Raw genomic sequence first — 72,089 nt, forward strand, 5'->3', positions numbered from 1 at the left:
GCTAGCCCTAACCCTAGCTCCAACTAGAATATGAATTCTAGAATGCTAGCCCTAACTCTAGCTCCAACCAGAGCATGAATACTAGAATGCTAGCCGTAACCCTAGCTCCAACCAGAGTATGAATGCTAGAATGCTAGCCCTAACCCTAGCTCCAACCAGAGCATGAATGCTAGAATGCTAGCCCTAACCCTAGCTCCAACCAGATTATGAATGCTAGAATGCTAGCCATAACCCTAGCTCCAACCAGAGTATGAATGCTATCCCTAACCCTAGCTCCAACCAGATTATGAATGCTAGAATGCTAGCCCTAACCCTGGCTCCAACCAGAATATGAATGCTAGCCCTAACCCTAGCTCCAACCAGAGTATGAATGCTAGAATGCTATCCCTAACCCTAGCTCCAACCAGAATATGAATGCTAGAATGCTAGCCCTAACCCTACCTCCAACCAGAATATGAATGCTAGAATGCTAGCCCTAACCCTAGCTCCAACCAGAATATGAATGCTAGAATGCTAGCCCTAACCCTAGCTCCAACCAGAGCATGAATGCTAGAATGCTAGCCCTAACCCTAGCTCCAACCGGAATATGACTGTTAGAATGCTAGCCCTAACCCTAGCTGCAACCAGAGCATGAATGCTAGATTGCTAGCCCTAACCCTAGCTTCAACCAGAGTATGAATGCTAGAATGCTAGCCCTAACCCTAGCTCCAACCAGAGCATGAATGCTAGGATGCTAGCCCCAACCCTAGCTCCAACCAGAGCATGAATGCTAGAATGCTATCCCTAACCCTAGCTCCAACCAGAGTATGAATGCTAGAATGCTATCCCTAACCCTAGCTCCAACCAGAGTATGAATGCTAGAATGCTAGCCCTAACCCTAGCTCCAACCAGAGTATGAATGTTAGAATGCTAGCCCTAACCCTAGCTCCAACCAGAGCATGAATGCTAGAATGCTAGCCCTAACCCTAGCTCCAACCAGAGTATGAATGCTAGAATACTAGCCCTAACCCTAGCTCCAACCAGAGCATGAATGCTAGCCCTAACCCTAGCTCCAACCAGAGCATGAATGCTAGAATGCTATCCCTAACCCTAGCTCCAACCAGAGTATGAATGCTAGAATGCTAGCCCTAACCCTAGCTCCAACTAGAGCATGAATACTAGAATGCTAGCCCTAACCCTAGCTCCAACCGGAATATGACTGTTAGAATGCTAGCCCTAACCCTAGCTCCAACCAGAGCATGAATACGAGAATGCTAGCCCTAACCCTAGCTCCAACCAGAGTATGAATGCTAGAATGCTAGCCCTAACCCTAGCTCCTACCAGAGCATGAATACTAGAATGCTAGCCCTAACCCTAGCTCCAACCAGAGCATGAATGCTAGAATGCTAGCCCTAACCCTAGCTCCAACCAGATTATGAATGTTAGAATGCTATCCCTAACCCTAGGTCCAACAAGATTATGAATGCTAGAATGCTAGCCCTAACCCTGACTCCAACCAGAATATGAATGCTAGCCCTAACCCAAGCTCCAACCAGAGTATGAATGCTAGAATACTAGCCCTAACCCCAGCTCCAACCAGAGTATGAATGCTAGAATGCTAGCCCTAACCCTAGCTCCAACCAGAATATGAATACTAGAATGCTAGCCCTAACCCTAGCTCCAACCAGAGCATGAATACTAGAATGCTAGCCCTAACCCTAGCTTCAACCAAAGTATGAATACAAGAATGCTATCCCTAACCCTAGCTCCAACCAGAGTATGAATGCTAGAATGCTAGCCCTAACCCTAGCTCCAACCAGATTATGAATGCTAGAATGCTAGCCCTAACCCTAGCTCCAACCAGAGCATGAATGCTAGAATGTTAGCCCTAACCCTAGCTCCAACCGGAATATGACTGTTAGAATGCTAGCCCTAACCCTAGCTCCAACCAGAGTATGAATGCTAGAGTGCTAGTCCTAAACCTAGCTCCAACCAGAGCATGAATACTAGAATGCTAGCCCTAACCCTAGCTCCAACCAGAATATGAATGCTAGAATGCTAGCCCTAACCCTAGCTCCAACCAGAGTATGAATGCTAGAATGCTATCCCTAACCCTAGCTCCAGCAGAATATGAATGCTAGAATGCTAGCCCTAACCTAGCTCCAACCAGAATATGAATGCTAGAATGCTATCCCTAACCCTACCTCCAACCAGAATATGAATGCTAGAATGCTAGCCCTAACCCTAGCTCCAACTAGAGCATGAATGCTAGAATGCTAGCCCTAACTCTAGCTCCAACCAGAATATGAATGCTAGAATGCTAGCCCTAACCCTAGCTCCAACCAGAATATGAATGCTAGAATGCTAGCCCTAACCCTAGCTCCAACCAGAATATGAATGCTAGAATGCTAGCCCTAACCCTAGCTCCAACCAGAGCATGAATGCTAGAATGCTAGCCCTAACCCTAGCTCCAACCAGAGCATGAATGCTAGAATGCTAGCCCTAATCCTAGCTCCAACCAGAGCATGAATGCTAGAATGGTATCCCTAACCCTAGCTCCAACCAGAGTATGAATGCTAGAATGCTAGCCCTAACCCTAGCTCCAACCAGAGCATGAATGCTAGAATGCTATCCCTAACCCTAGCTCCAACCAGAGTATGAATGCTAGAATGCTATCCCTAACCCTAGCTCCAACCAGAGTATGAATACTAGAATGCTAGCCCTAACCCTAGCTTCAACCAGAGCATGAATGCTAGAATGCTAGCCTTAACCCTAGCTCCAACCAGAATATGAATGCTAGAATGCTAGCCCTAACCCTAGCTCCAACCAGAATATGAATGCTAGAATGCTATCCCTAACCCTAGCTCCAACCAGAGTATTAATGCTAGAATGCTATCGCTAACCCTAGCTCCAACCAGAGTATGAATGCTAGAATGCTAGCCCTAACCCTAGCTCCAACCAGAGCATGAATGCTAGAATGCTAGCCCTAACCCCAGCTCCAACCAGAGTATAAATACTAGAATGCTATCCATAACCCTAGCTCCAACCAGAGTATGAATGTTAGAATGCTAGCCCTAACCCTAGCTTCAACCAGAGTATGAATACTAGAATGCTATCCCTAACCCCAGCTCCAACCAGAGTATGAATACTAGAATGCTAGCCCTAACCCTAGCTCCAACCAGAATATGACTGTTAGAATGCTATCCCTATCCCTAGCTCCAACCAGAGTATGAATGCTAGAATGCTAGTCCTAACCCTAGCTCCAACCAGAGCATGAATACTAGAATGCTAGCCCTAACCCTAGCTCCAACCAGAGCATGAATGCTAGAATGCTAGCCCTAACCCTAGCTCCAACCAGAGTATGAATACTAGAATGCTAGCCTTAACCCTAGCTCCAACCAGAGTATGAATACTAGAATGCTAGCCCTAACCCTAGCTCCAACCAGAGCATGAATGCTAGAATGCTAGCCCTAACCCTAGCTCCAACCAGAGCATGAATACTAGAATGCTAGCCCTAACCCTAGCTCCAACCAGAGTATGAATGCTAGAATGCTAGCCCTAACCCTAGCTCCAACCAGAGCATGAATACTAGAATGCTAGCCTTAACCCTAGCTCCAACCAGAGTATGAATGCTAGAATGCTAGCCCTAACCCTAGCTCCAACCAGAGTATGAATGCTAGAATGCTAGCCCTAACCCTAGCTCCAACCAGAGCATGAATACTAGAATGCTAGCCTTAACCCTAGCTCCAACCAGAGTATGAATACTAGAATGCTAGCCCTAACCCTAGCTCCAACCAGAGTATGAATGCTAGAATGCTAGCCCTAACCCTAGCTCCAACCAGAGCATGAATACTAGAATGCTAGCCTTAACCCTAGCTCCAACCAGAGCATGAATACTAGAATGCTAGCCCTAACCCTAGCTCCAACCAGAGCATTAATGCTAGAATAATCCTAGAATAATCTGCTTACAGTGACATCTCACAATTATAGGAATGGATGAAGGTAAATATTATATTGATATAAGGTGTGATAAGAAATAGGAAACTAGAAAGTCCTGTTTTTGGTAACTGTAACTATATGAAATATTTACTTAGCTTCAGGGTTAAAAGTTAACTTGTGGCAGACAAAGCCTCACTCAAGGTCTCCATCCAAAGGGAATTCAAGGGCTTTTCCATCTGATGTATGGACCCTTTGTCGCTCCTGTCATGCCTCATGGTTTCTATTCTGTGGGAGGTGATTACTTTTGTGTCTTGTGTCGCCCCCTGTTGGTCACTACATTTAAACTCTGAACTAAAGTGAGAACTGTCCCAATCACCCTTCCATGTTCTCTGGCGTCTTCATGTCAATGTGCAACTGCGGGACGTGATCGGGGCGGTCTTCAAAAACGTCAAACCTTTCCTAAATTCTTCTGCCTCTCTGATTTGAGGAGAGAGGAGAAACTCGAGAAGGAAGAACTGATCTAGAACTGTCCTGGTTGAGCCCTGGTTAACTAGGAGACCACCAACGAAATTCCGAGCGGGTCTTTATCACTCTCCTCTTGTTCTCCTGTCTTACAAGCCGCATATAGGTATAACCGAGAGGCCGGCCTTTGTGTCAGCGCTTAATAAAACATTGGCAGGCCAAATGCATGCTGGGATGTGAGCGAAACGTAAGCTCCAGCTCCTATAGTGCTGGTAGAATGCCGATGATGAATAATTGCACCCTGAATAAGAGCATAATTATGAGAACAATTTCCAGACAAATTAAACATCTGACAGATGCGTTTTCAGTAGAATAGTATGAGATGTATAATCTGATCTTTCTCCCACCCAGGAAATCGCTAGAGGAGTTACTCTGTAGCCTAACACCTGTGGCCTCCATGCCTCTAGAATAACACGACGGAGGACGTTATGGGACGGAGGTCTGCCTTGAATGGGTGCAGTGGGTAAATTTGCAGGTTAACAATGCTGTCCGGCTACTCCAAGTGCCACTATTAGGAGAAAAAGAACTTCATTCCTCCCAGGAGCCGCCGGCTTTCAGTCATGGCTGAGTACACAATGAGTGGCGGATCTCAGCACGGCGCCGCACTTTAAAAGCTGGTGTTGCAGAGCATCTATGCAGAGCAAGCTGTCAATCAAAGCGGCGGGCCATGCCTACAGTCCTGTGAGCGGTGACTGACGCTGCTCTGTGCACCGTCCCAACGACTGAAAGCCGGCGGCTCCTGGGGGAAAATAAAGTTAATTTCCTCCCGATAGCCACATGCTTTCATTATGATGGCAGGACATGGAATGGAAACAGTCTACCATTAGGGGAGCACAAAAATCTTGGCTCGTCCCGGACACCACAGGTTACACGTTTCTCATTTAAATCAATGGACGGTCTGTGTAATTCCTGGATATCAGGCGTCCCCCAAAAAGAAATGCTCTACAGCCACGCTCCGCTCTTTACAATCCGGAGGCGTTCCCTCTGTTCCTCCACAATTCCCTAATATTCCCTTTTTGTATACGTATATTTGCTATTAGACGATGAGGTTGACGATTATATTCCATAAAGTATAATGAGCTCTCGTGATAACTTTTTATATCCCCACATATAATGACGTTGATTTACAGACATTCTATTTAGGTGATTTCCCTGAGTGACTTATAAAGTAGCAGAAAGTTGAAGCTTTGTTTTTATTTGACTTTTCCTTTTCTATAAAGTTCTAGATAAACCGGTTTTGCAATGAAACTTTGGTCACTTTTAGGTCACATGTTCATATGTTCAACATTACAGATGTAGTCAGTGGCATAACTAGAGTGTGATGCGCCCCGATGTAAAATCTGGATCCGGGCCCCCACCTGCATGTTGGTCAGATGTATGGGCCCTTGTGGTGTTCTAGATCCTATAAAGACGCGTGTTCACCATTCATGTGACAATGTCCCCCTGCCATAGCCCCATTCTGTAATAATGTCCCCCTGCCATAGCCCCTTTCTGTAATAATGTCCCCCATCCTGGCCCCTTTCTGTAATAATGTCCCCCTGCCATAGCCCCTTTCTGTAATAATGTTCCCCATCCTGGCCCCTTTCTGTAATAATGTCACCCTGCCATAGCCCCTTTCTGTAATAATGTCCCCCTGCCATAGCCCCTTTCTGTAATAATGTTCCCCATCCTGGCCCTTTTCTGTAATAATGTCACCCTGCCATAGCCCCTTTCTGTAATAATGTCCCCCTGCCATAGCCCCTTTCTGTAATAATGTCCCCCATCCTGGCCCCTTTCTGTAATAATGTCCCCCTGCCATAGCCCCTTTCTGTAATAATGTCCCCCTGCCATAGCCCCTTTCTGTAATAATGTCCCCCATCCTGGCCCCTTTCTGTAATAATGTCCCCCTGCCATAGCCCCTTTCTGTAATAATGTCCCCCATCCTGGCCCCTTTCTGTAATAATGTCCCCCTGCCATAGCCCCTTTCTGTAATAATGTTCCCCATCCTGGTCCCTTTCTGTAATAATGTCCCCCTGCCATAGCCCCTTTCTGTAATAATGTCCCCCTGCCATAGCCCCTTTCTGTAATAATGTCCCCCATCCTGGCCCCTTTCTGTAATAATGTCCCCCTGCCATAGCCCCTTTCTGTAATAATGTTCCCCATCCTGGTCCCTTTCTGTAAAAATGTCCCCCTGCCATAGCCCCTTTCTGTAATAATGTCCCCCATCCTGGCCCCTTTCTGTAATAATGTCCCCCTGCCATAGCCCCTTTCTGTAATAATGTCCCCCATCCTGGCCCCTTTCTGTAATAATGTCCCCCTGCCATAGCCCCTTTCTGTAATAATGTCCCCCATCCTGGCCCCTTTCTGTAATAATGTCCCCCATCCTGGCCCCTTTCTGTAATAATGTCCACCATCCTGGCCTCTTTCTGTAATAACGTCCCACATCCTGGTCCCTTCCTGTAATAATATCCCTTAATAATATCCCCCATCCTGGTATTTTGACTCCCATCCTGGTGTAATGACCCTCACCTCCGTGTTTCTGTGCTGCAATCCACTTCAGCCGAATTTGCGTCCTCGGGGTCAGTATTTGGTGGGCGCCAGTGTCTGCGGGACCCCTCTTGCACAGGCTTGGTCACGGTCGTACACTCTGTGACCACGATCGTTTTGTCCCTGCTTGTTTGTAATAAATAATACTTAAAAAATTATATCCGAAACCGTATTGGCAGGAAACCAGCAGTGGTTTCCAGGATCTCCCCTATCTCCCATTTTTGGAGGTTGTCTTGTCACTTTTTGCTTGTGGCTAGGAGGACATAACAGGGCACGTAAAGGATTATTCCCATCTTCATAAATGGATATTGCTTATAAAAACAAGAACTCTTGTAATTGACTGTTTATTAATAATTACATCCGTTCTTAAAATATTTACACTTTTCTCTTCTTTTGTTTACAACTTGTTACCTTGGATACTGACCACCGCAGCAGGAACATGCACAGTGCTTGCAAGCTTTTTTTCCCATTGTAAAGCATTGTTTTGCAGCTGGCCAGGATCGCGGGAGCGTGCTGTTACCGTCTTACCTGTCCAGCTTCAGCAAAGTGCTTGCAAACTAGACAACAGCGGTGGTCGGTCTCCAAGGCAACGAACTACAAACAAAAGTGTTAATATCTCAAGAACGGTTGCAAATGGTAATATGCAGTAAATGGCAAATGTGCTCGTTGTTACAAGTACCATGGGATAGTAACCATTTGCAAAGATGGAAATAACCCTTTAGGGTACCAGGCAGAACAAAGCTCTAAGGAAGAATACTATTTGGCTACCTTGTTACATTCCAAATGTTTCAGTGCACAAACTATGCTCATCAGTTAGAAAACCACCATGGTCCTGTATGTCTGTGAGCCTCATCAGTTGGGCCATCAAGTCAGGCTACTGTTTTGTTTTTCCATGGTGGTCCATGTTGACATGATGGCATCAACCCTTGCTGACTGCATATTCCTGCTCCAAATGTCTACTCCTACCACATCTCAGTGGATGGAGATCTGAAGACTGTGCCGCCATTAGAGGGCGCTGTTCCTATTGTCAGACTCCTGTAGCCACCTGCAGGTGACAGTACAGCAGTGGAAAGCAGAAGTGGCTGGAGAGCAATGCAGGTGTGATGGCTGAGCAGAGAGCAGTGTCTGACTGAGCAGAGAGCAGCATCTGGCAGAGCAGAGAGCAGCATCTGGCAGAGCAGAGAGCAGCATCTGTGTGAGCAGAGAGCAGCATCTGGCAGAGCAGAGAGCAGCATCTGGGTGAGCAGAGAGCAGCATCTGGGTGAGCAGAGAGCAGCATCTGTGTGAGCAGAGAGCAGCATCTGGCAGAGCAGAGAGCAGCATCTGGGTGAGCAGAGAGCAGCATCTGGGTGAGCAGAGAGCAGCGTCTGGGTGAGCAGAGAGCAGCGTCTGGGTGAGCAGAGAGCAGCATCTGGCAGAGCAGAGAGCAGCATCTGGGTGAGCAGAGAGCAGCATCTGGGTGAGCAGAGAGCAGCATCTGGGTGAGCAGAGAGCAGCGTCTGGCAGAGCAGAGAGCAGCATCTGGGTGAGCAGAGAGCAGCATCTGGGTGAGCAGAGAGCAGCATCTGGCAGAGCAGAGAGCAGCATCTGGCAGAGCAGAGAGCAGCATCTGGCAGAGCAGAGAGCAGCATCTGGGTGAGCAGAGAGCAGCATCTGGGTGAGCAGAGAGCAGCATCTGGCAGAGCAGAGAGCAGCATCTGGGTGAGCAGAGAGCAGCATCTGGGTGAGCAGAGAGCAGCATCTGGCAGAGCAGAGAGCAGCATCTGGGTGAGCAGAGAGCAGCATCTGGCAGAGCAGAGAGCAGCATCTGGCAGAGCAGAGAGCAGCGTCTGGGTGAGCAGAGAGCAGCGTCTGGCAGAGCAGAGAGCAGCGTCTGGGTGAGCAGAGAGCAGCGTCTGGCTGAGCAGAGAGCAGCATCTGGGTGAGCAGAGAGCAGCGTCTGGGTGAGCAGAGAGCAGCGTCTGGCTGAGCAGAGAGCAGCGTCTGGCTGAGCAGAGAGCAGCGTCTGGCAGAGCAGAGAGCAGCGTCTGGCAGAGCAGAGAGCAGCGTCTGGGTGAGCAGAGAGCAGCATCTAACTGAGCAGAGAGCAGCGTCTGGCTGAGCAGAGAGCAGCATCTGGGTGAGCAGAGAGCAGCATCTGGGTGAGCAGAGAGCAGCATCTGGCAGAGCAGAGAGCAGCATCTGGGTGAGCAGAGAGCAGCATCTGGCAGAGCAGAGAGCAGCATCTGGGTGAGCAGAGAGCAGCATCTGGGTGAGCAGAGAGCAGCATCTGGCAGAGCAGAGAGCAGCATCTGGCAGAGCAGAGAGCAGCATCTGGCAGAGCAGAGAGCAGCATCTGGGTGAGCAGAGAGCAGCATCTGGGTGAGCAGAGAGCAGCATCTGGCAGAGCAGAGAGCAGCATCTGGGTGAGCAGAGAGCAGCATCTGGGTGAGCAGAGAGCAGCATCTGGCAGAGCAGAGAGCAGCATCTGGGTGAGCAGAGAGCAGCATCTGGCAGAGCAGAGAGCAGCATCTGGCAGAGCAGAGAGCAGCGTCTGGGTGAGCAGAGAGCAGCGTCTGGCAGAGCAGAGAGCAGCGTCTGGGTGAGCAGAGAGCAGCGTCTGGCTGAGCAGAGAGCAGCGTCTGGCTGAGCAGAGAGCAGCGTCTGGCTGAGCAGAGAGCAGCGTCTGGGTGAGCAGAGAGCAGCATCTGGGTGAGCAGAGAGCATCTGGGTGAGCAGAGAGCAGCATCTGGCAGAGCACAGAGCAGCATCTGGGTGAGCAGAGAGCAGCATCTGGCAGAGCAGAGAGCAGCATCTGGGTGAGCAGAGAGCAGCGCCTGGCAGAGCAGAGAGCAGCGTCTCGGTGAGCAGAGAGCAGCGTCTCGGTGTGCAGAGAGCAGCGTCTGGGTGAGCAGAGAGCAGCGTCTGGGTGAGCAGAGAGCAGCGTCTGGCAGAGAAGAGAGCAGCGTCTGGGTGAGCAGAGAGCAGCGTCTGGCTGAGCAGAGAGCAGCATCTGGCAGAGCAGAGAGCAGCATCTGGGTGAGCAGAGAGCAGCATCTGGGTGAGCAGAGAGCAGCATCTGGCAGAGCAGAGAGCAGCATCTGGCAGAGCAGAGAGCAGCATCTGGCAGAGCAGAGAGCAGCATCTGGGTGAGCAGAGAGCAGCATCTGGGTGAGCAGAGAGCAGCATCTGGCAGAGCAGAGAGCAGCATCTGGGTGAGCAGAGAGCAGCATCTGGGTGAGCAGAGAGCAGCATCTGGCAGAGCAGAGAGCAGCATCTGGCAGAGCAGAGAGCAGCATCTGGGTGAGCAGAGAGCAGCATCTGGGTGAGCAGAGAGCAGCATCTGGGTGAGCAGAGAGCAGCATCTGGCAGAGCAGAGAGCAGCATCTGGGTGAGCAGAGATCAGCATCTGGATGAGCAGAGATCAGCATCTGGCAGAGCAGAGATCAGCATCTGGCAGAGCAGAGAGCAGCATCTGGCAGAGCAGAGAGCAGCGTCTGGCAGAGCAGAGAGCAGCGTCTGGCTGAGCAGAGAGCAGCGTCTAGCAGAGCAGAGAGCAGCGTCTGGGTGAGCAGAGAGCAGCGTCTGGCTGAGCAGAGAGCAGCGTCTGGCTGAGCAGAGAGCAGCGTCTGGGTGAGCAGAGAGCAGCGTCTGGCTGAGCAGAGAGCAGCGTCTGGGTGAGCAGAGAGCAGCGTCTGGGTGAGCAGAGAGCAGCGTCTGGCAGAGCAGAGAGCAGTGTCTGGCTGAGCTCCAGTGTAAGTGGATGAGGTCAGGTGGCACCGAGCCCAGCAAATCGATCCCTCATCTATATGTAAAATCAGCAGGTTCACAGTGATATATCAGAGAGAGCATCCCCCTAAGAGATGGCAGAATCACTTCTAGACCTTCTCATGGATGCCAAAGATAGAAGGAACGATATTTGTTTAAAAGGAAAATATAGCTGTTGTGCCCATGCTCATCCTCATCCTATGAACGATGGAGGCAATCCTTTGACTCGTTGATTACAATGTACACAATCCACATTGGACTGGTCCACCAAAGGAGCGGAGGATCCTCCGATGGGCATCATAGTCTGCATTAATGCCACCAGCATTGGACTGACCCAACAGAGGACAGGAGGATCATCCGGTGGGCCTCATGGTCTGCGTTAATGTCACCAGCAATGGACTGGCCCACCAGAAGACTGGAGGATACTCCTCTGGGCCTCATAGTCTGCGTTAATGCCACCAGCATTGGACTGGCCCACTAGAAGACTGGAAGATCCTCCGGTGAGCCTCATGGTATGTGTTAATGCCACCAGCAATGGACTGGGCCACCAGAAGACTGGAGAATCCTCCTCTGAGCCTCATGGTTTGCGTTAATGTCACCAGCATTGGACTTGCCCACTAGAAGACTGGAGGATCCTCAGGTGGGCCTCATGGTCTGAGTTCATGCCACCAACATTGGACTGGCCCACTAGAAGACTGGGGGATCCTCTGGTGGGCCTCATGGTATGTGTTAATGCCACCAGCGTTGGACTGGCCCACCAGAAGACTGGAGGATCCTCCGGTGGGCCTCCTGGTCTGCGTTAATGTCACCAGCAATGGACTGGGCCACCAGAAGACTGGAGAATCCTCCTCTGAACCTCATGGTCTGCGTTAATGTCACCAGCATTGGACTTGCCCACTAGAAGACTGGAGGATCCTCAGGTGGGCCTCGTGGTCTGAGTTCATGCCACCAACATTGGACTGGCCCACTAGAAGACTGGGGGATCTTCCGGTGGGCCTCATGGTCTGCGTTAATGTCACCAGCAATGGAATAGCCCACCAGAAGACTGGAGGATCCTCCTCTGGGCCTCATGGTCTGCGTTAATGTCACCAGCAATGGACTGGCCCACTAGAAGACTGGAAGATCCTCCGGTGGGCCTCATGGTCTGAGTTCATGCCACCAACATTGGACTGGCCCACTAGAAGACTGGGGGATCTTCCGGTGGGCCTCATGGTATGTGTTAATGCCACCAGCCTTGGACTGGCCCACCAGAAGACTGGAAGATCCTCCGGTGGGCCTTATAGTCTGTGTTAATGCCACCAGCATTGGACTTGCCCACTGGAAGATCCTCCGGTGGGCCTTATAGTCTACGTTAATGCCACCAGCATTGGACTGGCCCACCAGAAGACCGGAGGATCCTCAGGTGGGCCCTGGCTGGCAAATCTTTGCATCAGTTCACTTACTGTCTATACAAAATGATGTGCTGCAGAGAAAGATGATTTCAAAGCAGGCTTACAAATAAGTGAGCGTTTTTCTGGTCTGCAGGTGATTACTGGACTTTTTGGAAGGGTCGATAGTTGGGAACGATCATTCCTATTAATGCTCTTTCCTCAATTATCAGCTTGACAAGATGGGAGACACAGATAAGGACAGACTCTGCTGTTAGGACCCCTTACGCATGGTGGGCCCTGAGAATATGATTTTCCCTGATGGGTCCAAACTCCCGGCCGACGCTGCACACAATGCAGAGAGTTTTTGCTTTTATTTCAAGATCTATTATAAAAATATATATTCCAAAACCTCCCGATATACAATATTTATAAACTTCTGTAAGATTATATATATTATCTCTTGTATATTGCAGCTAGCAGTAAGATCTTTGTGTTTGGCATCAATCTGGACCCTTACGGACAGTCCTAGGGGCAAACACAGGTTTTAAAGGGGATTTTCCACTGGTCCTCCACGTTGGTCACTGAGGCTAGTGAATGACGACGCTATATCCGGTGGTCTAGGACAAGCGAGGTGGTCAGCTCTTGGGTGTCCCCAGAAGATTCAATCATACATAGCACATCCTTCATATATCTTCATACTTCATATCCGCAAAGATGGAGGTGGAGATAGGTGCAGAGGGGAAATGGAGGGTCCGTAGCGCGAAGAGGGGCTTGGAAAGTAAAATATGTGCAGACATTGAGGAAGCACCGAGGGCCACACTTTTGATTTCGTGATGTTCCATCTGGAGAGAAGATCATCAGCTGCCATCTGAGAAGATCAGTGACCATGGAAGGTCCATCGCTGGTCCATCGGATTGATCAGGTTTGCTCCCATCAGCCGGTTTTGGCTCTCCACCTCCATCTTTCATTGAGAAACGCCCCCTCTTAGTCCGTCGCTGTTATACTTGTGTGGCATGCTTGACTTTGGGTCCGCTCGGTGGAGGGTTGGGTGAAGGATTTCGCAAATATTCAGATGTGTTATCTCCAGAATTCTGCAAATTACAAAAGAATAAAGTTACATTGTTCCATTATTGTCCAGAAAGGAAACAGTCGAAGAGCAACTTTTCTACATCTGTACTTTACAATAATATTACAAAAGGATCAAAAACAAAATGGTTGAGCACATGAGAATGCTCCTCATTACACCATAGCTTCCATTATGGTCTCTAGTCAGTCTCCTTTCCCTCCTCGCCATTTATAAATCCATCCCACAGTATTTTTTCCTGGTCAGTCTCCTTCCCCCTCTTGCAGTTGTAAATATAATCCACAGTAAGTTGCCTAGTCAGTCAGTCTCCTTCCCCTTCTGGCAGCTGTGTTATAATAATGGTCTCAATCTAAATAGGCTTAATATCAGAACTCGCCATGATGTAGGAGCCCACAGCGATGGACGCGTTACAAAAATAATCCACATCAACTTCCCAAGCCATCCAGCCATTGTAGAAATTGTAAATATAGTCCCATGTAGGTTCTCAGTAAGTTTCTATTCCCTTCTGGTGATTGTTAATAAAGCTATCCCCTACCCATAAGTTTCGTAGTCAGTTACCCTTCCCCTGGGAAGTTGTAAATATACTCCACATTAAGTTCTCCAATCAGTCTCCTTCTCCTTCTTGCAATTGAATGTATAGTGCCCAGTATGTTCCTTTGGCAATGTCCTCCCCCTTCTCTAGTTGTAGATTCACAATCAGTCTCCTTTGCCCTATGGAAGTAGTAAACATAGCTTCCACATAATTCCACATTTATTTTCTCACCCCTATGGCAGTTGTAAATATAGTCCCTGGTAAATTCTGTAGTCAGTCTCCTTCTCCTTCTGGCAGTTGTAAATATAGTCCCTGGTAAATTCTGTAGTCAGTCTCCTTCTGGCAGTTGTAAATATAGTACCTGCTAAATTCTCTAGTTAATTTCCTCCAACTCTGGCAGCTGCACTTAGGGTCGTCAGTAAATTCTCTAGTCAGTCTAGTTTCCCCTCTGGCACCTGCACTTATAGACTCCTGTAAATTCTCTAGTAAGTCTCCTTCCCCCTCTGGAGCTGCACTTAGAGTCCCCAGTAAATTCTTTAGTCTGTCTCCTTCTCCCTCTGGCAGTTGGTAATATATTCTTCAGTAAGTTCTCTATTCAATTACTTTCCACCTATGTTAGCCATGTATATGGCACCCAGTCAGTCTCCTTTCCGGCTGGTAGCTTTAAATATAAACCCTCATAAGATTTCCAGTTATTCGCCTCTCCTCCTTTCTAGCAGTTGTAAACATGGTCTTCAGTAAGTTCTCCAGTCAGGCTATTTCCCCTTCCAGGATTTTTAATTATAGCCGCCAGCAGGTTTTCTTCTCAGCCTCCTTCTCCCTCTGGCAGTTATGTATATATAGTTCACAGTCAGTCTCCTTCCCCTTTTGGAAGTAGTTGTAAATATACTTATCAGTATGTTCCCTTTCTGGCATCTATAAATATAGTTTCCATTATGGTCTCTAGTCCGTGTCCTATATAAATATAGACCCTGGTATTTTTCCTAGTCAGTCTCCTTCCCCTTCTGGCAGCTGATGTCAATCTAAGGAGGCTTAATGGCAGAACTCACCATGATGTAGGAGCCCATGGAGATGGACGAGTTGCGGTACATGATGTTGTTCATGGTGAAGTACGCTGGGTCATCGGGTGACAACGTCGCTCCTGACACCTGAAGCAGAGGCAGAGTAAGCGGAACTCAGAAGGTGTAAGAGATAAAAACAGACCGGACGTCTTGGCGGCAACTTACCGTGCGCAAAGCGTCTTTATGCAGATCACCCGGATTCTTCACTTTTTTTCCTGAAGGAAACAATAACATTAGCGAGGTCTGCTATTTGGGGGGTTGGGAACTGTGTAATACTTCATTCCTCCTGCGGAGGCGCTGTGGGGAAATGAATTAGCTCACCTTTCTATAAAAAGGAGGAGAGAGCCCCCAGTGGCTGTATGGGGTATTACAGCTCCGACCCATTCACTTCAATACAGCTGAGCTGCCATACCGCACATAACCCAGAGACCCACAGTTTATGGAAGAAGGCAGCCATGTTTTTTTTTAAATCCGGGATCCCTCTCCGGTACTTTCCCTTTAAGACCCATGTGGCGCACGCCGCCTTTATGTCAGGCGCCATTTATTTGTGGACTCACCTTTCCTTCTTTTCCGTATACAAAATATCACAATGACGATCAGGGCAATGAGCAGGAACGCTCCGGCTACTGAGCCGATCACGATGCCGGCGATGGCGCCCGCGCTCAGCGGAAGTGGACGGTCCGAGTCTGCGGAGAACAGAGAAGGAATCAGCGTGTGCGCTCTCCGCCTGCGCTCTGATCGCTGCCGATTTACTGCTCAGTTGCAAATACAAGAAAAATACAGAAAACGATAAATTATTGTAAAGTAAAAGGAAAGGCTCAAAATGACAGCTCATCCTGAAAACACAAGCGAAGACGATGATTAAATCAGAAGATGAGGAAGGGAAAAGGTACAGAGAAAGAACAAAAGAAAAGAGAGATTATTTACGCTAAAGATATATATATATATATTGTAATTTTTATTTAATTTGAAGAAATGGGAAATCTCCAAGACCCCCTTTTGCTGCCAAAATGGATGCGGTCTGTACAGGAGACGTCTGGCCTGGGGTCCGTATACAGGAGGGGTCTGGTCTGGGGTCTGTATACAGGAGGGGTCTGGTCTGGGGTCCGTATACAGGAGGGGTCTGGTCTGGGGTCTGTATACAGGAATATTCTGGACTGGTGTCTGTATATACAGGAGGCGTCTGGTCTGGGTTCTGTATTTAGGAAGGGTCTGGTCTGGGGTCTGTATACAGGAGGGGTCTGGTCTGGGGTCCGTATGCAGGAGGGGTCTGGTCTGGGGTCTGTATACAGGAGGGGTCTGGTGTGGGGTCCGTATACAGGAGGGGTCTGGTCTGGGGTCCGTATACAGGAGGGGTCTGGTCTGGGGTCCGTATACAGGAGGGGTCTGGTCTGGGGTCCGTATACAGGAGGGGTCTGGTCTGGGGTCTGTATATACAGGAGGCGTCTGGTCTGGGGTCTGTATATACAGGAGGCGTCTGGTCTGGGGTCTGTATACAGGAATATTCTGGACTGGTGTCTGTATATACAGGAGGCGTCTGGTCTGGGTTCTGTATTTAGGAAGGGTCTGGTCTGGGGTCTGTATACAGGAGGGGTCTGGTCTGGGGTCCGTATGCAGGAGGGGTCTGGTCTGGGTTCTGTATATACAGGAGGCGTCTGGTCTGGGGTCTGTATATACAGGAAGCATCTGGTCTGGGGTCTGTATATACAGGAGGCGTCTGGTCTGGGGTCTGTATATACAGGAGGCGTCTCGTCTGGGGTCTGTATACAGGAATATTCTGGACTGGTGTCTGTATATACAGGAGGCGTCTGGTCTGGGTTCTGTATTTAGGAAGGGTCTGGTCTGGGGTCTGTATACAGGAGGGGTCTGGTCTGGGGTCCGTATGCAGGAGGGGTCTGGTCTGGGGTCTGTATACAGGAGGGGTCTGGTGTGGGGTCCGTATACAGGAGGGGTCTGGTGTGGGGTCCGTATACAGGAGGGGTCTGGTGTGGGGTCCGTATACAGGAGGGGTCTGGTCTGGGGTCCGTATACAGGAGGGGTCTGGTCTGGGGTCCGTATACAGGAGGGGTCTGGTCTGGGGTCCGTATACAGGAGGGGTCTGGTCTGGGGTCCGTATACAGGAGGGATCTGGTCTGGGGTCCGTATACAGGAGGCGTCTGGTCTGGGGTCTGTATATACAGGAAGCGTCTGGTCTGGGGTCTGTATATACAGGAGGCGTCTGGTCTGGGATCTGTATATACAGGAGGCGTCTGGTCTGGGGTCTGTATACAGGAATATTCTGGACTGGTGTCTGTATATACAGGAGGCGTCTGGTCTGGGTTCTGTATTTAGGAAGGGTCTGGTCTGGGGTCTGTATACAGGAGGGGTCTGGTCTGGGGTCCGTATGCAGGAGGGGTCTGGTCTGGGGTCCGTATACAGGAGGGGTCTGGTCTGGGGTCTGTATATACAGGAGGTGTCTGGTCTGGGGTCTGTATATACAGGAAGCATCTGGTCTGGGGTCTGTATATACAGGAGGCGTCTGGTCTGGGGTCTGTATATACAGGAGGCGTCTGGTCTGGGGTCTGTATACAGGAATATTCTGGACTGGTGTCTGTATATACAGGAGGCGTCTGGTCTGGGTTCTGTATTTAGGAAGGGTCTGGTCTGGGGTCTGTATACAGGAGGGGTCTGGTCTGGGGTCCGTATGCAGGAGGGGTCTGGTCTGGGGTCTGTATACAGGAGGGGTCTGGTGTGGGGTCCGTATACAGGAGGGGTCTGGTGTGGGGTCCGTATACAGGAGGGGTCTGGTCTGGGGTCCGTATACAGTAGGGGTCTGGTCTGGGGTCTGTATACAGGAGGGGTCTGGTCTGGGGTCTGTATACAGGAGGGGTCTGGTCTGGGGTCCGTATACAGGAGGGGTCTGGTGTGGGGTCCGTATACAGGAGGGGTCTGGTCTGGGGTCCGTATACAGGAGGGGTCTGGTCTGGGGTCTGTATATACAGGAAGCGTCTGGTCTGGGGTCTGTATATACAGGAAGCGTCTGGTCTGGGGTCTGTATATACAGGAAGCGTCTGGTCTGGGGTCTGTATATACAGGAGGCGTCTGGTCTGGGGTCTGTATATACAGGAGGCGTCTGGACTGGTGTCTGTATATACAGGAGGCGTCTGGTCTGGGTTCTGTATTTAGGAAGGGTCTGGTCTGGGGTCTGTATACAGGAGGGGTCTGGTCTGGGGTCTGTATATACAGGAAGCGTCTGGTCTGGGGTCTGTATATACAGGAAGCGTCTGGTCTGGGGTCTGTATATACAGGAGGCGTCTGGTCTGGGGTCTGTATATACAGGAGGCGTCTGGTCTGGGGTCTGTATATACAGGAGGCGTCTGGACTGGTGTCTGTATATACAGGAGGCGTCTGGTCTGGGTTCTGTATTTAGGAAGGGTCTGGTCTGGGGTCTGTATACAGGAGGGGTCTGGTCTGGGGTCCGTATGCAGGAGGGGTCTGGGGTCTGTATACAGGAGGGGTCTGGTGTGGGGTCCGTATACAGGAGGGGTCTGGTCTGGGGTCCGTATACAGGAGGGGTCTGGTCTGGGGTCCGTATACAGGAGGGGTTTGGTCTGGGGTCTGTATACAGGAGGGGTCTGGTCTGGGGTCCGTATACAGGAGGGGTCTGGTCTGGGGTCCGTATACAGGAGGGGTCTGGTCTGGGATCCGTATACAGGAGGGGTCTGGTCTGGGGTCTGTATACAGGAGGGGTCTGGTCTGGGGTCCGTATGCAGGAGGGGTCTGGGGTCTGTATACAGGAGGGGTCTGGTCTGGGGTCTGTATACAGGAGGGGTCTGGTGTGGGGTCCGTATACAGGAGGGGTCTGGTCTGGGGTCCGTATACAGGAGGGGTCTGGTCTGGGGTCTGTATACAGGAGGGGTTTGGTCTGGGGTCTGTATATACAGGAGGCGTCTGGTCTGGGGTCTGTATACAGGAATATTCTGGACTGGTGTCTGTATATACAGGAGGCGTCTGGTCTGGGTTCTGTATTTAGGAAGGGTCTGGTCTGGGGTCTGTATACAGGAGGGGTCTGGTCTGGGGTCCGTATGCAGGAGGGGTCTGGTCTGGGTTCTGTATATACAGGAGGCGTCTGGTCTGGGGTCTGTATATACAGGAAGCATCTGGTCTGGGGTCTGTATATACAGGAGGCGTCTGGTCTGGGGTCTGTATATACAGGAGGCGTCTCGTCTGGGGTCTGTATACAGGAATATTCTGGACTGGTGTCTGTATATACAGGAGGCGTCTGGTCTGGGTTCTGTATTTAGGAAGGGTCTGGTCTGGGGTCTGTATACAGGAGGGGTCTGGTCTGGGGTCCGTATGCAGGAGGGGTCTGGTCTGGGGTCTGTATACAGGAGGGGTCTGGTGTGGGGTCCGTATACAGGAGGGGTCTGGTGTGGGGTCCGTATACAGGAGGGGTCTGGTGTGGGGTCCGTATACAGGAGGGGTCTGGTCTGGGGTCCGTATACAGGAGGGGTCTGGTCTGGGGTCCGTATACAGGAGGGGTCTGGTCTGGGGTCCGTATACAGGAGGGGTCTGGTCTGGGGTCCGTATACAGGAGGGATCTGGTCTGGGGTCCGTATACAGGAGGCGTCTGGTCTGGGGTCTGTATATACAGGAAGCGTCTGGTCTGGGGTCTGTATATACAGGAGGCGTCTGGTCTGGGATCTGTATATACAGGAGGCGTCTGGTCTGGGGTCTGTATACAGGAATATTCTGGACTGGTGTCTGTATATACAGGAGGCGTCTGGTCTGGGTTCTGTATTTAGGAAGGGTCTGGTCTGGGGTCTGTATACAGGAGGGGTCTGGTCTGGGGTCCGTATGCAGGAGGGGTCTGGTCTGGGGTCCGTATACAGGAGGGGTCTGGTCTGGGGTCTGTATATACAGGAGGTGTCTGGTCTGGGGTCTGTATATACAGGAAGCATCTGGTCTGGGGTCTGTATATACAGGAGGCGTCTGGTCTGGGGTCTGTATATACAGGAGGCGTCTGGTCTGGGGTCTGTATACAGGAATATTCTGGACTGGTGTCTGTATATACAGGAGGCGTCTGGTCTGGGTTCTGTATTTAGGAAGGGTCTGGTCTGGGGTCTGTATACAGGAGGGGTCTGGTCTGGGGTCCGTATGCAGGAGGGGTCTGGTCTGGGGTCTGTATACAGGAGGGGTCTGGTGTGGGGTCCGTATACAGGAGGGGTCTGGTGTGGGGTCCGTATACAGGAGGGGTCTGGTCTGGGGTCCGTATACAGTAGGGGTCTGGTCTGGGGTCTGTATACAGGAGGGGTCTGGTCTGGGGTCTGTATACAGGAGGGGTCTGGTCTGGGGTCCGTATACAGGAGGGGTCTGGTGTGGGGTCCGTATACAGGAGGGGTCTGGTCTGGGGTCCGTATACAGGAGGGGTCTGGTCTGGGGTCTGTATATACAGGAAGCGTCTGGTCTGGGGTCTGTATATACAGGAAGCGTCTGGTCTGGGGTCTGTATATACAGGAGGCGTCTGGTCTGGGGTCTGTATATACAGGAGGCGTCTGGTCTGGGTTCTGTATTTAGGAAGGGTCTGGTCTGGGGTCTGTATACAGGAGGGGTCTGGTCTGGGGTCTGTATATACAGGAAGCGTCTGGTCTGGGGTCTGTATATACAGGAAGCGTCTGGTCTGGGGTCTGTATATACAGGAGGCGTCTGGTCTGGGGTCTGTATATACAGGAGGCGTCTGGTCTGGGGTCTGTATATACAGGAGGCGTCTGGACTGGTGTCTGTATATACAGGAGGCGTCTGGTCTGGGTTCTGTATTTAGGAAGGGTCTGGTCTGGGGTCTGTATACAGGAGGGGTCTGGTCTGGGGTCCGTATGCAGGAGGGGTCTGGGGTCTGTATACAGGAGGGGTCTGGTGTGGGGTCCGTATACAGGAGGGGTCTGGTCTGGGGTCCGTATACAGGAGGGGTCTGGTCTGGGGTCCGTATACAGGAGGGGTTTGGTCTGGGGTCTGTATACAGGAGGGGTCTGGTCTGGGGTCCGTATACAGGAGGGGTCTGGTCTGGGGTCCGTATACAGGAGGGGTCTGGTCTGGGATCCGTATACAGGAGGGGTCTGGTCTGGGGTCTGTATACAGGAGGGGTCTGGTCTGGGGTCCGTATGCAGGAGGGGTCTGGGGTCTGTATACAGGAGGGGTCTGGTCTGGGGTCTGTATACAGGAGGGGTCTGGTGTGGGGTCCGTATACAGGAGGGGTCTGGTCTGGGGTCCGTATACAGGAGGGGTCTGGTCTGGGGTCTGTATACAGGAGGGGTTTGGTCTGGGGTCTGTATACAGGAGGGGTCTGGTCTGGGGTCCGTATACAGGAGGGGTCTGGTCTGGGATCCGTATACAGGAGGGGTCTGGTCTGGGGTCCGTATACAGGAGGGGTCTGGTTTGTTGGCGACCTCCTTGCCGTTTCATGCGCAGCTGGCAGTGGAGGTGGTCAGGACCACCCTTTGCCTGTTGGACCCCCAGGTGTTCACCTACATGAGATGTTCAGTGTCCGTGTTGCGGTTTTCCACTGCACAGGATTGGACACGTTGCAGGAGTAGTTTCCGTTGTGCGTCCGGTTCGGAGCGTTAATCTGCAGCGTCCGCCCGTTCTCTAGTGTGACGTAGCCGCCGCCGCCGCCCGGTAGTGACGCCCCCTCTCGGGTCCACGTGTAGTTCACCTCGTCACTGACCGCGCTGCAGCTCAGATTCACTACCGGGGTGCCCTCATCTGCGGCCACCGGAGACTGCAGCACCGACACATTTCTCACCGGATCTGTGGGGGCATCAGAAGAGGAAATTACAATAAATCACATAGAGAGTCCCACCAGTGCAGCCATCTATCACAGTGCATGTTCATCCTGATCCACCTGGTGCATTGACATAAAGGCTGAGCTGTAAGAGAAAGATTTCCCTACATAACCCCATAGTTTTCAGATTATAGGGACGGGAGTGTTGTCATGGGGGCACAGGAGGTGATAGGGCAAGAAGTGTTATCATAGGGGCACAGGAGGTGATAGGGCAGGGAGTGTTATCATAGGGGCACAGGAGGTGATAGGGCAGGGAGTGTTGTCATAGGGGCACAGGAGGTGATGGGGCAGGGAGTGTTGTCATAGGGGCACAGGAGGTGATAGGGCAGGGAGTGTTATCATAGGGGCACAGGAGGTGATAGGGCAGGGAGTGTTGTCATAGGGGCGCAGGAGGTGATGGGGCAGGGAGTGTTGTCATAGGGGCACAGGAGGTGATGGGGCAGGGAGTGTTATCATAGGGGCACAGGAGGTGATAGTGCAGGGAGTGTTATCATAGGGGCACAGGAGGTGAAAGGGCAGGGAGTGTTGTCATAGGGGCACAGGAGGTGATGGGGCAGGGAGTGTTATCATAGGGGCACAGGAGGTGATAGGGCAAGAAGTGTTATCATAGGGGCACAGGAGGTGATAGGGCAGGGAGTGTTGTCATAGGGGCACAGGAGGTGATAGGGCAAGAAGTGTTATCATAGGGGCACAGGAGGTGATAGGGCAGGGAGTGTTATCATAGGGGCACAGGAGGTGATAGGGCAGGGAGTGTTGTCATAGGGGCACAGGAAGTGATAGGGCAGGGAGTGTTGTCATAGGGGCACAGGAGGTGATAGGGCAAGAAGTGTTATCATAGGGGCACAGGAGGTGATAGGGCAGGGAGTGTTGTCATAGGGACGCAGGAGGTGATAGGGCAGGGAGTGTTGTCATGGTGGCGCAGGAGGTGATGGGGCAGGGAGTGTTGTCATAGGGGCACAGGAGGTGATGGGGCAGGGAGTGTTATCATAGGGGCACAGGAGGTGATAGTGCAGGGAGTGTTATCATAGGGGCACAGGAGGTGAAAGGGCAGGGAGTGTTGTCATAGGGGCACAGGAGGTGATGGGGCAGGGAGTGTTATCATAGGGGCACAGGAGGTGATAGGGCAGGGAGTGTTGTCATAGGGGCACAGGAGGTGATGGGGCAGGGAGTGTTATCATAGGGGCACAGGAGGTGATGGGGCAGGGAGTGTTGTCATAGGGGCGCAGGAGGTGATGGGGCAGGGAGTGTTGTCATAGGGGCACAGGAGGTGATGGGGCAGGGAGTGTTATCATAGGGGCACAGGAGGTGATAGTGCAGGGAGTGTTATCATAGGGGCGCAGGAGGTGATGGGGCAGGGAGTGTTGTCATAGGGGCACAGGAGGTGATGGGGCAGGGAGTGTTATCATAGGGGCACAGGAGGTGATGGGGCAGGGAGTGTTGTCATAGGGGCGCAGGAGGTGATGGGGCAGGGAGTGTTGTCATAGGGGCACAGGAGGTGATGGGGCAGGGAGTGTTATCATAGGGGCACAGGAGGTGATAGTGCAGGGAGTGTTATCATAGGGGCACAGGAGGTGAAAGGGCAGGGAGTGTTGTCATAGGGGCACAGGAGGTGATGGGGCAGGGAGTGTTATCATAGGGGCACAGGAGGTGATAGGGCAAGAAGTGTTATCATAGGGGCACAGGAGGTGATAGGGCAGGGAGTGTTGTCATAGGGGCACAGGAGGTGATAGGGCAAGAAGTGTTATCATAGGGGCACAGGAGGTGATAGGGCAGGGAGTGTTGTCATAGGGACGCAGGAGGTGATAGGGCAGGGAGTGTTGTCATAGGGGCACAGGAGGTGATGGGGCAGGGAGTGTTATCATAGGGGCACAGGAGGTGATAGTGCAGGGAGTGTTATCATAGGGGCACAGGAGGTGATGGGGCAGGGAGTGTTATCATAGGGGCACAGGAGGTGATGGGGCAGGGAGTGTTATCATAGGGGCACAGGAGGTGATGGGGCAGGGAGTGTTATCATAGGGGCACAGGAGGTGATGGGGCAGGGAGTGTTATCATAGGGGCACAGGAGGTGATAGTGCAGGGAGTGTTATCATAGGGGCACAGGAGGTGAAAGGGCAGGGAGTGTTGTCATAGGGGCACAGGAGGTGATGGGGCAGGGAGTGTAATCATAGGGGCACAGGAGGTGATGGGGCAGGGAGTGTTGTCATAGGGACGCAGAAGGTGAGAGGGCAGGGAGTGTTGTCATAGGGGCGCAGAAGGTGAGAGGGCAGGGAGTGTTGTCATAGGGGCACAGGAGGTGATAGGGCAAGAAGTGTTGTCATAGGGACGCAGGAGGTGAGAGGGCAGGGAGTGTTGTCATAGGGCACAGGAGGTGATGGGGCAGGGAGTGTTGTCATAGGGGCACAGGAGGTGAGAGGGCAGGGAGTGTTGTCATAGGGGCACAGGAGGTGATGGGGCAGGGAGTGTTGTCATAGGGGCACAGGAGGTGATGGGGCAGGGAGTGTTGTCATAGGGGCACAGGAGGTGATGGGGCAGGGAGTGTTGTCATAGGGGCACAGGAGGTGATAGTGCAGGGAGTGTTGTCATAGGGGCACAGGAGGTGATGGGGCAGGGAGTGTTGTCATAGGGGCACAGGAGGTGATAGTGCAGGGAGTGTTGTCATAGGGGCACAGGAGGTGATGGGGCAGGGAGTGTTGTCATAGGGGCACAGGAGGTGATAGTGCAGGGAGTGTTGTCATAGGGGCACAGGAGGTGATGGGGCAGGGAGTGTTGTCATAGGGGCACAGGAGGTGATGGGGCAGGGAGTGTAATCATAGGGGCACAGGAGGTGATGGGGCAGGGAGTGTTATCATAGGGGCACAGGAGGTGATGGGGCAGGGAGTGTTATCATAGGGGCACAGGAGGTGATGGGGCAGGGAGTGTTATCATAGGGGCACAGGAGGTGATAGTGCAGGGAGTGTTATCATAGAGGCACAGGAGGTGAAAGGGCAGGGAGTGTTGTCATAGGGGCACAGGAGGTGATGGGGCAGGGAGTGTAATCATAGGGGCACAGGAGGTGATGGGGCAGGGAGTGTTGTCATAGGGACGCAGAAGGTGAGAGGGCAGGGAGTGTTGTCATAGGGGCGCAGAAGGTGAGAGGGCAGGGAGTGTTGTCATAGGGGCACAGGAGGTGATAGGGCAAGAAGTGTTGTCATAGGGACGCAGGAGGTGAGAGGGCAGGGAGTGTTGTCATAGGGCACAGGAGGTGATGGGGCAGGGAGTGTTGTCATAGGGGCACAGGAGGTGAGAGGGCAGGGAGTGTTGTCATAGGGGCACAGGAGGTGATGGGGCAGGGAGTGTTGTCATAGGGGCACAGGAGGTGATGGGGCAGGGAGTGTTGTCATAGGGGCACAGGAGGTGATGGGGCAGGGAGTGTTGTCATAGGGGCACAGGAGGTGATAGTGCAGGGAGTGTTGTCATAGGGGCACAGGAGGTGATGGGGCAGGGAGTGTTGTCATAGGGGCACAGGAGGTGATGGGGCAGGGAGTGTTGTCATAGGGGCACAGGAGGTGATGGGGCAGGGAGTGTTGTCATAGGGGCACAGGAGGTGATAGTGCAGGGAGTGTTGTCATAGGGGCACAGGAGGTGATGGGGCAGGGAGTGTTGTCATAGGGGCACAGGAGGTGATAGTGCAGGGAGTGTTGTCATAGGGGCACAGGAGGTGATGGGGCAGGGAGTGTTGTCATAGGGGCACAGGAGGTGATAGTGCAGGGAGTGTTGTCATAGGGGCACAGGAGGTGATGGGGCAGGGAGTGTTGTCATAGGGGCGCAGAAGGTGATGGGGCAGGGAGTGTTGTCATAGGGGCGCAGGAGGTGATGGGGCAGGGAGTGTTGTCATAGGGGCACAGGAGGTGATGGGGCAGGGAGTTTTGCCATAGGGGCACAGGAGGTGATAGGGCAGGGAGTGTTGTCATAGGTGCACAGGAGGTGATGGGGCAGGGAGTGTTGTCATAGGGGCACAGGAGGTGATGGGGCAGGGAGTGTTGTCATAGGGGCACAGGAGGTGATAGTGCAGGGAGTGTTGTCATAGGGGCACAGGAGGTGATAGTGCAGGGAGTGTTGTCATAGGGGCGCAGGAGGTGATGGGGCAGGGAGTGTTGTCATAGGGGCACAGGAGGTGATGGGGCAGGGAGTTTTGCCATAGGGGCACAGGAGGTGATAGGGCAGGGAGTGTTGTCATAGGTGCACAGGAGGTGATGGGGCAGGGAGTGTTGTCATAGGGGCACAGGAGGTGATGGGGCAGGGAGTGTTGTCATAGGGGCACAGGAGGTGATAGTGCAGGGAGTGTTGTCATAGGGGCACAGGAGGTGATAGGGCAGGGAGTGTTGTCATAGGGGCACAGGAGGTGATGGGGCAGGGAGTGTTGTCATAGGGGCACAGGAGGTGATAGTGCAGGGAGTGTTGTCATAGGGGCACAGGAGGTGATAGGGCAGGGAGTGTTGTCATGGGGGCACAGGAGATAAAGCTATTCTTACAGCCAGGAATACACAAGAATGAAATATTGTATAGTAAAAAGTTCTAAAATGTTCTAAGAAACTTTTATCTTTCAGTATATTTGCAGCTTTTTAAATTATTTTTATCCAGAGGCCAAAAAAACATAATTTGTATTTACTGGATCCAGGGAGATCATTGAACAGATAATAATAATAATAATTGGCTACAATGTATCAGCCGGGAACATCAACAAGCGGCAGAGAGAAGTGCTAGCGGCGTTTCCATCCCATTCACTGACAACAAGCAGAGATCTTGGGGAAAAATACTCAATTCTATATAATAATATATTATTATTATCATCTGCAGTATTTCTATAATTAACTGTTGGACTGACCGTAGATTTTCACAGGGAACGTCAGCGTGCTGGTCTTATCTGTGAACGACTCCACGCTGACCGTGTAATTTCCGGTGTCGCTCTTGATGCTGTTCGTTATGACCAGGGATCCGTTCCCAATGATTTCCAGTCGATCTTGGATTGTGGGAGCTGCAGTAAAACCGTTTTTATCCCATTTGACCAGCAGGACGTCATCTTTAAACCAGCTGATCGAGGCGTCTGAAGTATATGTGTATGAGATGAACAAACTGATGTTTTCCCCGACCAGGAAATTGCTGGAGGAATTGGTCTGCACCGGTATAGCCGCTCCGGTACCTGTAGAATAACATGACGGAGGAGGATCAGTTATCCTGTATAATAACTTACTGTCCACTGTCTGTTGTCAAGTGCAATCAGTCTATCAGCAGAGACAACTAAACAGATTACAAAAATGTGGGTCTTTGTCCCTATGCTCTTGTTCTCCTGTCTTACAAGCTGCTTACCTGTATAACATAAGGGATCGCTTTTGGTTCAGGGCAAAGAATGCATGCTGAGAAGTGAGGATAAAGTAGGTTCCAGCTCCTATAGTGCTGGTAGAGCGAAAAGTAAGTTCCAGCTCCTATAGTGCTGCTAGATGGAAAAGTATGTTCCAGCTCCTATAGTGCTGGTAGAGCGAAAAGTAAGTTCCAGCTCCTATAGTGCTGGTAGAGCGAAAAGTAAGTTCCAGCTCCTATAGTGCTGGTAGAGCGAAAAGTAAGTTCCAGCTCCTATAGTGCGGGTAGATGGAAAATTAAGTTCCAGCTCTTATAGTGCTGGTAGAGCGAAAAGTAGGTTCCAGCTCCTATAGTGCTGGTAGAGCGAAAAGTAGGTTCCAGCTCCTATAGTGCTGGTAGAGCGAAAAGTAAGTTCCAGCTCCTATAGTGCTGGTAGAGCGAAAAGTAAGTTCCAGCTCCTATAGTGCTGGTAGAGCGAAAAGTAAGTTCCAGCTCCTATAGTGCTGGTAGAGCGAAAAGTAAGTTCCAGCTCCTATAGTGCGGGTAGATGGAAAATTAAGTTCCAGCTCCTATAGTGCTGTTAGAGCGAAAAGTAAGTTCCAGCTCCTATAGTGCTGGTAGAGCGAAAAGTAAGTTCCAGCTCCTATAGTGCTGGTAGAGCGAAAAGTAAGTTCCAGCTCTTATAGTGCAGGTAGAGCGAAAAGTAAGTTCCTGCTCCTATAGTGCTGTTAGAGCGAAAAGTAAGTTCCAGCTCCTATAGTGCTGGTAGAGCGAAAAGTAAGTTCCAGCTCCTATAGTGCTGGTAGAGCGAAAAGTAAGTTCCAGCTCTTATAGTGCAGGTAGAGCGAAAAGTAAGTTCCAGCTTCTATAGTGCTGGTAGATGGAAAAGTAAGTTCCAGCTCCTATAGTGCTGGTAGAGCGAAAAGTAAGTTCCAGCTCTTATAGTGCGGGTAGAGCGAAAAGAATGTTCCAGCTCCTATAGTGCGGGTAGATGGAAAATTAAGTTCCAGCTCCTATAGTTCTGGTAGATGGAAAAGTAAGTTCCAGATCTTATAGTGCTGGTAGAGCGAAAAGTAAGTTCCAGCTCTTATAGTGCGGGTAGATGGAAAATTAAGTTCCAGCTCCTATAGTGCTGGTAGAGCGAAAAGTAAGTTCCAGCTCTTATAGTGCAGGTAGAGCGAAAAGTAAGTTCCAGCTTCTATAGTGCTGGTAGATGGAAAAGTAAGTTCCAGCTCCTATAGTGCTGGTAGAGCGAAAAGTAAGTTCCAGCTCTTATAGTGCGGGTAGAGCGAAAAGTAAGTTCCAGCTCCTATAGTGCTGGTAGATGGAAAAGTAAGTTCCAGCTCCTATAGTTCTGGTAGATGGAAAAGTAAGTTCCAGATCTTATAGTGCTGGTTGAGCGAAAAGTAAGTTCCAGCTCTTATAGTGCTGGTAGAGCGAAAAGTAAGTTCCAGCTCCTATAGTGCTGGTAGAGCGAAAAGTAAGTTCCAGCTCTTATAGTGCGGGTAGAGCGAAAAGAATGTTCCAGCTCCTATAGTGCTGGTAGATGGAAAAGTAAGTTCCAGATCTTATAGTGCTGGTTGAGCGAAAAGTAAGTTCCAGCTCCTATAGTGCTGGTAGATGGAAAAGTAAGTTCCAGATCTTATAGTGCTGGTTGAGCGAAAAGTAAGTTCCAGCTCCTATAGTGCTGGTAGATGGAAAAGTAAGTTCCAGATCTTATAGTGCTGGTTGAGCGAAAAGTAAGTTCCAGCTCCTATAGTGCGGGTAAAAAGCTGATGTCGCTGAAGTACCCACTGAATAACAACATAAGAATCAGGAGAATTTCTGGACATATTAGACTGGTGTATGCACCAGAAGCAGTTTCGTCTTGCTGTGGGAATGAGAGCAGTAAGAACACACTTTCCTTACAATCTTTTACCCTGGGTAAATGGCAGGTGCGGTTAAAGCGACAGGTGCGGTTAAAGCGACAGGCTCCTGAGAAGTTGGGAAGCACTGACCTGTTATTTGATGTTCTGTGTTTTGGCTGAGAGACATGGTGAATATGAGTGATGGAAACCATCAGTAAGCAGACACCTCTTTCTCATTTCCGTCAGTCCGACGTACCGACGGACGTTGTGCAAATAGTGCACAACGTGGGCAGCGGATGCACTTTTCAGATGCATCTGCTGCCCATTATGAGTTCCGAGGAGGCGGGGGCGGAGTTCCGGCCGCGCATGCGCGGTCGAAAATGGCGGACGCGTCGCACAAAAAAAGTTACATTGAACGTTTTTTGTGACGACGGTGCGCCAATTATCGACGCATCCAGTGCACGACGTAGGGAACGTGTGTCCATACATCGCGATGCGTCGCTAATACAAGTCTATGTGCAAAAAACGCAGCCTGCGGGCAAGTTCGCATGATGCGATTTTTGCACAGAACGACGCATTCTGACGTCTTTGTAAAGACAGAAGTGTGAAAGTCGCCTTAGTGTCTATGATCAGCAGGTCGGACCGCCGACAGAATCTCGTGAAATGTTACCTATAAATGGAAACACAGACGTATGGCCGAGCGAAATCACGGAGTCTGAATACGCCCTCATCTATCGTCGGACCTGACTCATCGCCCAAAAACCAACCGATCCCTCCATGAAAATGATCAACTGCAAAGAATCCGATAGATGACGACAATGACGGAGCTAAGAAATCCGCAGACACAAGGTTATGTCACAGCTGATGAAAGGAGAAATGAGGAAGAATGGAAAGATAGATGATAGATAGATAATAGATAGATAGGTAGATAGATAGATAATAGATAGATAGATAGATAGATAGATAGATAATAGATAGATAGATAATAGATAGATAGATAATAGATAGATAGATAGATAGATAGATAATAGATAGATAGATAGATAGATAGATGATAGATAGATAGATAAATAATAGATAGATAATAGATAGATAATAGATAGATAGATAGATGATAGATAGATAATAGACGGATAGATAGATAGATAATAGATAGATAATAGATAGATAAATAATAGATAGATAGATAATAGATAGCTAGATAATAGATAGATAGATAGATAAATAATAGATAAATAGATGATAGATAGATAATAGATAGATAATAGATAATAGAGAGATAAATAGATAGATAGATGATAGATAGATAATAGATAGACAATGGATAGATAATATATATGATAGAAGGATAGATAACAGATAGATAATTTCACATTTCTTCGGTAATGTTCTCTCTTACTGTAACCATTTAACCCTCATGATATTATTATGGATAATAGATAGATAATAGATAGATAATAGATAGATAGATAATGGATAGATAATAGATAGATAGATAATAGATAGATAGATAATAGATAGATAATAGATAGATAGATAGATAACAGATAGATAGATAGATAGATAATAGATAGATAATAGATAGATAGATAATGTATAGATAGATGATAGATAGATAGATAGATAACAGATAGATAGATAAATGATAGATAGATAATAGATAGATAGATAGATAATAGATAGATAGATAATAGATAGATAATAGATAGATAGATAGATAATAGATAGATAGATAATAGATAGATAATAGATAGATGATAGATAGATAGATATTAGATAGATGATAGATAGATAGATAGATAGATATTAGATAGATAATAGATAGATAATAGATAGATAATAGATAGATAGATAATAGATAGATAGATAATAGATAGATAGATAGATAGATAATAGATAGATAGATAGATAGATAGATAATAGATAGATAGATAGATAGATAGTAGATAATAGATAGATAATAGATAGATAATAGATTGATAGATAATAGATAGATAATAGATAGATAATAGATAGATAGATAGATAATAGATAGATAGATAATAGATAGATATTAGATAGATAATAGATAGATAATAGATAGATAATAGATAGATAACAGATAGATAGATAATAGATAGATAGATAGATAATAGATAGATAGATAGATAATAGATAGATAATAGATAGATAGATAATAGATAATAGATAGATAGATAATAGATAGATAATAGATAGATAATAGATAGATAGTAGATAATAGATAGATAGATAGATAGATAATAGATAGATAATAGATAGATAGTAGATAATAGATAGATAATAGATAGATAATAGATAGATAGATAATAGATAGATAGATAATAGATAATATATAGATAGATAGATAATAGATAGATAATAGATAGATAGATAGATAATAGATAGATAGATATTAGATAGATACTGGTTCATGCAGCTTTACATGAACACCTGAGCCTTACACTATAGCTGGTCCGAATAACTAAAGCAATTGTTACCATCCACCTCTCGTGTCTCCCCTTTTCCTCATAGTTTGTAGCTTGCGAGCAGCAGGGCCCTCACTCCTCTTGGTATCTGTTTTGAACTGTATTTCTGTTATGATGTAATGTTTATTGTCTGTACAAGTCCCCTCTATAATTTGTAAAGCGCTGCGGAATATGTTGGCGCTATATAAATAAAATTATTATTATTATTATTATAATAGATAGATAGATAATAGATAGATAGATAATAGATAATATATAGATAGATAGATAATAGATAGATAATAGATAGATAGATAACAGATAGATAATAGATAGATAATAGATAATAGATAGATAGATAGATAACAGATAGATAGATAATAGATAGATAATAAATAGATAATAGATAGATAATAAATAGATAATAGATAGATAGATAAATAATAGATAGATAGATAATAGATAGATAATAGATAGATAAATAATAGATAGATAGATAATAGATAGATAACAGATAATAGATAGATAATAAATAGATAATTTCACATTTCTTCGGTAATGTTCTCTCTTATTGTATTATTATGGATAGTTGCCCGGCTTTCCATGGATATATATATATACTGTAGATAGAATGTTTTCTGTCTTTCTCCATATAGGGCCCCTTATGGCGTCCCCTCTTACACAGCTATGGGGGGCTCAGGCCCCTCACCTCTGGGCTTTTCCTACACTAGAGGAAGGTGCCCTCTATTGTAAACGTCCCAGTGCCAAGTAGTGCAGAGCAATGTGCCCGCCACTTACCAGTGAGTGCCAGCAGGAGCAGGGCGCGGAGCAGGGCGGCCCCGCCGGCCATATCCCTGTATAGGATCAGACCTACATGAGACGACGGCTCCGATACCTGCGCACAGGTGACACCGGCTACAGGTGCATTTCCTGTTATCCCCTGGAAGAGGTAAGAGACGGAGGGGGGGGGGGGGGGGTGAGGGGCGGAGAGCGGATCCTGTCTCAGGTACATGACACACCTCTGTGCCCGGCTCCGCTCCTTACACTACAGAGCTGCGCTGCGTATCTAAGCCTCTCACATGTGATACATTCCTTCCCACCACATACACACTGGATACAATGTTGCATTCTAAATGGTTCAGTAAATATTTACATTAAAGGGACAAATAAATCCACTTTATCTAGTTCAGGATTCAGTACCTGGGGTAAGGTGGTAGCAGAATGTAAAATACACTGCTCAAAAAAATAAAGCGAACACTTAAACAACAGAATATAACTCCAATTAGATCAAACTTCTGTGAAATCAAACTGTCCAATTAGGAAGCAACACTGATTGACAATCAATTTCACATGCTGTTGTGCAAATGGGATAGACAACAGATGTAAATTATTGGCAATTATCAAGTCACCCTCAATAAAGGAGTGGTCCTGCAGGTGGGGACCACAGACCACATCTCAGTACCAATGCTTTCTGGCTGATGTTTTGGTCACTTTTGAATGTTGGTTGTGCTTTCACACTCGTGGTAGCATGAGACGGACTCTACAACCCACACAAGTGTCTCAGGTAGTGCAGCTCATCCAGGATGGCACATCAATGCGAGCGGTGGCAAGAAGGTTTGCTGTGTCTGTCAGCGTAGTGTCCAGAGGCTGGAGGTGCTACCAGGAGACAAGCAAGTACACAGGGAGATGTGGAGGGGGCCGTAGGAGGGCAACAACCCAGCAGCAGGACCGCTACCTCAGCCTTTGTGCAAGGAGGAACAGGAGGAGCACTGCCAGGGCCCTGCAAAATGACCTCCAGCAGGCCACAAATGTGCATATGTCTGCACAAACGGTTAGAAACCGACTCCATGAGGATGGTCTGAGTGCCCGACGTCCACAGATGGGGGTTGTGCTCACAGCCCAACATCGTGCAGGATGCTTGGCATTTGCCACAGAGAACCAGGATTGGCAAATTCACCACTGGCGCCCTGTGCTCTTCATCGATGAAAGCAATTTCACACTGAGCACATGTGACAGACGTGACAGAGTCTGGAGACGCCGTGGAGAGCGATCTGCCTGTAACATCCTTCAGCATGACCAGTTTGGCAGTGGGTCAGTAATGGTGTGGGGTGGCATTTCTTTGGAGGGCCGCACAGCCCTCCATGTGCTCGCTAGAGGTAGCCTGACTGCCATTAGGTACTGAGATGAGATCCTCAGACCCCTTGTGAGACCATATGCTGGTGCGGTTGGCCCTGGGTTCTTCCTAATGCAGGACAATGCCAGACCTCATGTGGCTGAAGTGTGTCAGCAGTTCCTGCAAGATGAAGGCATTGAAGCTATGGACTGGCCCGCCCGTTCCCCAGACCTGAATCCGATTGAGCACATCTGGGACATCATGTCTCGCTCCATCCACCAACGTCACATTGCACCACAGACTGTCCAGGAGTTGGCAGATGCTTTAGTCCAGGTCTGGGAGGAGATCAGGACCATCCGCTGCCTCATCAGGAGCATGCCCAGGCGTTGTAGAGAGATCATACAGGCACGTGGAGGCCACACACACTACTGAGCATCATTTCCTTGTCTTGAGGTATTTCCACTGAAGTTGGATCAGCTTGCAATTTGATAACATGATAACATTTGAGAACATGTTTTTTTCTGCTGGAACCAGTAATGATCAGCTGCAATCAGTGAAGGCATCAGGTAAAAAGAGTTTAGTTTCCCTACAGCACCACCGCAGGTGAAGTGAAGCATTACACCGACTGGTCCTCCAGAGTGGGAGATGCTCTGGAATCCCTTCTAATAACTCAGAATTCTCTCATATATAATGGGTTCTCGTAGTTACAGCCTTACTTTAGGGAATTGCACTATAAGTGATTGTACGGTGTCATTTATTAAGTATTTGGAAGGGAAAACTCCAATTTTGTTATTTCCTTCTTTTCTCTGGATCGTTGTAGCTGTTATTTATAGTTTCTGTATTTTCTCAAAACTTCCATCTCCGCCTGATTGAGTTTTAGATAATCTGCTTCTGCTTAGAGGTCGCAGTTTATACATTTCAGTTTACAACTAGCAATGGATCACTTTACAAAAATGTATCTGTAAATGATTACATGGACTTCATCATCAACTCTTCCACTCCAATCACACCCAAAGTAAAACGCTCTATGCTAGCCTCTGCACTTCATTTATAGTGGCTTGCGAAAGTTTTCAGCCCCTTTGGCATTTTTTTGTGCTCTGCTATCTCACAATCTGGAATTTCACTGGGTCTTTTTTAGGTTTTGCATCAGTTCATGTAAGAACATGCCTAGAACTGTGAACATTAGGTTATCTTTTTATTGTCCCTTATAACCCTGACTTGTACTTGTCAAAAACTTTGTCCCTTACTTGTTTGGAGATCTCTTTGGTCTTCATGATCTTGTTTGGAGATCTCCTCAGTCTTCGTGGTTTTTTTTTAGATCTCCCCGGTCTTCGTGGTGTAGTTTGGAGATCTCCTTTGTCTTTGTGATGTTTTTTTTATATCTCCTTGGTCTTCGTGGTGTTGTTTGGAGATCTCCTTGGTCTTCGTGGTGTTGTTTGGAGATCTCCTTGGTCTTCGTGGTGTTGTTTGGAGATCTCCTCAGCCTTCATCGTGGAGTATGGAGATCTCCTCGGTCTTCGTGGTGTTGTTTGGGATCTCCTCTGTCTTTGTGGTGTTTTTTTGAGATCTCCTTGGTTTTCATGGTGTTGTTTGGAGATCTCCTCGGTCTTCGTGGTGTTGTTGTTTGGAGATCTCATTGGTCTTCGTGGTGCAATATGGAGATCTCCCCTGTCTCTGTGGTGTTGTTTGGAGATCTCCTCTGTTTTTTTGGTGTTGTTTGGAGATCACCTCGGTCTTCGTGGTGTAGTTTGGAGATCTCCTTTGTCTTTGTGGTGTTTTTTTGAGATCTCCTTGGTCTTCGTGGTGTTGTTTGGAGATCTCCTTGGTCTTCGTGGTGTTGTTTGGAGATCTCATTGGTCTTCGTGGTGCAGTATGGAGATCTCCCCTGTCTCTGTGGTGTTGTTTGGAGATCTCCTCGGTCTTTGTGGTGTTTTTTTGAGATCTCCTTGGTCTTCGTGATGTTGTTTGGAGATCTCCACGGCCTTCGTGGTGTTTTTTTGAGATCTCCTTGGTCTTCGTGGTGTTGTTTGGAGATCTCATCGGTCTTTGTGGTGTTTTTTGAGATCTCCTTGGTCTTCGTGATGTTGTTTGGAGATCTCCTTGGTCTTCATGGTGTTGTTTGGAGATCTCCACGGCCTTCGTGGTGTTGTTTGGAGATCTCATTGGTCTTCGTGGTGGAGTATGGAGATCTCCTCGGTCTTTGTGGTGGTGTTGTTTGGAGATCTCCTCAGTCTTCATCGTGGAGTATGGAGATCTCCTCGTTCTTCGTGGTGTTGTTTGGAGATCTCCTCTGTCTTTGTGGTGTTTTTTTGAGATCTTCTTGGTCTTCGTGGTGTTTGGAGATCGCCTCTGACTTCGTGGTGCTGTTTGGAGATCTCCTTGGTCTTCATGGTGTTGCTTGGAAATCTCCTCGGTCTCCATGGTGCTGTTTGGAGATCTCCTTGGTCTTCGTGGTGGTGTTTGGTTAAAGTGTAAATGTATATATACTGATAAAAAGCCAAGGGGTGAATACTTTTGCAAGTCACTATACATATAAACAAATAATAGAATGACGTGGTTTGTGTTTTACTCTAACCTTGTCATGTTATGGAAATAATTATATCAAGTGCTCCAGTCACATCCAAAGCACATCTGTGTCCTGGAATCTAAGTTATACGTTGCTTATTACACATTCGACTCCAGCAACATCCAAAGCAAAACTTGGATTGTTTGCTCCTACAGCCGTCACTTGTGACCCCCAAACACCTAAGTTCCCATAGTACAACTGTCATCAGTGCTTTGCTTATTAATAAAAAAATTGAGTGCAGCTTTGGATGTGACTAGAGTATATGTTAGAATTCAAAAGCTCCATAATACATAGAAAAGCAAGCGACACTTGGAAAATATTTGTATTTATCTGAAAAATCCCGGAGTGCCTCAGCTGAAAGTGCGAATCTGGACGGATCCTCCGCAATCCACCGAGGAACTGACGAAAAGCCGAAAGTGAGAGAGAAACATAGAAACCAGAATATTGCCAGGAATGCCGCACGTGAAGGACGGGCTCTCGCTCTCTGTTATACTGCATTTTTTTATGTCACATAAACGCCCAACAGGAAAGACAGGACGCGCTCCAAAAGTATTCACGCCGTACGCGACAGTGGGTGTAACCAGCCTCCCTGTAGGCAGCACGTCACCGTCTCTATACATAGGCAGGGATTAGAGATTACACTGTCATTAATATATTAATATGCACAATGCATATACTAAGTGTCTATAAAAGTCTGCACACCCTTGAACATTTTCTTATTCTGCAGAGTCACAACAATGCAATGTTACAGGATTAGATGTGTACTATAAGTCAGCACCCCCATAGGCAGACCCTGCTCTATAAGGCAGCACCCCTATAGGCAGACCTGTAGTATAAGGATGACCCCCACATAGGCAGACCCTGTTCTATAAGGCAGCACCCCCATAGGCAGACCCTGTTCTATAAGGCAGCACCCCTATAGGCAGACCTGTAGTATTAGGCAGATCCCCCATAGGCAGATCCTGTAGTATTAGGCAGACCCCTATAGGCAGACCCTGTAGTATTAGGCAGACCCCCCATAGGCAGACCCTGTAGTATAAGACAGATCCCCCATAGGCAGATCCTGTAGTATTAGGCAGATCCCCCATAGGCAGATACTGTAGTATTAGGCAGACCACTCATAGGCAGACCCTGTAGAATAAGGCAGATGCCCCCATAGGCAGACCCTGTAGTATTAGGCAGACCCCCCATAGGCAGACCCTGTAGTATAAGGCAGATCCCCCATAGGCAGATCCTGTAGTATTAGGCAGATCCCCCATAGGCAGATACTGTAGTATTAGGCAGACCCCCCCATAGGCAGACTCTGTAGTATTAGGCATACCCCCCATAGGCAGACCCCCCCACAGGCAGACCCTGTAGTATTAGGCAGACCCGCCCCATAGGCAGACGGTGTAGTATTAGGCAGACCCTGTAGTATTAGCCAGACCCCCATAGGCAGACCCTGTAGTATTAGGCAGACCCCCCATAGGCAGACCCTGTAGTATTAGGCAGACCCCCCCCATAGGCAGACCATGTAGTATTAGGCAGATCCCCCATAGGCAGATCCTGTAGTATTAGGCAGATCCCCCATAGGCAGACCCTGTAGTATTAGGCAGACCCCTCATAGGCAGACCCTGTAGAATAAGGCAGATGCCCCCATAGGCAGACCCTGTAGTATTAGGCCGACCCCCCATAGGCAGACCCTGTAGTATTAGGCATACCCCCCATAGGCAGACCCCCCCACAGGCAGACCCTGTAGTATTAGGCAGACCCGCCCCATAGGCAGACCCTGTAGTATTAGGCAGACCCCCACATAGGCAGACCCTGTAGTATTAGGCAGACCCCCCATAGGCAGACCCTGTTGTATTAGGCAGCACCCCTATAGGCAGACCCTGTAGTATTAGGCAGAACCCCCATAGGCAGACCCTGTAGTATTAGGCAGACCCCCATAGGCAGACCCTGTTGTATTAGGCAGACCCCCCATAAGCAGACCCTGTAGTATTAGGCAGCCCCCCCATAGGCAGACCCTGTAGTATTAGGCAGCCCCCCTATAGGCAGACCCTGTAGTATTAGGCAGCCCCCCATAAGCAGACCCTGTAGTATTAGGCAGACCCCCCCATAGGCAGACCCTGTAGTATTAGGCAGACCCCCCATAGGCAGACCCTGTAGTATTAGGCAGACCCCCCATAGGAAGACCCTGTAGTATAAGACAGCACCCCCTATTGGCAGATTCGGTAGTATAATGCAGCACCAGCACCCCTTAAAAAAAAAAAAATACTCACCTCGCTTCTCCCTGGTTCCTGCGCTGCTCTGAGCTCCAGCTCATCTCGGCGCCGGGCAGTGACTCATCGCGTCCGCTATCAGCGTCGCTGACGTCAGACGCTGACAGGGTGATGATGGGGGAAGGAGCGCAGCGCTCCTTCCCTCATCATTGTGCTCAGCTGTATTGGCTAAATGCCGATACAGCTGACCCTGCGATGACAGGCGGGGGGCCAATGCTGGCACCGGGTCCCCACGCCTGCTCAGGGGCCCCAAAGCGGCAGAGCAGGGAGATCAATTCTCCTTTCTGTGCTGCACAAGGTAACTGTAATGGCCCCATATGATGCTGAAAACTGTATAATTGCCACACAGTGCTCCATACTGTACAATGGCCCCACATGACGCTCCATACTGTATAATGGCCACACAGTGCTCCATCTATATATATAATTGTCTAAGGGTTTTTCCGTCTGTCTGTCTGTCTGTCTTTCTGTCTGTCTGTCTGTCTGTCCTGGAAATCCCGGCTCTCTGATTGGTTGAGGCTGCCAGGCCGCAATATTGTTTAATGGCCACACATGATGCTCCATGCTGTATATTGGCCACATAGTGCTGCGTACTGTATAATGGCCACACAGTGCTGCATACTGTACAATGGCCCAACATGATGCTCCATACTGTATAATGGCCACACAAGATCCTCCATACTGTATAATGGCCCCACATGATGCTGCGTACAGTATAATGGCCACACAGTGCTCCGTACTGTATAATGGCCTACCTTGATGCTCCATACTGTATAATGGCCACACAGTGCTCCATGCTGTATAATGGCCACACATGATGCTCCATACTGTCTAATGGCCCCACATGATGCTCCATACTGTCTAACGGCCCCACATGATCCTCCATAGTGTATAATGGCCCCACATGATGCTGCGTACATTATAATGGGCACACAGTGCTCCGTACTGTATAATGACCCCACATGATGCTCAATACTGTATAATGACCGCACATGATGCTCCATACTGTATAATGACCGCACATGATGTTCCATACTGTATAATGACCGCACATGATGCTCAATACTGTATAATGGCCACACATGATGCTCCATACTGTATAATGACCGCACATGATGTTCCATACTGTATAATGACCGCACATGATGCTCAATACTGTATAATGGCCACACATGATGCTGCATACTGTATAATGACCGCACATGATGCTCAATACTGTATAATGACCCCACATGATGCTGCATACTGATTAATGGTCCCACATGATCCTCCATAGTGTATAATGGCCCCACATGATGCTGCGTACATTATAATGGGCACACAGTGCTCCGTACTGTATAATGACCCCACATGATGCTCAATACTGTATAATGACCGCACATGATGCTCCATACTGTATAATGACCGCACATGATGCTCAATACTGTATAATGGCCACACATGATGCTGCATACTGTATAATGACCGCACATGATGCTCCATACTGTATAATGACCCCACATGATGCTCCATACTGATTAATGGTCCCGCATGATGCTGCATACAGCATAATGGCTACACATTACGATGCCAGCGTACAGTCGAGGCTGTAGATGTCTCCCAGCAGCTCAGCTTACAATGCAGGCAAAGATTTCACCACCTGTCGCTGTCCACACTGCTGCCTCACAGATCCTGCACATTGCAATGTAGCCCAGCTCTGCAAACTCTGCATGCACCCAGACACCACTATCTACTGGCTCCACTCCATAACTGCTGTAGTATATAAAGGATACATATATATGTATATACTGTGCCTATGACTAAGGCCCCATTCACACATCAGTTTTTTGCTGTCAGTCACAATACGTTGGCTCGACAGATCTATAGATCCGTTGCAGATTGTGAAAAACTGATGCGGCGGATTCGTTTTTTCGACGGATCCGAGTAGCGGATCTGGCTAATTAGATCGTTAATAAATCGGAGCATGCTCAGGTAAAAAACATGGAATCAGTCGCCGGATTCTGTCATTTGACAGATCCGTCCCCATAGGCTTCCATTCTAGCAAACGACGGACGGCGACGGATCCATCACTGTCCGTTTTTTTGACGGAGACAAAAAACATTACTTTGTCCGTTTTCTCCGGCAACTGGATAAACAATTTTCGATGGATCCGGTGAACGATGGATGAAACGTGAGGCAATCTGTCGCTAATACAAGTCTATAAGAAAAAAACAAATCTGGCGGCATTTGTCATCAGATCATTTTTTTTTTCAAAATTCGACGGATTGCGACTGACGGCAAAAAACTGATGTGTGAAGAGGGTCTAACAGGCTGCACTGGATTGCTCTAACTGCTGCCACCACTCCTGGTTATAATGGGCTGTACTGTAATCACAGCAGAGCAGGGCCAACTGCAACACACGCACACCTGTCCTCTGAGCCACTGGAAGAAGATACAGAGGGGCGTGGCCTAAAACAAGGGGGCGTGTCGGCTGCTTATCCGGCTGGCTGTGCGGGAGAAGCAGAGTCCCGTGTGGGACTGCGGGGAACAGCCTCAAAATCGGGACAGTCCCGCAGTATGACGGACGGATGGGAGCTATGGTATTATTGGTATATACCCACAGCACATACACATACATGCATATACATAAAGCACACATATACATGTATATACACAGCATACACACATACATGTATATACACACAGCACACACACACACATGTATATACACACAGCACATACACACACATGCATATACATATAGCGCACACATATACATGTATATACAAAGCATACACACACATGTATATACACACAGCACATACACACACATGTATATACACACAGCACATACACATACATGTATATACGCACAGCACATACACACATACATGTATATACACACACAGCACATACACACATACATGTATATACACACACAGCACATACACACACATGCATATACATAAAGCACACACACATACATGTATATACACACAGCACATACACACATACATGTATATACACACAGCACATACACACATACATGTATATACACACAGCAGATACACACATGTATATACACACAGCACACACACATATATGTATATACACACAGCACATACACATACATGTATATACGCACAGCACATACACACATACATGTATATACACACAGCACACACACATACATGTATATACACACAGCACACACACATACATGTATATACACAACACATACATGTATATACAAACAGCACACACACATACATGTATATACACACAGGACACACACATACATGTATATACACACAGGACACACACATACATGTATATACACACAGCACACACACATACATGTATATACACACAGCACACACACATACATGTATATATACACAGCACACACACACATACATGTATATACACACAGCACACACACATACATGTATATACACACAGCACACACACATACATGTATATACACACAGCACATACACATACATGTATATACGCACAGCACATACACACATACATGTATATACACACAGCACACACACATACATGTATATACACACACAGCACATACACACACATGTATATACACACAGCACATACACATACATGTATATACACACAGCACATACACACATACATGTATATACACACAGCACACACACACATACATGTATATACACACAGCAGATACACACATGTATATACACACAGCACACACACATACATGTATATACACACAGCACATAAACATACATGAATATACACAGCACACACACATACATGTATATACACACAGCACACACACATACATGTATATACACACAGCACATACACACATACATGTATATACACAACACATACATGTATATACAAACAGCACACACACATACATGTATATACACACAGGACACACACATGTATATACACACAGCACACACACATACATGTATACATGTATATACACACAGCACACACACATACATGTATATACACACAGCACATGCATACATGTGTATAATCACAGCACACACACATACATGTATATACACACAGCACACACACATACATGTATATACACAGGATACACACATACATGTATATACACACAGCACATACACATACATGTATATACACACAGCACATACACATACATGTATATACACACAGCACATACACACATACATGTATATACACACAGCACATACACACATACATGTATATACACACAGCACATACACACATACATGTATATACACACAGCACATACACATACATGTATATACACAGGATACACACATACATGTATATACACACAGCACATACACACATACATGTATATACACACAGCACATACACATACATGTATATACACACAGCACATACACATACATGTATATACACACAGCACATACACATACATGTATATACACACAGCACATACACACATACATGTATATACACAGAGCACATACACACATACATGTATATACACAGGATACACACATACATGTATATACACACAGCACATACACACATACATGTATATACACAGGATACACACATACATGTATATACACACAGCACATACACATACATGTATATACACAGGATACACACATACATGTATATACACACAGCACATACACACATACATGTATATACACAGCACACACACATACATGTATATACACACAGCACACACACATACAAGTATATACACACAGCACACACACATACATGTATATACACACAGCACACACACACACATACATGTATATACACACAGCACATACACACATACATGTATATACACACAGCACATACACATACATGTATATACACAGCACATACACATACATGTATATACACACAGCACACACACATACATGAAGACACAAAAGAGAATGGTAAAACCAAAAACACTCAGTTTGAAAAAATGTGTGAACATGTTCTTACAGACTTGTTCACTGTGCAAGTAGCCCTCGAACAAAGACGACCCAGGAAAACATACTCAGAAGGGAGGTAAGAACATTTCTAAAACAATCCACAGTGAGGAGATTGGAACAAAACAAAATCCTCTAAACTGCATGCTCGCAAACGCCAAAAGCCTGACAAACAAGATGGAAGAACTAGAAGCAGAAATATCTACAGGTAACTTTGACATAGTGGGAATAACCGAGACATGGTTAGATGAAAGCTATGACTGGGCAGTTAACTTACAGGGTTACAGTCTGTTTAGAAAGGATCGTAAAAATCGGAGAGGAGGAGGGGTTTGTCTCTATGTAAAGTCTTGTCTAAAGTCCACTTTAAGGGAGGATATTAGCGAAGGAAATGAGGATGTCGAGTCCATATGGGTTGAAATTCATGGAGGGAAAAATGGTAACAAAATTCTCATTGGGGTCTGTTACAAACCCCCAAATATAACAGAAAGCATGGAAAGTCTACTTCTAAAGCAGATAGATGAAGCTGCAACCCATAATGAGGTCCTGGTTATGGGGGACTTTAACTACCCGGATATTAACTGGGAAACAGAAACCTGTGAAACCCATAAAGGCAACAGGTTTCTGCTAATAACCAAGAAAAATTATCTTTCACAATTGGTGCAGAATCCAACCAGAGGAGCAGCACTTTTAGACCTAATACTATCTAATAGACCTGACAGAATAACAAATCTGCAGGTGGTCGGGCATTTAGGAAATAGCGACCACAATATTGTGCAGTTTCACCTGTCTTTCACTAGGGGGACTTGTCAGGGAGTCACAAAAACATTGAACTTTAGGAAGGCAAAGTTTGAACAGCTTAGAGATGCCCTTAATCTGGTAGACTGGGACAATATCCTCAGAAATGAGAATACAGATAATAAATGGGAAATGTTTAAGAACATCCTAAATAGGCAGTGTAAGCGGTTTATACCTTGTGGGAATAAAAGGACTAGAAATAGGAAAAACCCAATGTGGCTAAACAAAGAAGTAAGACAGGCAATTAACAGTAAAAAGAAAGCATTTGCACTACTAAAGCAGGATGGCACCATTGAAGCTCTAAAAAACTATAGGGAGAAAAATACTTTATCTAAAAAACTAATTAAAGCTGCCAAAAAGGAAACAGAGAAGCACATTGCTAAGGAGAGTAAAACTAATCCCAAACTGTTCTTCAACTATATCAATAGTAAAAGAATAAAAACTGAAAATGTAGGCCCCTTAAAAAATAGTGAGGAAAGAATGGTTGTAGATGACGAGGAAAAAGCTAACATATTAAACTCCTTCTTCTCCACGGTATTCACGGTGGAAAATGAAATGCTAGGTGAAATCCCAAGAAACAATGAAAACCCTATATTAAGGGTCACCAATCTAACCCAAGAAGAGGTGCGAAACCGGCTAAATAAGATTAAAATAGATAAATCTCCGGGTCCGGATGGCATACACCCACGAGTACTAAGAGAACTAAGTAATGTAATAGATAAACCATTATTTCTTATTTTTAGTGACTCTATAGCGACAGGGTCTGTTCCGCAGGACTGGCGCATAGCAAATGTGGTGCCAATATTCAAAAAGGGCTCTAAAAGTGAACCTGGAAATTATAGGCCAGTAAGTCTAACCTCTATTGTTGGTAAAATATTTGAAGGGTTTCTGAGGGATGTTATTCTGGATTATCTCAATGAGAATAACTGTTTAACTCCATATCAGCATGGGTTTATGAGAAATCGCTCCTGTCAAACCAATCTAATCAGTTTTTATGAAGAGGTAAGCTATAGGCTGGACCACGGTGAGTCATTGGACGTGGTATATCTCGATTTTTCCAAAGCGTTTGATACCGTGCCGCACAAGAGGTTGGTACACAAAATGAGAATGCTTGGTCTGGGGGAAAATGTGTGTAAATGGGTTAGTAACTGGCTTAGTGATAGAAAGTAGAGGGTGGTTATAAATGGTATAGTCTCTAACTGGGTCGCTGTGACCAGTGGGGTACCGCAGGGGTCAGTATTGGGACCTGTTCTCTTCAACATATTCATTAATGATCTGGTAGAAGGTTTACACAGTAAAATATCGATATTTGCAGATGATACAAAACTATGTAAAGCAGTTAATACAAGAGAAGATAGTATTCTGCTACAGATGGATCTGGATAAGTTGGAAACTTGGGCTGAAAGGTGGCAGATGAGGTTTAACAATGATAAATGTAAGGTTATACACATGGGGAGAAGGAATCAATATCACCATTACACACTGAACGGGAAACCACTGGGTAAATCTGACAGGGAGAAGGACTTGGGGATCCTAGTTAATGATAAACTTACCTGGAGCAGCCAGTGCCAGGCAGCAGCTGCCAAGGCAAACAGGATCATGGGGTGCATTAAAAGAGGTCTGGATACACATGATGAGAGCATTATACTGCCTCTGTACAAATCCCTAGTTAGACCGCACATGGAGTACTGTGTCCAGTTTTGGGCACCGGTGCTCAGGAAGGATATAATGGAACTAGAGAGAGTACAAAGGAGGGCAACAAAATTAATAAAGGGGATGGGAGAACTACAATACCCAGATAGATTAGCGAAATTAGGATTATTTAGTCTAGAAAAAAGACGACTGAGGGGCGATCTAATAACCATGTATAAGTATATAAGGGGACAATACAAATATCTCGCTGAGGATCTGTTTATACCAAGGAAGGTGACGGGCACAAGGGGGCATTCTTTGCGTCTGGAGGAGAGAAGGTTTTTCCACCAACATAGAAGAGGATTCTTTACTGTTAGGGCAGCGAGAATCTGGAATTGCTTGCCTGAGGAGGTGGTGATGGCGAACTCAGTCGAGGGGTTCAAGAGAGGCCTGGATGTCTTCCTGGAGCAGAACAATATTGTATCATACAATTATTAGGTTCTGTAGAAGGACGTAGATCTGGGTATTTATTATGATGGAATATAGGCTGAACTGGATGGACAAATGTCTTTTTTCGGCCTTACTAACTATGTTACTATGTTACTATGTGTTCCTGTTTCCATGATTGTTCTCTTGTGTCTACAAGACTGGGGAGTTCCACCACTCCTCTTGGGCTATCTGCACAAAAGCTGTTCTACTCTGTATGCACACATGGATTTTTCCTCTCTGAACCCTGTTCACACAGGTTATATACAGATGATCAGGTTTTTAAATACATCAGATAGGGATTGCATACATTAGTTAGGACTGCTCTGATAAGGGTATACCGTGAAGATTGGTAGAGCAGCTTAGTATACATTTTTTGCAAAAAAATACCCTGTTTTTTACATCTTTTACTAGCACTTGCGGATTACTGCAACATTTTTTCAAACTGAGTGTTTTTGGTTTTACCATTCTCTTTTGTGTCTTCAGGTTTCTTGGTGGTGTGTGAACATGATCATACAGACTTGTTCACTGTGCAAGTAGCCCATGTGTTCCTGTACACACACATACATGTATATATACACAGCACACACACATACATGTATGACTGTGGAGACCTGGTTGTCGTAACCAGTGCCTTCCCCCCTCCCATCAATCCCGTAATGAAACACACACAGTCCTAGGTGGGTTGAACAGGTCGGTCACAGTTTATTAATTAAATAAGCAGAGAAAGGGCAATTACATATCGTAACGAGCGGCTCGCGCCGAGCTCCTGTCCGTGATCGACAGGGGAATTGGCCTAACGAGCGGTTACGACCTTTGCCCTCCTCCGCTTTTTCCGCCACGGAGGATCCCGTGTATTACCTACGCGGGACTCCGACCCCCCCCCCCTCGATGCTAAGGCCTGTTCAACCCCATCCTGTAAATCAGACAGAAAAATATCGATGCCAATGTCCGTTAGGTGAACTCCGTCCGGTCTTAATTGTGGCGTGTTATCCCCTTGTAGCGGGCGGTGACGAATCACGATACCGCCTCTTCCTCTCACATATTTTCCAATCCGCGCGTTGAATTTCCTTCTTGTCCGCTCTATGGCTTTTTTATCTCTTACTCCTCGCCAGACGGCCCGTGGTGTTATATCCGACCACACCAGTATCATGTTCCTGAATAGACAGCTGAACCGATCCATATCCGTTGTCACCCATTTGTACAATTCGGCCACCTTTTGTTTGCCGAGGTCATTGCCACTCGCGTGTACCACCATTATCACCGGGTGTTCCGCCATCCCTGCTATTCCAACCATCTCTTTAAACGCCTGTTTCCACTGGAGGCCTCTGACACCCCTCCAGTTCACTTTTATGCCCGGGAGGTAAAGATTTGTTCCTCCTGGCCGCAGTTTGGCCCTCTTTTCGGCCCAGTAAACGTAGGAATCTCCTACAACCCAAACTTCAACCCCTGTAAGAGACAACACATGTTAATTAAGCAAGTCAGGTCTTATGTATCTGGCGAAGCATGCGGACTTCCAACGACCCATTCTCTGCACCTCGGCCTCTGACACTCCTGCCCTAGCCGCTTCTGTGGCTGCCCCAATGCGGAACGAATGTGTTCCGTACTCGTTTGCATTAGCGCCGGTTTTTTCCAAGCATAGCTTGAACATCGCCTGGAATTGGTACTTGGTCAGAGGGGACCCGTCTGTATGAGTGAAGAAAAATCTACCAGCGTGTCTTATCCCGGTGTATCTTCTAACCATTTTTAGCGGACAAGCTGGGCCCTCTGTGGAGTTAACGAGGACCCATGTACCCCTACCAGTGGGATCGCATTTGGATTTTCTAACCCTGATGCGCAGGGCGTCGCTGCATATTACCATGTCCTCATTAATTAGGCCTCCTTCCGACGCGTTTTTTGCCCGCGGTAGCAATTCACTGATACGCAGTGCTCCGAAAAAGACGGTCGCAAAAGCTGCCGATAAGAGGGCTGCCTCGTATTGCGATGAGCAGACCGACGGGGATATAGCAATCAGGTCCTGCAATAGTCTCAGAGAAATGGGGCGGCGACATTCATGGCTCGGCTGAAGCCTTTTCCAACCTTTTATGGCTTGTCTTATGCAGAAGGACTTAGTTACGTCTACCCATCCCAATAATTGAAAGAAAAATGCTAGCCCCGATAATTTCCGTTGTGCCGAGGTGCCCGACGCCCCATCTTCTCTCATCCGCATTAGAAAATCAGTTGTCACCGCGCTTCGTGCTCGGTTGCATTTATCGACTGGCCTACCCTGAATTAGTGAGCACCACTCCTCCCAAGCCTTACCATACACCTGCCAGGTAGCTGGCGAAACGGAGGCCCGGATTAAGGGCATCAATGATTGGCTACTGTGTCCCACAGGGACTGTGGACACAGAATACCCCGGGGTTGCGTGTTGGGCTGCTGGATTCTGAAATCCTGCCAATTGGAAAATAACAATGGGTTAATGATATTCTCGTCAACCTCCGCCACCACGGTGGCTCTACACCAAATATTGTTTTCTAGGCATAACAGCGCAAGCCGTCGCAAAAGAGCAAGTATGGGCAAGGATGAAGAAGACATGTGATTTAAACTCTTCGCTGTTTTCACATTTTTAGTTTGGAAACGAATGTTCATGTTCCTCAACTGATCGGCCCATATCTCCAACGCTGCTACTACCGCAAACAATTCCCATAGGGCCGGATCTTGCCCCCACTTTGTTGTCATCCATCTCTCTATGGCCAACCAGATTTGCACCATTGGTTTTTATAGATTGCTGCGAAACCCTCTTTTTTGTTCCACCCTATTTTCAGCCCTAAATCCTCGCTTGTGATCTCTTTAGCCATGACGCACGTGTGACCGTTGTACGATTGTAGGAACGTCTGCCATACCAGCAGATCTGCTTTTAGCGAACGAGTGAGCCTAATTCTATGGCCGGGCTGAGAAGCGCCTTTTGTTGCCAGAGATAGTCTGCGTGAGAATGCTCTGCCGACCGGCATTACCCGGCAGGCGAATGTCAGTAGACCCAATAACGCCTGCATTTGCTGTAGGGTTACCTTTTTAACTTCGCGGAAGCCTTTCAACATTTGCAGGGTTTTTTGTATTTTATCCTCCGGTAAGCGGAACACCATCCTGTTGGTATCTATTTCAATGCCCAGAAAGGGCAATACATTACATGGACCCTCCGTTTTCTCCGGTGACAATGGCACGCCGAATTTGAGAGATATGGATTTGAATTTTTCTAGTAGATCGAAGCAGAGTTTAGAATTTCTGGGGCCGACGAACAGGAAATCGTCGAGGTAGTGAATTAGGGATTTACTGCCCGTCTCGTACCGAACAACCCAATCTAGGAAGGTGCTGAACAGCTCGAAATAGTGACATGAGATGGAACATCCCATCGGGAGGCACATGTCGAAGTAATAGTATTGGTCCACTTTGCAGCCCAGAAGGTGGAAACATTCGGGGTGCACGGGTAGTAAACGGAATGCCGATTCAATGTCCGATTTGGCTAGCAGGGCGCCGGTCCCGGCTGCCCGCACTAATTCAACCGCCTTATCAAAAGACGCGTATGAGACAGAAGCTTCTTCTGGGGTGATTGCATCGTTAACCGAATCGCCCTTTGGGTGGGATAAATGATGGATTAGGCGGTATTTACCGGGTTCCTTTTTTGGTATAATGCCTAACGGTGATATTTTAATGTTTTTGAAGGGGAGCGACGTAAAGGGGCCTGCTACCCTACCCAATTCTACCTCCTTTTCAATTTTTTGCCTAAGAATTTTGGGGAATTCGCGAGCTGATTTAAGGTTATCGGATAGGGTTGGCGTTCTTGTTAGCCTAAAGGGTATAAAGAAACCGTCGGTGAATCCCGCCTGCAGCTGCTGAGCCGCTTTCTTATTGGGGTAGAGCTTTAGCCAGGGGGCCATCGCGGTTACGCTTACTGGGGTTCTGCCTTGTAGGCCCTTTGTGCGGCTGACGAGTGCACCTCGATGCTTGGTGTCCCCCCCCCCGCAAGCGGAGCATTCGTGTCTGAATTTGCATAGCGCGTGGAAACGGCAGTTTCCCTCGTTATATAGCCAGCAGGCCCCGGGTTTTCGCACGACCGCTGAGTTCTGACCTGCGGCTCCGGAGTAATGAGTGGTCGTGGCTGCTTTTTAGACAACATCATACGCAACCACATGTCTGTCGCTTTTACCCCCCAGCCTAGATCGGGCTGTAGGGCCAGACGCCTGCGGAACTCTTCGTCGTACCGTCGCCAGGCTGAACCGCCGTGCGACTTGTATGAACTATATATCATGTCCTGATATATAAACAATTCGGAGCAGCGTTCCGGATGTTTCTGGCCCATAATACAGCCCAATACTGCGAAGGCCTGGAGCCAATTATTCATGGTTAGAGCAATTTTCGATCTCCCCCTATCAAAACCCCTATCGTTAGCTCTATCCACCGTTTGTTGGTCGGCTGATAACAGCGACCATATATCTATGTAATCGTTGCTCCATATCTTCAGTCTAGTTTCCTGATCTATATGAGCGCCTAGCGGACTGATCCCGCAGAAGAAGGCGTCTTTGTGTAGGTTAGCGGATTGTGGTGTTGTGTTGTTCACCACATTTCCCCTTGCCTGAGATAATTGTAGGATTATCTCCTTTAACGCTGAAGTTAGCTCCATTTCCTTTACATTAACCCCGTAGCGTAACGTTTCCTCGCTATCCTTGGTACACTCACCGCTGTGTGACTCTGGACGAGTGGACACCGATCCTGGAGGAACCCCCGCAGATGTTGACGGGGGGATGTCGCAGGACGGGGAAACTCTGGCTCCCGCTACAGCGTGGGACTGGCCGATGTGCTGGCCGATGCACTGAGTATCGTGCGTTGGAGCCCGATTACTACCACATAGTGGCGGATTAATGGCTCTCTCTTCAGCGACTGCGCGGTGGTAGTTGTGGCTGGAAGCCGCGGGGGATTGTTCTCCCCGGCTGAAAGCCTTAGAGGGTGCCCGCGATTTAGAGGACTTGCCACGTGCACGATGACTCCTATCCGGACTTAGCGATACCTCGGACCCCTCGGATGTTGCTGATGACGGCCATCCTGTGGCCCGGGATCTGCGGCGGCTCCTATGGGAGTTGCGTCTGCGGCGGTGACGGGAGGGGTGTTTAGAGGAGTGTCGGGAACGGCGCCGGGAGTTATCGGAGGAAGATTGGGAGGACGTGCGGCGTCTACGCCTTCGTCCGCCGTTGTTATGCGGTGCAATGGGGGGGATTCTATCAGTAGACAGAGGGGGATAATTGGCCGTAGATGGTCCTGTAGTGCTAATCGGAAGGGGGGGCGTCAGGAGGTAACCATATTCCTCCCCATTGCTGGGATTTGACGGGGCGGTGGTACACGGAAGCTTTTTATTAAGATTTTGGGCAGTGTGGGGAGGTGATAATGTGTCTGTGCTTGGTGCGTTTACTGAGAAGTCGCCGTGATTCCCGCTGCGCGGCTGTTGAGCGCCTTGCTCGGTCCCATGGGACCGAACAACGCGCTCTTCAGCCGCCCTGTGACCTATCCGGCCTGACCCCTGATACCCCCGTACAGGCATCAGTGCTGCGCCTGCCGGGGGTAAGCTGGAGGTCACGCCAGGTGATAAATGAGCACGCTGATCGGTCGAGTTTGACCGAACAGCGCGCTCTGGGGAACATGAAGTGTTAAAACCAAGCCCCAGGTTACCCCCTGCGGGCGGCGTATATGTGCCCGCAGGGAAGGCAACCGAGGACTGGCCAGCGCTGTGTTCAGCGCTGATCTGCGGTGACCGGAAGTGGCTGGGCAGGGACCGGAAGTGGCTGGGCGGAGCCTCCCCAGAGCTCCGAGCGGTGCCCGAGGCCTCCGGAAGACGCCTGCAGCTGCGAGGCGGAGAGGCCCTCCCATCCCCGACCTGGAGCCGCTCCGGGGCGCGGGGTAAGCGGGCAGATCGCCTGCCACCCGGCGCCACCACCGGCCTCTCCGGAGCGGCCGGGGAAGGGGGCGACACCGCCCGCCGCCGGGCACCGCCCGATGAAGCCCCGCACAGCCGGGACGGAGCAACCGGCGCCGGCTGCCCATCGCTGCCCTCCGCCCCCCCCCGGAGTCCGGACAAGAGCCGGCGATGAGACGCCGGTCACCCTCCGACGGGTGCGACGCCCGGCTCTCCCCCGCCGCCTTCGAGAGGCCCCCTGACCATCTACAGCCGAGGGGCCCCGATACCGGCAGCGGCACAGAGAGGGGCCCCTGCCCAGCGATCGGGGCCGGACCAAACGACGGACCACAGGGTGCTCCCGAAGGTATTGGAGGTGAGCTAGGCCTGAGGGGGGCCGAGGGCGGAGGGGTGAGGGAGAACATCCCTGGAGAAGGGATACTGGGGGACGGACCTAGGGGACCAGAGGGCGACGGGGTAATGGAGGACGGACCTACGGGACCAGGGGACAAAGAGGTGAGGAAAGACAGAGCGGGGTCGGGAGAAGGCCCAGGGAGGTGAGCCCTGAGGCCGGTAAGGATGGCCTGAAGCCAGTGCTCACCTCTCTGTTCCAATCCTTTCCGCAGGGCCTCGACCAGGGGGTCCGACATTACTACAGGGATGCAGGGACAAAAGCTTCCAGGTGTCCTGCCGGGAGTGAAAGAGAAAGTTTCCGGCCGGACACCTGGATTTAACCCCTGTAGGAGTGGCCGTAGGCCCCCCCCCCCTCTAGTGCCCACTGGCCGGCTGGGGGTCTTCCAATTAGTGCATCACTAAGGGGGAGTGATGCTAGGGGGGAACTGGCACAGACCACCTTTTCGTGCAGCTCTCTATAAGTGCTCCCCAGTCAGAGACGCGTACCTTAATCAGTACCGCGTCTGCCAATACACACAGCACACACATACATGTATATATACACAGCACACACACATACATGTATATACACACAGCACATACATATACATGTATATACACACAGCACATATATATACATGTATATACACACAGCACACACATACATGTATACACACAGCACACACACATACATGTATATACACACAGCACACACATACATGTATACACACAGCACACACACATACATGTATATACACACAGCACACACATACATGTATACACACAGCACACACACATACATGTATATACACACCACACACATACATGTATATACACACAGCACACACACATGTATATACACACAGCACACATATACATGTGTATACACACAGCACACATACATGTATACACACAGCACACACATACATGTATATACACACAGCACACACACATACATGTATATACACACAGCACACACACATACATGTATATACACACAGCACATACACACATACATGTACAGTGGGGCAAAAAAGTATTTAGTCAGTCAGCAATAGTGCAAGTTCCACCAATTAAAAAGATGAGAGGCGTCTGTAATTTACATCATAGGTAGACCTCAACTATGGGAGACAAACTGAGAAAAAAAAATCCAGAAAATCACATTGTCTGTTTTTTTAACAATTTATTTGCATATTATGGTGGAAAATAAGTATTTGGTCAGAAACAAAATTTCATCTCAATACTTTGTAATATATCCTTTGTTGGCAATGACAGAGGTCAAACGTTTTCTGTAAGTCTTCACAAGGTTGCCACACACTGTTGTTGGTATGTTGGCCCATTCCTCCATGCAGATCTCCTCTAGAGCAGTGATGTTTTTGGCTTTTCGCTTGGCAACACGGACTTTCAACTCCCTCCAAAGGTTTTCTATAGGGTTGAGATCTGGAGACTGGCTAGGCCACTCCAGGACCTTGAAATGCTTCTTACGAAGCCACTCCTTCGTTGCCCTGGCGGTGTGCTTTGGATCATTGTCATGTTGAAAGACCCAGCCACGTTTAATCTTCAATGCCCTTGCTGATGGAAGGAGGTTTGCACTCAAAATCTCACGATACATGGCCCCATTCATTCTTTCATGTACCCAGATCAGTCGTCCTGGCTCCTTTGCAGAGAAACAGCCCCAAAGCATGATGTTTCCACCACCATGCTTTACAGTAGGTATGGTGTTTGATGGATGCAACTCAGTATTCTTTTTCCTCCAAACACGACAAGTTGTGTTTCTACCAAACAGTTCCAGTTTGGTTTCATCAGACCATAGGACATTCTCCCAAAACTCCTCTGGATCATCCAAATGCTCTCTAGCAAACTTCAGACGGGCCCGGACATGTACTGGCTTAAGCAGTGGGACACGTCTGGCACTGCAGGATCTGAGTCCATGGTGGCGTAGTGTGTTACTTATGGTAGGCCTTGTTACATTGGTCCCAGCTCTCTGCAGTTCATTCACTAGGTCCCCCCGCGTGGTTCTGGGATTTTTGCTCACCGTTCTTGTGATCATTCTGACCCCACGGGGTGGGAATTTGCGTGGAGCCCCAGATCGAGGGAGATTATCAGTGGTCTTGTATGTCTTCCATTTTCTAATTATTGCTCCCACTGTTGATTTCTTCACTCCAAGCTGGTTGGCTATTGCAGATTCAGTCTTCCCAGCCTGGTGCAGGGCTACAATTTTGTTTCTGGTGTCCTTTGACAGCTCTTTGGTCTTCACCATAGTGGAGTTTGGAGTCAGACTGTTTGAGGGTGTGCACAGGTGTCTTTTATACTGATAACAAGTTTAAACAGGTGCCATTACTACAGGTAATGAGTGGAGGAAAGAGGAGACTCTTAAAGAAAAGTTACAGGTCTGTGAGAGCCAGAAATCTTGATTGTTTGTTTCTGACCAAATACTTATTTTCCACCATAATATGCAAATAAATTGTTAAAAAAACAGACAATGTGATTTTCTGGATTTTTTTTTCTCAGTTTGTCTCCCATAGTTGAGGTCTACCTATGATGTAAATTACAGACGCCTCTCATCTTTTTAAGTGGTGGAACTTGCACTATTGCTGACTGACTAAATACTTTTTTGCCCCACTGTATATACACACAGCACATACACATACATGTTTATACACACAGCATATACACACACATACATGTATATACACACAGGACACACACATACATGTATATACTCACAGCACACACACACATACATGTATATACACACAGCACACACACACATACATGTATATACACAGCACACACACATACATGTATATACACACAGCACACACACATACATGTATATACACACAGCACATACACACATACATGTATATACACACAGCACATACACACATACATGTATATACACACAGCACATACACACATACATGTATATACACACAGCACATACACACATACATGTATATACACACAGCACATACACATACATGTATATACACAGGATACACACATACATGTATATACACACAGCACATACACACATACATGTATATACACACAGCACATACACATACATGTATATACACAGCACACACACATACATGTATATACACACAGCACATACACATACATGTATATACACACAGCACATACACATACATGTACATACACACAGCACATACACATACATGTATATACACACAGCACATACTGTCACGATTCCCCTGACCGCTGTCACCAATGGGTCAGGATTCACACCGTGACCGTCACCCCTACGTCACGGGTTGGGGTGACTTTAGGCCAACAGACGGCTATCACATGTGCAGGGGGGCTTATCCTAGGTATCCCTCCACTCCACGATGTGATGAAAAAACCACACACAAGGCTATTGACCTCTTAGTTTACAGCAGGGGCTTATTCTAGGTATCCCACTGCTTTTCTATATACCACGAACTGCAGGGATTTATGTATATCCCGCTTACAGTTCCACTTAACACTTGCAGTTCTCTGGCGCCCCCTTACTCTCAGGTCAGATTAGGTACTGCACCCTGGGTAATTAGTCGCCAGAAAGGCTGCCTGCTATGTACTGGCTATTGGGCACGCTGCAGCGACGCGATAACTACTCCCACTCAGGCAGGAACAATAATTATTAACCCCGCAGCCGCTTCAGCATCACCCAAAAGTCTGCACACTATCGGTATCACTGCCACCAGCTTCGATTAAACGGGTCCGAAGCTAACCCAACACAACAGTAACAGTAGCGTATTTCCCTTCAGAAGACTGGGTAAGTTTAGAGCATGGATGAACGAACTAATATATAATAGTATATTCCATTGGAGGCAGTGCTTTATCAAAAATATTTTATAAAGAAATTACAAATGAGACAATTGCAAATATGTACATGGGTAATTATAACATAAAGGGAATAAAAGAGAAAAGATAACACTCACATGTTAAAAGCATTGCAGGCAATCAGGCTAAGGCAGTTTCCATATATCCCAGTCCATGGGATGCTGCTGGCTTCAGGAGAGGACAAGAAGTCAGGAAGAAATCTAGCAGACCCCCAGCTGGGGATGTGTGCAGCCAGTTATACTTTCCAGGCTGTGACATCACAAAAAGGCTGGCTTATCCAGACCCTCCTCTCTCTACATTCTGCCTAAACTTTAAACTATTTCCTCTGATTTCTATAACTTCACTACAAAACATGTCAGAGTCCTAACATACTCATAATTCATCTCGGATTAACATGAGCATTCTAATGAGATCAAATATGTCCTATCTGGGATACATATTTACAGAGAAAACCCTACTTCTTTACCCGACGGAGTTAGAAGCCCGAGATTCATGGGATGTGTAGATACACCGAGTGAGACTACGAATATATATTTTCGTGTTCCTAGCTTAAATCGTTTGCCTAATATCTAACAAAAACTAAACAAAGAATCTTTCCTGAATCTTGGAGCCACTTTTCCAGTTTGAACTAGAGAATGTGGGAGGGGTGAGGGACTTTCCTCTGAGCCTGGAATTTACGACCCCAGAGCAATAAAACCCCCTTCTAGCATACAGTCCGTAGCCCAGAGAGAAACAAGTAGAGTCAGCTAGTGAAGGGGGGGTTTAGCCCACCTCATGAGCTGACGAGCAACTAAACTTATATGATATTTCATACCATATCGTGACACCTCCCCCTTTTGGTGTGCGCTAGGGAGGCAGTACCCCACGGTATGCCTCCATGGGCACCTCAGTAGGTTCACCCTGGCGGGAGAGTCCATCTGCATTCCCATGCTCTTTGCCCGTTTTATGTTCAATGGTGAAGTCAAACTGCTGAAGGGCAAGGCTCCAGCGTAGCAACCTGCCGTTGGTTCCACACATGGCATTTAGCCAGCGCAGAGGGTTGTGGTCGGTCACCACAGTGAAGGTGTGACCGTACAAGTAGGGCTGCAAGCGCTGCAGGGCCCAGACTATGGCCAGGCACTCCTTCTCGATGGTGGAGTAGGCCACTTCCCTCGGCAAAAGTTTCCGGCTCAGATATAACACGGGGTGCTCTTGGTCCTCCGAGTCAACCTGGCTGAGTACAGCACCAAGGCCAAACTCGCTGGCGTCGGTCTGCACCAGGAACGGTCGACTGCTGTCGACGGCTTTCAACACAGGGGCGTTGCACAGTGCAGTTTTCAACGCCTGGAAGGCCCCCTCTCAGCCATCTGTCCAGTTGACAATGTGAGGTAGCTTCTTCCTGGTGAGGTCCGTCAAAGGTTTTGCCAGGCTACTATAGTGCTTTACGAAGCGCCTATAGTACCCTGCAGTGCCCAAGAAGGACATCACCTGTTTCTTGGTCACGGGAGTGGGCCAGTTCACGATCACTCCCACTTTGTCAGGCTCTGGCTTCAGGGTGTTCCCGCCTACCCGGTGCCCCAGGTAGTGAACCTCCCTCATGCCCATCTGGCACTTTCCCGGCTTGATAGTCAGTCCTGCTTGGTGAATTCGCCTGAGCACCTCCTCGAGATGCTGCAGGTGTTCCTTCCAGGAGGGACTGAAGATGGCAATGTCATCCAAGTACGCCACGGCGTACGTCTCCAGTCCCTGAAGCAGGAGGTTGACCATCCGCTGGAAAGTGGCAGGGGCATTCTTCATGCCGAAGGGCATGACCGTAGACTCGTACAGTCCGAAGGGCGTGATAAAGGCGGACTTCTCCTGCGCCTCGGGGCTCAGGGGAATCTGCCAGTATCCTCTACTCAAATCCATTATTGTCAGGTATTTTGCGCCAGCTAACTTCTCAAGCAGCTCCTCGATGCGCGGCATGGGGTGCGCGTCAGAGGCTGTGATGGCGTTGAGTCCCCTGTAGTCCACGCAGAACCGGGTGGTCCGGTCCTTCTTTGGCACGAGAACTACAGGTGAGGCCCACGCACTCTTTGACCGTCGAATCACCCCCAGCTGTAACATCTCATCAATCTCTTGGCGCATAATCTGCTGCACCTGGTCAGAGATTCGATAGGGTGTTCGCCATAGTGGGGCGTGATTCCCGGTGTCCACCTCGTGGACTGCTAACTCAGTCCTCCCAGGTCGGTTGGAGAACACGACCCGGAAAGGTTCCAGTGTGGTTTGCAACTGCACCCGCTGGGGTTCAGTTAAAGGGAACCTGTCACCCCGTTTTTTGAGATTAAGCTATAAATACTGTTAAATAGGGCCTGCGCTGTGTGTTCCTATAGTGTATGTAGTGTACCCCGATTCCCCATGTATGCTGAGAAATAACTTACCAAAGTCGCCGTTTTCGCCTGTCAATCAGGCTGGTCAGGTCGGGAGGGCGTGGTGACATCGCTGGTTCTTCCTCAGCTTTACGTTGGTGGCGTAGTGGCGTAGTGGTGAAGACACAGCGCGCGATCTGCGCTGTCATCCCTTTCGTCGGTGGGGGCGGCCATCTTCCTGGGGCCGCGCGTGCGCAGATCGAGTGCTCTGCTGCACGGGGCTTCAGGAAAATGGCCGCGGGATGCCGCGCGTGCGCATTAGAGATCGCGGCGGCCATTTTCCCAAAGCCGAGTTTGCATCTCGGCTTTGGGAAAATGGCCGCCGCGATCTCTAATGCGCACGCGCGGCATCCCGCGGCCATTTTCCTGAAGCCCCGTGCAGCAGAGCACTCGATCTGCGCACGCGCGGCCCCAGGAAGATGGCCGCCCCCACCGACGAAAGGGATGACAGCGCAGATCGCGCGCTGTGTCTTCACCACTACGCCACTACGCCACCAACGTAAAGCTGAGGAAGAATCAGCGATGTCACCACGCCCTCCCGACCTGACCAGCCTGATTGACAGGCGAAAACGGCGACTTTGGTAAGTTATTTCTCAGCATACATGGGGAATCGGGGTACACTACATACACTATAGGAACACACAGCGCAGGCCCTATTTAACAGTATTTATAGCTTAATCTCAAAAAATGGGGTGACAGGTTCCCTTTAACGAGGCGCTTACCTCCACATCCTCGATGGACCCATTGGCCTTGGCTTGGGCCAGCAAGTCCAGGAGGGTGTCTTCCTCACCGTCTTCGGGCAAGCTGCAGACCGGTAGGACGAAAGGTTCACGTTCGTGATGAGCCTTCATCATGTTGACGTGAAAGGCCTTTCGCCTACCCCGAGCGTGGTCAAGCGTGACCACGTAAGTGACCGGGTTGAACTGTTGGTGGACGACGTACGGGCCCTCCCAGGCTGCCTGAAGCTTATCCGTTGGTACGGGGACCAGCACCCACACCTTTTGACCCACGTGGTAGGTCCGCTCCCGGGCGTTCTGGTCGTACCAGTGCTTCTGGTCAGCCTGAGCCTGCGTCATGTTGTCATGCACCAACTGCGTCAAGGTCTGCATCTTGTCACGGAAGCGCATGACATACTCCACTATGGACACTTCAGAAGGGTTCGGCTCCTCTTCCCAGGATTCTCTTACCAACCCAAGGGGTCCCCGGACTCGCCTGCCGTACAGGAGCTCGAAGCGGGAGAACCCCGTCGAAGCCTGCGGAACCTCTCGGTAAGCGAACAGCAGGTGTGGGAGGTACCGCTCCCAGTCGCGCCCTTGGGTCTCAACCAGCATGCGTAGCATCTGTTTGAGGGTACCATTGAAGCGTTCACACAAGCCATTGGTCTGTGGGTGATACGCACTCGATACCAGGTGCTTCACCTGCATTCTCTTACAGAGAGCCTCCATTAGGCGAGACATAAATTGGGTCCCTTGATCAGTAAGCATTTCCCTGGGAAATCCTACACGTGGAAAGATGGCCAACAGGGCATCTGCCACCTTATCTGCCCTAGTTGAGGACAGAGCTACTGCCTCTGGGTACCGGGTAGCGTAGTCTACCACAGTAAGGATGTATTGCTTTCCAGAGCTGCTGGGGACGGCCAGCGGGCCCACAATGTCCACCGCGATCCTCTGGAAAGGCTCCTTTATCACTGGCAAAGGGATCAGGGGAGCCTTAAGAGCAGGCCCCGCCTTCCCCACTCTTTGACAAGTGATACAGGAGCGGCAGTAGTTTGACACATCTGTCCCCATCTTAGGCCAATAGAAGTGTTGAGACAGCCGGGCCTTAGTTTTGCTGATCCCCAAGTGTCCAGCTAGCGGGATCTCATGGGCAATCCGCAACAACTCACCCCGGAATTGCTGCGGGACGACCAGCTGTCTTTCCCTCAACCACTCCTTTTGTGATTCTCCGGGTACTGTCTCCCGGTACAACCTTCCTTGTTCCCAGAACACCTTCTCCTTATCAGTCTCGGAGAAGGGCGTCCCGGCAAGTTGTCTCAAACTCTCTAGGCTCGCATCTGTGTGCAGAGCGGCCTGAAACTCCTGGCTAGGGGAAGCCAGAAGCGACGTCAGGGTCCCTTCCCCACGGGAACCCTCTTGGACCTGCTCTGGGTCCACCTCTGGTTCAGTCACAGTGGTGACTGAGGAGGGTCCGGAAAGCTGACAGTTATCTGCGTTCCGGGCACTCTGACTGCGGGTGACAGCAGCTACGTAGGCTGTCTCCCCGGGGGTTGCTACAGACCCATCAGCCGGCGCTGCTATGGGCTCTACCTCTCCATCCACCCCCAACACTCCAGGGGCAGTGCTACTTATGGGCCAGTTACCGTCCTCGGTGGCACTGGTCACTTTCATGGCATCACCTTCCTCACGGTTCCCATGCATCTCCCCATTTCCTGTAGCACCGACACTTGCCCCTGTTAGGGGTTCCTCAGCCGTCTCACTCCGCAGAGCGACGTGGCTGGGCACGCCTGTACCTATGGACACATTAACCTTCACAGAAAAATCATTATCAGGTTCCGCTGGCACAGGTACAACATTTTCACCATCAATCCTAGGGAAAAAATGGTTATTAGATGCATCATTACAAGATAAAGCATGGTCAGGTAACACATGCGATTTCCCATCATCATCATCATCATCAGGGTTAACGTTACCCTTATTAGTAGATTGGGGAGGGGTGTCAGGGACGTAGTATGCAAACATCCTCCCCAAATCAGTTCCCAACAAAACATCAGTGGGCAAATTATCCGACAGCCCCACTTCCTTCACCCCGCTCCCAGCACCCCAATCAATAAAAACCCGGGCCATCGGTAAGGGACAGCTGATGCCCCCAATCCCAGTGACAGTTAGGGTTTTCCCCGGAATGATTTCTTCAGGGGCCGCCAGTTCGGGTCGGATGAGGGTTCGTTCAGCCCCGGTGTCCTGTACGTTGTCACACACCCTCCCAACCACACCACCCACCAAAAGAACTGCTGCATTAGGCCCTGGGGCCTTGGCTTGGGTGTTCTTCTGCTTGGTTGGGCAGGAGAGACTGATATGACCAGTCTGACGGCAGGTGTAACACGTGCGAGGTTCGGTGGTCGGTCTGGTGCTGTTGGCCACGGGGCCAGGACCTCTGGTGTGTTGGCTGGCAGGGGTACTGGCGTTGGTTGCAGGCTTACCCCCTCTCCAGCTGGTGGTGACTGGCTTCCGCCCTTCCGATCTACGGTTGGCCTCATAGGCATCGGCAATATGTGCTGCTTTCGTCACGTCTTTGGGTTCTCTGTCCATCACGAACTGTCGCACCTCAGCTGGGCAAAGATGAAAGAACTGGTCTTTGATCATCAGGTCTCGCAGCTGTGCAAAGGTGGTCACTGACAGTCCTTGGGTCCACTGGTCAAAGTGGGTCCCCAGTCCATGCACCACATCACTGTAACTGTCGTGTGGGCCACGTTGGAGGGTCCGGAACTTTCTACGGTACACCTCGGGTGTAAGCTGGTACTTGGCTATCAGAGCCTGCTTGATGGCCTCATAGTCTCCATCTTGTTCTTGAGGGAGGGCAGCAAACGCCTCCAGAGCTTTACCTCTCAGCCCTGGTGTCAGGTATCGGGCCCATTCATCTGTAGGCAGCCGGTACTGTCTGCAGGCTTTCTCAAAGGCCCGCAGAAACGTGTCCAAGTCTCCGTCCTTCTCCATAACAGGGAAGTGATCGGGCCGGGGTTTAGGCATCTGAGCGCTGCTGGGCTCACGGCTGGACTGGGACGACCCCTGCATTTGCAGTCGGGCCATCTGCAGCTGGTACTCCCGCTCCGCTTGGGCCTCTCGCTCGGCTCGCTGGGCCTGGGCCTCTCGCTCGGCTCGCTGGGCCTCTCTCTCGGCTCGCTGGGCCTGGGCCTCTCTCTCAGCTCGGGCCTCTCTCTCGGCTTGCTCCTGGTATTGCTGGATCAGCTGCAGACGTCTCTCTAGGTCATCTGCGGAGCATTGTTGCAGAGCCAGCTGCAGGAGGAGGTCTGCGCCCCCCTGGTTGCCAGTAGGGCCCGTATTCAGTGGTTGGACCTCTGCTGCAGCCTCATGTTCGCTGGTGCTGGCTTCTGCGGCCTCTGAGCTCTGAGATTGGTCTCGAGCGGCTTCCCATTGCACCAGATCTGCGACCAGTTGGGCTTTGTTTTTGCTTGCAAAGTCAATGTGCTGTGACTTGCATAAGGCGACAACGGTGTCTCTGGTCTGCTGCTCATAGAAGGTTTCTCCCAGCACAACCATGGTTGCCAAATAAAAGATAGGATAGAAAAACGAAGAGAAAGGGAAGGGATAATTACCAGTACGCAATTGTCTCACAACTAAAAAGCACTGAGTTCGTTCTCCAAACTTATTTGCGCAGAGTCCTCGCAAGAACTTTCTGCAAGTTTTTAGTGAGAGGAATGATTACTCAAACCAAATCACTAATGCTCTAAGATATCCCACCGCCTTGCCACCAATTGTCACGATTCCCCTGACCGCTGTCACCAATGGGTCAGGATTCACACCGTGACCGTCACCCCTACGTCACGGGTTGGGGTGACTTTAGGCCAACAGACGGCTATCACATGTGCAGGGGGGGCTTATCCTAGGTATCCCTCCACTCCACGATGTGATGAAAAAACCACACACAAGGCTATTGACCTCTTAGTTTACAGCAGGGGCTTATTCTAGGTATCCCACTGCTTTTCTATATACCACGAACTGCAGGGATTTATGTATATCCCGCTTACAGTTCCACTTAACACTTGCAGTTCTCTGGCGCCCCCTTACTCTCAGGTCAGATTAGGTACTGCACCCTGGGTAATTAGTCGCCAGAAAGGCTGCCTGCTATGTACTGGCTATTGGGCACGCTGCAGCGACGCGATAACTACTCCCACTCAGGCAGGAACAATAATTATTAACCCCGCAGCCGCTTCAGCATCACCCAAAAGTCTGCACACTATCGGTATCACTGCCACCAGCTTCGATTAAACGGGTCCGAAACTAACCCAACACAACAGTAACAGTAGCGTATTTCCCTTCAGAAGACTGGGTAAGTTTAGAGCATGGATGAACGAACTAATATATAATAGTATATTCCATTGAAATTAATTAGGCAGTGCTTTATCAAAAATATTTTATAAAGAAGTTACAAATGAGACAATTGCAAATATGTACATGGGTAATTATAACATAAAGGGAATAAAAGAGAAAAGATAACACTCACATGTTAAAAGCATTGCAGGCAATCAGGCTAGGGCAGTTTCCATATATCCCAGTCCATGGGATGCTGCTGGCTTCAGGAGAGGACAAGAAGTCAGGAAGAAATCTAGCAGACCCCCAGCTGGGGATGTGTGCAGCCAGTTATACTTTCCAGGCTGTGACATCACAGAAAGGCTGGCTTATCCAGACCCTCCTCTCTCTACATTCTGCCTAAACTTTAAACTATTTCCTCTGATTTCTATAACTTCACTACAAAACATGTCAGAGTCCTAACATACTCATAATTCATCTCGGATTAACATGAGCATTCTAATGAGATCAAATATGTCCTATCTGGGATACATATTTACAGAGAAAACCCTACTTCTTTACCCGACGGAGTTAGAAGCCCGAGATTCATGGGATGTGTAGATACACCGAGTGAGACTACGAATATATATTTTCGTGTTCCTAGCTTAAATCGTTTGCCTAATATCTAACAAAAACTAAACAAAGAATCTTTCCTGAATCTTGGAGCCACTTTTCCAGTTTGAACTAGAGAATGTGGGAGGGGTGAGGGACTTTCCTCTGAGCCTGGAATTTACGACCCCAGAGCAATAAAACCCCCTTCTAGCATACAGTCCGTAGCCCAGAGAGAAACAAGTAGAGTCAGCTAGTGAAGGGGGGGTTTAGCCCACCTCATGAGCTGACGAGCAACTAAACTTATATGATATTTCATACCATATCGTGACACATACACATACATGTATATACACACAGCACATACACACATACATGTATATACACACAGCACATACACACATACATGTATATACACACAGCACATACACATACATGTATATACACAGGATACACACATACATGTATATACTCACAGCACATACACACATACATGTATATACACAGCACACACACATACATGTATATACACACAGCACATACACATACATGTATATACACACAGCACATACACATACATGTATATACACACAGCACATACACATACATGTATACACACAGCACATACACACATACATGTATATACACACAGCACATACACACATACATGTATATACACACAGCACACACACATACATGTATATACACATAGCACACACACATACATGTATATATACAGCACACAAAAATACATGTATATACACACAGCACATACATGTATACACACAGCACATACACACATACATGTATATACACACACAGCACATACACATACATATATACACACAGCACACACATACATGTATATACACACAGAACATACACACATACATGTATATACACACAGCACACACACATACACGTATATACACACAGCACATACACACATACATGTATATACACACAGGATACACACATACATGTATATACACACAGCACATACACACATACATGTATATACACACAGCACACACACATACATGTATATACACACAGCACACACATACATGTATATACACATAGCACATACACACATACATGTATATACACACAGCACATACACACATACATGTATATACACACTGCACATACACATACATATATACACACAGCACACACATACATGTATATACACACAGCACATACACATACATATATATACACACAGCACATACACATACATGTATATACACACAGAACACACACATACACGTATATACACACAGCACATACACATACATGTATATACACACAGCACACACACATACATGTATATACACACAGCACACACACATACTTGTATATACACACAGCACATACACATACATGTATATACACATAGCACATACACATACATGTATATACACACAGCACACACACATACAAGTATATACACACAGCACACACACACATGTATATACACACAGCACACACACATACATGTATATACACACATCACATACATATACATGTATATACACACAGCACACACACATGTATATACACACAGCACACACACATACATGTATATCCACACAGCACATACACATACATGTATATACACACAGCACATACACATACATGTATATACACACAGCACATACACATACATGTATATACACACAGCACATACATGTATATACACACTGCACATACACATACATGTATATACAAACAGCACACACACATACATGTATATACACACAGCACACACACATACATGTATATACACACAGCACATACACATACATGTATATACACACAGCAGATACATGTATATACACACAGCACATACACACATACATGTATATACACACAGCACACACACATACATGTATATACACACAGCACATACATGTATATACACACAGCACACACACATACATGTATATACACACAGCACACACACATACATGTATATACACACAGCACATACATGTATATACACACAACACATACACATACATGTATATACACACAGCACACACATACATGTATATACACACAGCACACACACATACATGTATATACACACAGCACATACACACATACATGTATACACACAGCACATACACACACATGTTTATACACATAGCACACACACATACATGTATATACACACAGCACATACACATACATGTATATACACATAGCACACACACATACATGTATATACACACAGCACATACACACATACATGTATATACACACAGCACACACACATACATGTATATACACACAGCACACATACATGTATATACACAGCACACACACACATACATGTATATACACACAGCACACATACATGTATATACACAGCACACACACACATACATGTATATACACACAGCACAAACACATACATGTATATACACACAGCACATACACACATACATGAATATACACAGCACATACACACATACATGTATATACACACAGCACATACACACATACATGTATATACACACAGGATACACACACATACATGTATATACACACAGCACACACACATACATGTATATACACACAGCACACACACATACATGTATATACACACAGCACACACACACATACATGTATATACACACAGCACACACACATACATGTATATACACACAGCACACACACATACATGTATATACACACAGCACACACACATACATGTATATATACACAGCACACACACACATACATGTATATACACACAGCACACACACATACATGTATATACACACAGCACACACACATACATGTATATACACAGCACATACACATACATGTATATACACATAGCACATACACATACATGTATATACACACAGCACATACACATACATGTATATACACACAGCACATACACATACATGTATATACACAGGACACACACATACATGTATATACACAGCACACACACATACATGTATATACACACAGCACATACACATACATGTATATACAGGATACATACATACATGTATATACACAGCACACACACATACATGTATATACACAGCACACACACATACATGTATATACACACAGCACATACACATACTTGTATATACACAGGATACACACATACATGTATATACACACAGCACACACACATACATGTATATATACACAGCACACACACATACATGTATATACACACAGCACATACACATACTTGTATATACACAGGATACACACATACATGTATATACACACAGCACACACACATACATGTATATACACACAGCACACACACATACATGTATATATACACAGCACACACACACATACATGTATATACACACAGCACACACACATACATGTATATACACAGCACACACATACATGTATATACACACAGCACACACACATACATGTATATACACACAGCACATACACATACTTGTATATACACAGGATACACACATACATGTATATACACACAGCACACACACATACATGTATATATACACAGCACACACACATACATGTATATACACACAGCACATACACATACTTGTATATACACAGGATACACACATACATGTATATACACACAGCACACACACATACATGTATATACACACAGCACACACACATACATGTATATACACACAGGATACACACAATCATGTATATACACACAGCACATACACATACATGTATATACACAGGATACACACATACATGTATATACACACAGCACATACACATACATGTATATACACACAGCACATACACATACATGTATATACACACAGCACATACACATACATGTATATACACAGGATACACACATACATGTATATACACAGCACACACACATACATGTATATACACAGCAAACACACATACATGTTTATACACACAGCACATACACATACTTGTATATACACAGGATACACACATACATGTATATACACACAGCACATACACACATACATGTATATACACACAGCACACACACATACATGTATATACACACAGCACATACACACATACATGTATATACACACAGCACATACACATACATGTATATACACACAGCACACACACATACATGTATATACACAGGATACACACATACATGTATATACACAGCACATACACATACATGTATATACACACAGCACATACACATACATGTATATACACACAGCACATACACATACATGTATATACACAGGATACACACATACATGTATATACACAGCACACACACATACATGTATATACACAGCACACACACATACATGTATATACACACAGCACATACACATACTTGTATATACACAGGATACACACATGTATATACACACAGCACATACACACATACATGTATATACACATAGCACACACATACATGTATATACACACAGCACACACACATACATGTATATACAAACAGCACACACACATACATGTATATACACATAGCACACACACATACATGTATATACAAACAGCACACACACATACATGTATATACACACAGCACATACACATACATGTATATGCACATAGCACACACACATACATGTATATACACACAGCACATACATATACATGTATATACACAGCACACACATATATGTATATACACAGCACACACACATACATGTATATACACAGGACACACACATACATGTATATACACAGCACACACACATACATGTATATACACACAGCACATACACATATATGTATATACACAGGATACACACATACATGTATATACACACAGCACACACACATACATGTATATACACACAGCACACACATACATGTATATACACACAGCACACACACATACATGTACATACACACAGCACACACATACATGTATATACACACAGCACATACACATACATGTATATACACACAGCACATACATGTATATACACTCTGCACATACACATACATGTATATACACACAGCACACACACATACATGTATATACACACAGCACACACACATACATGTATATACACAGCACACACACATACATGTATATACACACTGCACATACACATACATGTATATCCACACAGCACACACATACATGTATATACACACAGGACACACACATACATGTATATACACACAGCACACACACATACATGTATAAACACAGGACACACACATACATGTATATATACAGCACACACACATACATGTATATACACACAGCACATACACACATACATGTATATACACACAGCACATACACACATACATGTATATACACACAGCACACACACATACATGTATATACACAGCACACACACATACATGTATATACACACAGCACACACACATACATGTATATACACACAGCACAAAAACACATACATGTATATACACACAGCACATACACACATACATGTATATACACACAGCACACACACATACATGTATATACACACAGCACACACACACATGTATATACATACAGCACATACACACATACATGTATATACATACAGCACACACACATACATGTATATACACAGCACATACACATACATGTATATACACACCGCACATACACACATGTATATACACACAGCACATACACACATACATGTATATACACACAGCACACACACATATATGTATATACACACAGCACACGCACATACATGTATATACACAGCAAACGCACATACATGTTTATACACACAGCACACACACATACATGTATATACACAGGATACACACATACATGTATATACACACAGCACACACACATACATGTATATACACACAGCACATACACACATACATGTATATACACACAGCACACACATACATGTATATACACACAGCACATACACATACATGTATATACACACAGCACACACACATACATAGTAACATAGTAACATAGTAAGGCCGAAAAAAGACATTTGTCCATCCAGTTCAGCCTATATTCCATCATAATAAATACCCAGATCTACGTCCTTCTACAGAACCTAATAATTGTATGATACAATATTGTTCTGCTCCAGGAAGACATCCAGGCCTCTCTTGAACCCCTCGACTGAGTTCGCCATCACCACCTCCTCAGGCAAGCAATTCCAGATTCTCACTGCCCTAACAGTAAAGAATCCTCTTCTATGTTGGTGGAAAAACCTTCTCTCCTCCAGACGCAAAGAATGCCCCCTTGTGCCCGTCACCTTCCTTGGTATAAACAGATCCTCAGCGAGATATTTGTATTGTCCCCTTATATACTTATGCATGGTTATTAGATCGCCCCTCAGTCGTCTTTTTTCTAGACTAAATAATCCTAATTTCGCTAATCTATCTGGGTATTGTAGTTCTCCCATCCCCTTTATTAATTTTGTTGCCCTCCTTTGTACTCTCTCTAGTTCCATTATATCCTTCCTGAGCACCGGTGCCCAAAACTGGACACAGTACTCCATGTGCGGTCTAACTAGGGATTTGTACAGAGGCAGTATAATGCTCTCATCATGTGTATCCAGACCTCTTTTAATGCACCCCATGATCCTGTTTGCCTTGGCAGCTGCTGCCTGGCACTGGCTGCTCCAGGTAAGTTTATCATTAACTAGGATCCCCAAGTCCTTCTCCCTGTCAGATTTACCCAGTGGTTTCCCGTTCAGTGTGTAATGGTGATATTGATTCCTTCTTCCCATGTGTATAACCTTACATTTATCATTGTTAAACCTCATCTGCCACCTTTCAGCCCAAGTTTCCAACTTATCCAGATCCATCTGTAGCAGAATACTATCTTCTCTTGTATTAACTGCTTTACATAGTTTTGTATCATCTGCAAATATCGATATTTTACTGTGTAAACCTTCTACCAGATCATTAATGAATATGTTGAAGAGAACAGGTCCCAATACCGACCCCTGCGGTCCCCACTGGTCACAGCGACCCAGTTAGAGACTATACCATTTATAACCACCCTCTGCTTTCTATCACTAAGCCAGTTACTAACCCATTTACACACATTTTCCCCCAGACCAAGCATTCTCATTTTGTGTACCAACCTCTTGTGCGGCACGGTATCAAACGCTTTGGAAAAATCGAGATATACCACGTCCAATGACTCACCGTGGTCCAGCCTATAGCTTACCTCTTCATAAAAACTGATTAGATTGGTTTGACAGGAGCGATTTCTCATAAACCCATGCTGATATGGAGTTAAACAGTTATTCTCATTGAGATAATCCAATATGTATATACACACAGCACATACACACATACATGTATATACACACAGCACATACACACATACATGTATATACACACAGCACATACACACATACATGTATATACACACAGCACATACACATACATGTATATATACACAGCACATACACATACATGTATATACACACAGCACACACACATACATGTATATACACACAGCACGCACACACACATGTATATACACAGCACACGCACATACATGTATATACACAGCACACGCACATACATGTATATACACACAGCACACGCACATACATGTATATACACAGCACACGCACATACATGTTTATACACAGCACACACACATACATGTATATACACACAGCACACACACATACATGTATATACACACAGCACATGCACACATACATATATATACACACAGCACACACACATACATGTATATACACACAGCACACGCACATACATGTATATACACACAGCACATGCACACATACATATATATACACACAGCACACACACATACATGTATATACACACAGCACACGCACATACATGTTTATACACAGCACACACACATACATGTATATACACACAGCACATGCACACATACATGTATATACACACAGCA

At 47.4% G+C, this 72,089-nt stretch overlaps 1 protein-coding gene across 1 annotated transcript; it reads right to left on the minus strand.

Annotated features, from left to right (window-relative positions):
* Nucleotides 1–12,439: 12,439 nt before the first annotated feature.
* Nucleotides 12,440–32,294, minus strand: LOC138652292 (SLAM family member 8-like). The gene is made up of 7 exons (XM_069743080.1): nucleotides 32,025–32,294; nucleotides 26,442–26,756; nucleotides 21,265–21,543; nucleotides 15,318–15,446; nucleotides 14,926–14,975; nucleotides 14,749–14,847; nucleotides 12,440–13,174 (listed from the first exon to the last, which is right to left on the minus strand). The coding sequence occupies exons 1-7, from the start codon at nucleotides 32,236–32,238 to the stop codon at nucleotides 13,082–13,084; spliced, it is 1,179 nt and encodes a 392-aa protein (XP_069599181.1). The 5' UTR covers nucleotides 32,239–32,294; the 3' UTR covers nucleotides 12,440–13,081.
* Between the last annotated feature and the right edge of the window lie 39,795 nt (nucleotides 32,295–72,089).

The sequence above is a fragment of the Ranitomeya imitator genome, chromosome 10 (assembly GCF_032444005.1).
Source record: "Ranitomeya imitator isolate aRanImi1 chromosome 10, aRanImi1.pri, whole genome shotgun sequence".
Taxonomy (NCBI): domain Eukaryota; kingdom Metazoa; phylum Chordata; class Amphibia; order Anura; family Dendrobatidae; genus Ranitomeya; species Ranitomeya imitator.

What these genes read in the sequence shown, in the direction of transcription:
- LOC138652292 (XM_069743080.1), bottom strand. Translation starts at nt 32,238, where the DNA reads ATGTACCTGAGACAGGATCCGCTCTCCGCCCCTCACCCCCCCCCCCCC. An exon ending in ACGGACACTGAACATCTCAT is followed by an intron (nt 15,447 to 21,264) that starts GTAGGTGAACAC and finishes TGTTCTCCGCAG; the next exon opens with ACTCGGACCGTCCACTTCCG. An exon ending in CCATGGGCTCCTACATCATG is followed by an intron (nt 13,175 to 14,748) that starts GTGAGTTCTGCC and finishes TGTAATTTGCAG; the next exon opens with AATTCTGGAGATAACACATC.